This window comes from Poromitra crassiceps, assembly GCF_964638095.1.
Source record: "Poromitra crassiceps genome assembly, chromosome: 1".
Lineage (NCBI taxonomy): Eukaryota > Metazoa > Chordata > Actinopteri > Beryciformes > Melamphaidae > Poromitra > Poromitra crassiceps.
Genome location: NC_139623.1, coordinates 43,021,108 through 43,093,196, shown reverse-complemented (window position 1 = coordinate 43,093,196; position 72,089 = coordinate 43,021,108). Strand labels below are relative to the sequence as shown.

The 72,089-nt window shown below is 44.8% G+C and overlaps 3 protein-coding genes across 6 annotated transcripts in view; all 3 read left to right on the top strand.

The window, feature by feature from the left end:
* Positions 1–11,702, top strand: part of abr (ABR activator of RhoGEF and GTPase) — a 387,908-nt gene extending 376,206 nt beyond the window's left edge. For all 4 annotated transcript variants that reach the window (XM_083650474.1, XM_083650477.1, XM_083650475.1 and 1 more), the window contains 5 exons: positions 562–701; positions 2,731–2,865; positions 2,999–3,104; positions 4,774–4,927; positions 10,002–11,702. In XM_083650474.1, coding sequence (XP_083506600.1) covers positions 562–701; positions 2,731–2,865; positions 2,999–3,104; positions 4,774–4,927; positions 10,002–10,091 — 625 coding nt within the window. In that variant the 3' untranslated portion in view covers positions 10,092–11,702. The remainder of the gene's footprint in view (positions 1–561; positions 702–2,730; positions 2,866–2,998; positions 3,105–4,773; positions 4,928–10,001) is intronic.
* Positions 11,703–33,742: 22,040 nt separating this feature from the next.
* On the top strand, positions 33,743–60,612 carry akap10 (A kinase (PRKA) anchor protein 10). The gene is made up of 15 exons (XM_083641148.1): positions 33,743–33,905; positions 37,246–37,293; positions 38,376–38,567; positions 44,377–44,877; positions 46,985–47,083; positions 48,162–48,249; positions 48,409–48,532; positions 49,547–49,683; positions 49,904–50,048; positions 51,110–51,277; positions 52,451–52,560; positions 57,075–57,157; positions 58,742–58,794; positions 58,954–59,046; positions 59,538–60,612. The coding sequence occupies exons 1-15, from the start codon at positions 33,884–33,886 to the stop codon at positions 59,541–59,543; spliced, it is 1,869 nt and encodes a 622-aa protein (XP_083497274.1). The 5' UTR covers positions 33,743–33,883; the 3' UTR covers positions 59,544–60,612.
* Positions 60,613–62,602: 1,990 nt separating this feature from the next.
* The window catches only part of lhfpl7 (LHFPL tetraspan subfamily member 7), a gene marked incomplete at both ends in the record, with an annotated part of 238,937 nt that continues 229,450 nt past the window's right edge, over positions 62,603–72,089 (top strand). Inside the window, one exon of the mRNA XM_083639573.1 lies at positions 62,603–62,854. Within this exon, the coding sequence (XP_083495699.1) occupies positions 62,603–62,854 (252 nt within the window). The remainder of the gene's footprint in view (positions 62,855–72,089) is intronic.

The window sequence follows — 72,089 nt, the reverse complement described above, 5'->3', positions numbered from 1 at the left end:
GCTGTTTTAAATGGATTCAAAGTACCAATTACCATACTTGGAAATCCGAATGGCACGCTGCTTGGAAAGCATTTATTCAAAGGGGAGATGTGTTTTTTTTACGTTCTCCCGACTGGAGTAACTATTAACTAACGTAAGATTCATGCGGATACGATTTGTTAGGGGAAAATGGAATTCCCCTGTTGGAATGCCCTAATAGAAGTTGGTTAAACAGAGGGCAATCTCAGACTAGAATGTGGGAATGAGTGTAACAAGTTGACAATTCAGTCTGATATAACTTTACAGGAATATACCAGAATGTGTTTTACAACTTTGCACACACATGTGGGGGCAGGCTAGCATGGGATGGGTTACTTACTTTTCACAATAATCATTATTTGCAATCATTATTTGTACAATTTCGTAATAACTTGTATATTGCAGCTGCTCCATGCTTGTGCATGCTTTCATTTCCAAAGTGCGCTGCAAGTGATATGTTGGATTTAAAGGAAAATCAATCAAAATTGCTAATAAAAAAGAAAAGAAAAGAAGCATTGCTCTGACCGGCGATTCCCTCCACAGGCGCGAGCGCTCCAAGGTGCCTTACATAGTCCGCCAGTGCATTGAGGAAGTGGAGAAGAGGGGGATCGACGAAGTGGGAATCTACAGGATCTCAGGGGTGGCCACCGACATCCAGGCCCTCAAAACAGCATTTGACACCAGTAAGACTACGTTCACTCTGTCTCTCTGCTTCTCAGACTACGTTCTCTCTGTCTCTCTGCTTCTCAGACTACGTTCACTCTGTCTCTTTGCTTCTCAGACTACGTTCACTCTGTCTCTCTGCTTCTCAGACTACGTTCACTCTGTCTCTTTGCTTCTCAGACTACGTTCACTCTGTCTCTCTGCTTCTCAGACTACGTTCACTCTGTCTCTCTGCTTCTCAGACTACGTTCACTCTGTCTCTCTGCTTCTCAGACTACGTTCACTCTGTCTCTCTGCTTCTTGGACTACGTTCACTCTGTCTCTTTGCTTCTCAGACTACGTTCACTCTGTCTCTCTGCTTCTTGGACTACGTTCACTCTGTCTCTTTGCTTCTCAGACTACGTTCACTCTGTCTCTCTGCTTCTTGGACTACGTTCACTCTGTCTCTTTGCTTCTCAGACTACGTTCAATCTGTCTCTTTGCTTCTCAGACTACGTTCACTCTGTCTCTCTGCTTCTCAGACTATGTTCACTCTGTCTCTCTGCTTCTCAGACTACGTTCACTCTGTCTCTCTGCTTCTTGGACTACGTTCACTCTGTCTCTTTGTTTCTCAGACTACGTTCACTCTGTCTCTCTGCTTCTCAGACTACGTTCACTCTGTCTCTCTGCTTCTTGGACTACGTTCACTCTGTCTCTCTGCTTCTCAGACTGCGTTCACTCTGTCTCTCTGCTTCTCAGACTACGTTCACTCTGTCTCTCTGCTTCTCAGACTATGTTCACTCTGTCTCTGCCTCTCAGACTACGTTCACTCTGTCTCTCTGCTTCTCAGACTACGTTCACTCTGTCTCTGCCTCTCAGACTATGTTCACTCTGTCTCTCTGCTTCTCGGACTACGTTCATTCTGTCTTTCTGCTTCTTGGACTACGTTCACTCTGTCTCTCTGCTTCTCAGACTACGTTCACTCTGTCTCTCTGCTTCTCGGACTACGTTCACTCTGTCTCTCTGCTTCTTGGACTACGTTCACTCTGTCTCTCTGCTTCTCAGACTACGTTCACTCTGTCTCTCTGCTTCTCAGACTACGTTCACTCTGTCTCTCTGCCTCTCAGACTACGCTCACTCTGTCTCTTTGCTTCTCAGACTACATTCACTCTGTCTCTCTGCCTCTCAGACTGCGTTCACTCTGTCTCTCTGCTTCTCAGACTACGTTCACTCTGTCTCTCTGCTTATCAGACTACGTTCACTCTGTCTCTCTGCTTCTCAGACTACGCTCACTCTGTCTCTCTGCTTCTCGGACTACGCTCACTCTGTCTCTCTGCCTCTCGGACTACGTTCACTCTGTCTCTCTGCTTCTCAGACTACGTTCACTCTGTCTCTCTGCTTCTCAGACTACGTTCACTCTGTCTCTCTGCTTCTCAGACTACGTTCACTCTGTCTCTCTGCTTCTCAGACTACGTTCACTCTGTCTCTCTGCCTCTCGGACTACGTTCACTCTGTCTCTCTGCTTCTCAGACTACGTTCACTCTGTCTCTCTGCTTCTCAGACTACGTTCACTCTGTCTCTTTGCTTCTCAGACTACGTTCACTCTGTCTCTCTGCTTCTCAGACTACGTTCACTCTGTCTCTCTGCCTCTCGGACTACGTTCACTCTGTCTCTCTGCTTCTCGGACTACGTTCACTCTGTCTCTCTGCCTCTCGGACTACGTTCACTCTGTCTCTCTGCTTCTCGGACTACGTTCACTCTGTCTCTCTGCTTCTCACATTTGTAAGAAATGTCCATCAGGGAGGCCAGGAGGGAGATGAAAGCAACAGCTGTCAATGTTATGTTAACGAACAGTCTTTGGGCCATATCATTGAGAAACGCCCACTGTCTGGATGTTGTGTTAAGCGAGTGCATGACATTGTTTCTGGACACAGGATGAGATGAGAGCAGCTGTGTTATTATGAGTCTGTAATAATTGAGTCTCTTCTGTCTTTTTCCCTGTCTTGTCTGCCTGCCTCCTCCCTCCTCTCTCTCTCTCTCTCTCTCTCTCTCTCTCTCTCTCTCCTGTAGATACCAAAGATATCCTGGTGATGCTGAGTGACATGGACATCAACGCCATCGCGGGAACTCTGAAGCTGTACTTCCGGGAGCTGCCGGAGCCCCTGCTCACTGACCGCCTCTACCCCGCCTTCATGGAGGGCATAGGTGTGACCTTTGACCTCTCGGGGGGGTGGGGGGGGGCAAAACCTAGGCCAGGAAGTGTGTGATTGTTGTGGTTTCAGGAGCTGGAAAGACTGAGAAAAGGCTGTCCTGACATCTGTTTGCCTCTCCTCCTCAGCTCTCTCAGACCCAGCAGCCAAGGAGAACTGTATGATGCACCTCCTGCGCTCCCTGCCGGATCCCAACCTCATCACCTTCCTCTCCCTGCTGGAGCACCTGAAGAGGTGCACGCATACACGCACACAAACACTACTCACCCACACCTACAGGCAGTGTTGTAGTGAAGTCACTATATCTCCAGTCCCCAGTGTTCGAGTCCAAGTCACCAAAGAAGAGTCCGAGTCGAGTGCCCATTACCTGAGTCCGAGTCTTTCGTGCATCGGATTGAATAATGTCACAGTATTAAAATAGCTATCAATATCTTATGGCAAATGATTAGGGCCTATTACAAAAACATCACACCCAAGTGTTGAAGTAAGCGGTGCCACCCTGTCTCTGAGTCTGACCCACCCGATCGGATTGTTGTCACCCATAGACTCAGTAGGTGCGTCATCAGCCCCATTCCTATCGCTGATAAACCTGCTAGTAGGTCAGAATGGCTGTTATCAAACAACTTTATATTTAGGCAAAAAACAACTTAGGGTTAGGTTTAGGGTTAGAATTAAGCAACAAAAAGCGTTAAAATACGATTTACACGTGAAACGTAAACCTATGGCTGATAACGAATCGCTGAGAATGACCTTCTGCGAATCTGCGCCTACTAGCAGGTAAGTAGGGCGGCGGACCCTACTGGCCCATTATGAATGGAGTGATAAGACGCTGATAACGGCGATTGAATTGTGTGACAACAGTCAAATCGGTTGGCCTTGGGAGTGGGGAGAGCTGTGGGAGTGGCCTCGGTTAAATCTCGTCCGCACACATGCCGTGCTAACACATCCCGTGCTCACACATCTCGTGCTGGTAACACACATACTGCTTCCTTTTTATTAACAGCATTTACTTGTACTTTTACTTTCAATACTTAACTACATTTAATATCAGAAGACTTTTGAACTTTTGATAACTTAAAGCAGCTACGAGCAACTTTTTTGATTGTTATTAAACAGTATAATTACAATATTGATGCATCACATCTTACCTATAATAGTAGCTGAGACCAAAGCCGTGTCAATCGGAGATTGCTCCCTTAGGTGATTATTAAGTCTGTGTCTGTCTAAACTCGCGTCAACAGGGGGCTCTCTCTCTCTCTCTCCTACCGCCGGACCGGCTACACCCGGAAGTGAAACGCGGAAGTGAAACCCGGAAGTGAAACGCAGCTGCCTGCCTACCCCGTTCGCGCTGCCTAGCAACATAACATAAACAATGTGAACGCCACGCATACTCTCAGGAACATCTCTCGTTATATTCTAACAGGTATTTTGGAAGTTATTTTGTGGTTATGGCCGAAGTGGCTGCTGCAAACCGTTTCATTTCACTTCCTGATCTGCCCTGGCCACAGACAGACTAACACTGGCCGATTCACTCGGGGTTCAAGCGAGACTACTCTGCGTTGGTCTCGTCGACTATTAGAGGTAAGATGTGATGCATTGATATTAAATTTATACTGTTTAATAACAATCGAAAAAGTTGCTCGTAGCTGCTTTAAGTAAACATCAGATAATTTAAGACTTTTACTCGTTATATTGTAATGTGTGACTTTAACTTTACGATATCTGTACTCAAGTGTAGCTTTCAGGTACTCCATCCACGACTGTACCTGGGAGCTTTCCGCTGTCTCCTATTGTTTTTTTTAGACATTTGTTATGGTGGCCTTTGACACAATGGAACCCCTCACAGCCGTTTGTCCCGGGCACTTCCTGACTGGCCTGTTTGCTGTGTGTTTATTGGCTGCAGGGTGGCGGAGAAGGAGCCAATCAACAAGATGAACCTCCATAACCTGGCCACAGTGTTCGGGCCCACACTGCTCAGGCCCTCCGAGGCTGAGATCACCAAGGGACAGCACATCACCACCGCCTCCGACATCTGGTCACATGACGTCATGGCGCAGGTACTGACGTGTGTGTGTTTACCTGAAATGGGCTACTGCAGTACTTTATACTGAATTATATTCTGTATATCTTTCAGAATACCGTATTTAATGATCGATACTTCTGTTTTTGGGATTACTTTGATTAGGGCCTGATTGATACTGGATTTTTGGGGGTGCTACCGATATTAGGGAGTAAAAAGAAATCCGATATCGATATATTGTCCGATATTCTTTATGTGTGTTTAAAAACGCTAATTTTTGGAATGAACCCTCAAATATCAAACACTTGAGACAACAATATGTAATGGAGGCAGGGTATTTTACAGTTTATAACAGTAAACTTTATTGTCCAAATGCACTGAAAATAAAAAAAATAAAATTATTACATAATACGCCGATACCAATATATCTGTGATAGGCCAATATCAGCCGACCAATATATAGGTCGGGCTCTAACTTGTGATATTCTTTATTTTAGTTTAGTTTAGTTTATTTGTTTGACAATTCAAATTAAAAGGACACTTCCATGGTTGCAACACCAGAATACATGCACAATTAAAAGAACATCAAGGATAACACAAAAAAGTTACAGAACTTATTTCCATTGTGGTCCTTGTTGTAGTAAGGTAGGTGTGTGTGTGTGTGTGTGTGTGTGTGTGTGTGTGTGTGTGTGCGCGCGTGTGTGTGTGCGTGTGTGTGTGTGTGTGTGTGCGTGTGCGTGTGTGTGTGCATGGAGACAGCAAAACAAAACATTGGTCGTAATCACATGTAAAAACACAAAAGCAGACAGAAAACATTCACAACAACAATAATCATTCAGACACTATTATGTTAAAACTAGTTCATTAAATGGGTTACAAACAACCCTGCCTACAAGCCTGTCTTTAGAGAGGTACGTTATCTAAAAGCCATTGTTTCAGTTTTGCCTTAAACGTGACTAAGTTGGTGGTCTGTTTAATGCTGTTGGGAACCTTATTCCAATCCTGGGCACCTGAGTATCTAAAATAACTTTTACCCATCTGACTACTGATCCTTGCCAGCGTCAGATTTGCTACACTCGACCTGGTGTTGTGCCTGTGAGCCTCTCTGACCTGTGGGAAAAAGTTTGATAAATAATTTGGGGCTTTACCATTTACAATTTTATGAACCTGACAGAGTTTTGAGCTGTGTCACTCTGGACTCCACAGGGAGCCAGTTTAGCTGCATGAACTGGTTCCTCCCTATGTGTTCACGGGGCCCGAGACCAAGGACCACTCTCATCAGCTTGTTTTGAGAGACCTGGAGCTTTGTCTTCCACAGCTTGGGAAGACTACAGTACCAGGCTGTGCTCGCATAATCAAAGTGGCACTGAATTAGGCTGGATGCCACAAGTTTGCGACTTTCTCTGTCCAGGAACTCTGACTTTCTGGCCAGGAACTTAGTTCTAGCATTCACTTTCCCTACCACTTTCAGGGCCATACCTGCACCCCCTACATTGGCATCAAGTGTACAGCCCAAATAGTTAACAGACGTTTTAACAGTGATGTCTTTATCATTCAAACTTATTTTAAAATCCTTGGCTTTGTTTAATCTTGGTTTGGAGCCAAATAAAATTGATTCTGTTTTCCCAAGGTGTAAGGAGAGTTTATTGTCGGCCAGCCATGCACTGATGTTAGATAGCTGTTCGCTAAGTCTTTCCTGGAGTTGAACCACATTTGTATCAGCAACTACCAGAGCTGAATCATCAGCGTATAAAAACAGGTCACATTTACATGCATCTTTCATGTCATTTATATACACAAGGAACAACAAAGGCCCTAACACACTCCCCTGGGGGACTCCGCAGCTCAGGGGGCGGGCTTCAGAGCGATGGCCACATACTTCCACTATCTGGTCCCTCTGTGACAAGTAGGACCTCACCCATGCCAGTACTGATGTGCTCGACCCAAGAGCCTTCAATTTAGTTATCAACAGATTGTGATTCACAGTATCGAAGGCTTTCTGTAGGTCTAGCTTTATTCGGATCCCCATTAGCTTCCACAAAGTGGTTGCTAGTCTTACTGGGGTCCACACAAGCAATAAAAACAATCACATACACAAGCAATAAAAACAATCACATACAGTTTTGAAGTCACATAATAAAAACAAGAAAATATCCTATGAATTTGAGCACAAATAAAGTGATGGCTCCTGATGACTATTTTGTACACGTTCTAAATGAATAAAACCACACATTTATCTGACATTGCATATTACATCCACACTCCAAACTAGTGTCAGGTGCCCTCTTATTCCATTCATTCTAAATGCTTGGGATTTACTAACCAAAAATCCTTTTTCCCATGGTGTGTGTGTGTGTGTGTGTGTGTGTGTGTGTGTGTGTGTGTGTGTGTGCGTGTGACATGGTGTGTGGAACACGTTATTATTATACAATCTTTGTTTCTGTTGAGGGATGGAAACTGAGCATGGGCATCTCATTGTGAGGGAACACATCAGATGGGAGATGGGTGCACATGTGTGCGTTGTGGGTCGGTACCAGAGATGCTCACGAGTCATTTTTTGCAAGTCCAAGTGAAGACTCAAGTCACTGAGCTAGAGTCCAAGTCAAGTCTCAAGTCTTTGATCACAAGTCCAAGTCCTGTCTCAAGTCTCTTATGGATGAGCGTTCTATCATCTGCTGCATGCCGGCCAGTCTGCTTAGAACACTGCATAGTGCTAAAACTGAGGAATTCAAAGCATGTACTGTATTATCCTCACTCTGTTATCTATTAGCATACAGTATCAGCATTGATTAGTTGACATTGTTATTATTAGACATTTCCTTAAGTTACAGGACCAAAACAAAGAAAGAAAAAAGATTGTTTACGAGTCCCAAATCGAGTCCCAGTCAAGTCTCAAGCCTTTGAGCAAGAGTCTCAAATCAAGTCGACTTAAGTGTGACTCAAGTCTAAGTCACAAGTCCAAGTCCCCATCTCTGGTCGGTACGTGCGTTTGGAGAATTGGTTTTCGCTCCCAAGTGGCTTTGTGACCAGTGTCACATCAGTGTCTGTTCTCCCAGCTGTATTTAGGCTGTTGGCCATCTGTCCATCTCTGCTGAGAGATGAGTTTCCTGTGCACAAACACAGCAGTGTAAACACCATCCAGAATAAATCATTATAAATGGGGGAGCATGGACATGCAGGATGCCCTGTCTCTCCATTGCTGTAAAGCTGAGTGTCTCTATTTTATTTCAATTCTAAATGTTTATTACATTAGTATACAAAGTGTCAACAGCATAGACTGATGCTTCCGCAGGCATCTCCTGAATATCATCTCATACAGGGACTTGAGTGATGTGTTTGCTGTATTTAACAAAATGAAAGACAGGGAATCAGTTGCTCCTAGACAGCTGTGGTCTTTTGGAGAACGTCAAGCCCACTGACTCACGTAATGGACCTTCTTGGAGGCAACAGTCAAATGCATAGGTTAAATCTAGACAGACAGCAAGCCATTTTCCTGGTGAGCAGCTTAGCAGCATTATAACAAACAGTAAAGCAAATCAAATTTTCCAGGCTTATGGCCTTCTGGGTGAAGTTGATTTACAGTAAGGGGAAATTAAAGGAACATTGCAGAACATATGGGAGGGGAAACATTAGAAGGATTGACCAATTCTCATTTTCTTAAACCCCCCCATTGAGGTCAAAAATCTTTCTTTTTTCAAGGTAGATCTGGCCAAGAAAGAAGCACCAAGACAAGAGCAGAGTAAAATTTCATACAAGCGCTGCAACAGGCAGAAGTCCAATATCATAGAAGCAGGCTCAGGGGCCAAACCTAAAAATACCTAATACCTAAAAATATGAACTAAAGGCAAAGACGGCTTCTCACTGAGTCTGCCATGAAATCCCTTATTTTGTCACCCAGAGAGAGCACCTCTTCCAGTTTCAAATCAGTCTGCAGTGAGTTTCAAAGTAAAATCCCTCCATGTACACACATGTACGGTAAGATTCAAGAGGTTCACTCAGTTTTCCATAGGTGAACGATCGTTTAGCCTATTGGAGTGAGGCATACTGAAGCTGCACAGGGTTTGTTTTGACCTGCACAACACTCTGGCCATTAGGCTGTGACCACTGTGGGTTTTTGAGGGCTGATACAGATGTTTGTTTTCTGATGGATATCTTGAACATAGACAGTTCTCATGCCCAACAGCCTCGGGACACTAAAAATCTCACTTGGAATCCAGTATCCTGCTACTGTTACTACAGGGTATCCTGCTACTGTTACTACAGGGTATCCGCAGGGTCTTGAAAAGTATTAAAAGTTGATCAATCAAATTAGGGGAAATTAAGGCCCTTAAAAAGTATTAACAAGTCTTAATCGCCATTTGATGAGGTATTACATTTTGTAGCCATTGTGCTGATTGTGTTAAATGGGCATGTGATATAATCTCAAATCGATCGCAGAGCCCTGAATTGAATCGAAAAACGTATCGTGGCAGACTTTGTGATATCAGTAAATATCGCATCGTCCAAAGAATCTATATAATATCGCATTGTGATGAAACTTGTGATTTACACCCCTATCGCTGATGTGACGAAAGTGGCATTGAGGTCTTAAAAAAAGTATTGAAATTAACTTCAGGATTCCTGCATTATATATATTCTACTACTACTACTACTTACTACTACTACTCACTACTACTACTACTACCACTACTACTACTCACTACTACTACTACTCACTACTACTACTACTTACTACTACTACTACTCACTACTACTCACTACTACTACTACTACTTACTACTACTACTACTACTACTACAACTACTACTACTACTCACTACTACTACTACTCACTACTACTACTACTACTCACTACTACTACTACTTACTACTACTACTACTACTACTACTACTACTACTACTACTACTACTACTACTACTACAACTACTACTACTACTCACTACTACTACTACTCACTACTACTACTACTACTCACTACTACTACTACTTACTACTACTACTACTACTACTACTACTACTACTACTACTTACTACTACTACTACTACTACTACTACTGTTTACACACAGAAACATGCGCACAAGGTTTAATCTCTTTGTCCTCCTTCTCAGGTCCAGGTGCTGGTGTACTACCTGCAGCACTCTCCCATATCCTTCGCTGAGCTCAAGCGCAACACACTCTACTTCTCCACTGACGTTTAAGGTGCTGGGGTGTGGTGCCATCACCCGGACACGAGAGACCAACACACTCTACTTCTCCACTGACGTTTAAGGTGCTCGGGGGGCGGTGCCGTCACCCGGACACGAGAGACCAAAACACTCTACTTCTCCACTGACGTTTAAGGTGCTGGGGGTGGTGCCGTCACCTGGACATGAGAGACCAACAGGGAGAGAGAGAGAGAGAGAGAGAGACTCTATATGGTCACCCCATTCCTCCTTCCCTCCCCCACCTCTCCTCTCAACTGTACAGACCCCCGCCCAACAAAGCCCTCTAGTCCTGAGATTTCCTGGTCCCCTAGTCACGTCTTGTCACATGTGCGAGTGTGAGGAGAGAGCAGTGTTGTCCATCACTCTCTACCCCCCAGGAGTGGAGGGAGAAAGCAAGCAGAGGGATCACCGCTGGCTATGTGTGGCTGTGTGTGCCGTTGTCATTTTCCAGACACCGTCATCTCAGAAACTGGCCGAGTCAACATTCTCGCAACTTGGCGCTTTTTTTAATTTTTGTTTGTTTGTTTCGTTAGTTTGTTTTCCCTGTTCAGAGGCATTCCAGAAAAAAAAGGCATTTACATATTTTATAAATAGAATGTTTTGTTTTGTTTCCTTTTTCTCTCTCTCTGGCTTTGTGCATGTGACGGAGGAGGGCGTGTGTGCGTGACGATGTGGATGCGCCTGACAGTGTGTGTGTGTGTGTGTGTGTGTGTGTGTGTGTGTGTGTGTGTGTGTGTGTGCGTGCGTGCGTGCGTGCGTTTGTTTGTGTTTGTGGTTTTTGTGTGTGTGAATTGAAGGGACTATGAGGACTTTTGAGGTTCAGAAGTGGCCAGGATCATGTCTCTCTGTATTGACAAACTAGAGAGTACTGCCCTCCACCGCGAGTCTTGGCCAAATTTGCCCTATTTATTTTAAATCTATATCTAATATGTGTGCCTGTACAGTTCTGTGCAACTAGAGAAATGCTCTAAGGAGTCTGTTTTTTTACCTTTATTCAGGTAGTGATGTTATTTTTTAGGCACATTTTCTCATTCACCACGTCCATGGTTGGTAAGCTGTACTGAAACGGATCAGCAGAGCAAAGTGTAAAGTCTGCCAATTGATTTCAAATCACGGTCTAGAGGAGGAAGGGCACTCTGTGACATGAGGGTTGTGGGGGAGGGGGGGGGGATAAATGACTCATGGAACATGAGATTTTTTTCTTGTTGTTGCATTGCAAGCCTGTTCCCAGTGTCTTACTGCACCGCTATAACCTATGGGATGATTTGTGTAGTTGCCCTCATTGCATGTTCAGCTTGTCAATCAACACAGGCCGCGTAACACAAAAGTAGGTTGTCTCGGCAAGGTCCTCTCTAGACTGGCAAAGGCCCATCACTGCTCTGTACAAAGCCAACCTTTCTGTTATCAAGCCTGCAACATATCTTAAAATACTGTAAGCACTGCTAGATGAGTACTATTTGATATTTTTAATATAAGATGGAAAAAAAGAAAAAGAAAATGTATTTTACTTCCTTTGAGAAGAATTTCAGTATACAGTAATAACGAGGCTAATGTCAATGTGAACACCCCCCCCCCCCCCTTTTTTTGGGTAAAATAAAAGTTACAAAACACTGTCCCCTTGTGTCTCTTTGTGTTGAGTTTCAAGATCTTCTGTGCAAACAGAAATGCTGTCTTAGGGCTCTGATGTACTGGTGGCAAGGGACTCCGGGTAACTTAACCTCCGGGACCCCCTTGTGGCTGAAAATGGGGGCCAGCTCCATTGTTAACTCTTCCTTGCCAGCCATGCTATTTGCTAAGTTAGGTAGACCTGGGACCTTAGAAAACTTAAATGTTGTCATGAAAAACTCTGTCAGAATTTTAAACCAAGTTAGGAGTGTTCTGAGTTTACCAGATGTTTCTGTCAGTGTCCACACACCAATTTGTTTTAATCACTCTTTTTTGGCTCCATGGTTAAACAGAAACTACCATGCCTGGAGTGACAAGGGACTGGTTTCCATCAAAGACCTATACATAGATGGTCATTTTGCATCCTTTGATCTACTGAAGAGGAAGTTTGAGTTGCCCGGCACTAACTGGCTCAGGTTCCTGCAAATCAGAAATTATGTTCGATCCAAGATTCGCACCTTTGAAGTGCTCCCAAATGAGCATGCTTTTTTCGATGTATTGCTGAGTCCTCCTCACTCCAAGCATCTTGGGCCCTATTCTCCCACAGGCCATCGGCGCTATTACGGGCCTTAACCGCAAAAAAACGTGCCTTGCGCCTGTTTCGGGAAAATAGCAATAGGCTTTAGGCTGCCAAATGCGCTTTAGGCCGAATGGGCGTGGCGGAGTCCCTGAATGCGCCGAAGTGGGCGTGTCAGCGCTAAATACCGGCGTACTACTATCTTCCAGCCATCTTCCGACCTGGCCTACTTTTAGCGCTTTGCGCTTTTGAAAAGCAGGCCTAAAGCAGGATTCTGTGCACCGGGGACAGGAAAGTGAATGGAGAATACAATATATAGAAAAAAAATACTTTAGAATACAATAGAATATAAGATTGCAACCCTTCTCAGGCTTTGGGTGAAGCTGTAATGCAGTTTCATAAATTTAGTTTAGGCTATCATAATAATCCCCATTTATGTGTAATATAGCTCTACGTTTTATTACCCCCCCCCCCCCCGAAATTAGCTAGGCTACTAATATTACTAATATTCCTAATTAATATGTATTATTATTTCATTCAGATAATTGACATTATAGGCATGTATATCGTTTAATGTGAGAGAAAGGGAGAGAGAAAGAAAGAGAGCGAGAAACTGGATAAACTGTTGTGTAGCGCTTCTTCAAACCCCACTCTTCATTACAGCTATTCATTACAGAATTGTCTGTTGTATTTATTTTTTCTGTGTGCAAAGCGTAGAAAGTTATAATTATTTCCAAATGTTTCCCCCGTCTGTGGCAGCGGAGCTGTCCGAGGTGCTGAACAAGCGCAGCGCATAGACGGCCACCTGGGGCGGCTCACTCAGGCGGTCCAGGACTGGGCGCGGGGCGTCGGCGGGGTAATTCTCCTCCCCAAACAGTGCGCGATGGTACATTTGAACCTGAATGGATAGATGAATAAACAACTTAAGTAAAGAGTTGTTTTGTAGCTATTCAAAATGAATGGTGGACAGATATATCACCTGATTCGCCAGCACCATCTTCTCCTCAGCTGTGAATTTAGTGGATCGGTTTTGGTCTGCCATATTGATCACACTGCGCCAGCTGCTGCCAATCTGGCTTTTAAAGCCCCTCTGATTGATTACTGAAGATTTTATTGAGAATGAACATATTTGTCAGAGCCTGTGGGCAGGGGGTGGGGGGGACGCATATATAGGCCAAATAAAATACTATTACTCAATAATAAAATCCTGTAAATTAAATAGAATTAAGTTATCAGATCCAGTAAAAGTGATAGGTGTCATTCAGAGGATGTTGCATCGTGCAGTGGGGGAGGAGAGATAAAACGATATCATTCTGGCCAAACTTTCATCTAATCTCATGACATCCAGCCATAGGCAATATTTTTTTCTATCAGATGCATTTAGAAATTATTTTCACTTTGGTCTTGCTATAGTGTAGCGTATTTACATGCTTGCAGTATTTTAACTGCAGTTAGATTGGTTTGAGAAGCATAATAATATGGAATAATAGCCTATATATGGAGATAGACAGACCGGATGAAGGGAGGGGGGGGCGGCGGAGCCCTTGGCTTTGTCTGGTTTTACCGGATTTGTCCAGGAATTGGAGCTTAAAAGGCAAGCGTGTGTCTCTTCCCTGCAATTCTCCAATGAGCGGACAATGCATAATTTTACGCTTAAAAGGCGTGGTTATAATGGTTGAGGCTGAGTTTAGCGCCGATACCAAGATATCAAGTGCGCCTTTCCACGCCCACTGCTTTGCGCTGCGGCTGGCGCTCGGCCTAGAAACTGCGCCGCTGCAACGATAGAGCACCTTATGTCTAGATTTGTATGTCTGTTTGACAACTGCAACACAGCCTCTACTGAGAGGATTAGAGAAGCATGGCAGGGGGAACTTGGTATTGATTTATCTGACATTATGTGGGACAGGAGGCTGTCAGTGGTACACCTCTGCTCAGTTAATAGCAGACACCAGCTGATCCAATTTAAGGTCACTCACCGTCTTCACTACTCCAAGCATAAATTGCACAGGATCTTCCCTTCTGTCTCTCCACTGTGTGACAGATGCCAGGTGTCAGAGGGCACACTATCTCATGCCTTCTGGTCCTGCCCTTCATTAACAGGATTCTGGGCCAAGATTTTTGACTGGTACTCTAGGGCCTACAAGATAATCCTACAGCCAGAGGCAGAACTCGCCATCTTCGGCTGCTCGGAGTCCTCACTGAACTTCCCTATAGCTGTGCAGGTGGTGCCAGGACAACCACCTCTCTCTGAACGTCTCCAAGACCAAGGAGATCATTGTAGACTACAGGAGGGGGGGGGGCGCACACCCCCCAATCACCATCAACGGCACAGTGGTGGAAAGGGTGGACAGCTTCAAGTACCTGGGAGTCAACATCCACCAGGACCTGACATGGGCCGGTCACACCGCCACTGTTGTCAAAAAGGCCCAACAGCGACTACACGGACTCAGGCGCCTAAAGAAATTTGGGCTAAGGCCAGAAATCCTTAGGGACTTCTACAGAGGCACCATTGAAAGCCTGCTGACTGGCTGCTTCACCACCTGGTACGGGAACTGTACCACCATGGACCGCAGGGCGCTACGAAGAGTGAGGCGTGCGGCCCAGCACGTAACAGGATGTGAGCTGCCAGAACTGCAGGAACTGTATAACCAGCGGTGCCTCAGGAGGTCCCTGAAGATCATCAAAGACACAAACCATCCCCACAACAGCCTGTTCTCCCGGTGCTCAAAAGCACGCACAAATTGCTTGAGGGACAGTTTCTTCCCGCAGGCCACGAGACTCCTTAACATACACAAATAGTGTAGTAGCTGTACTGTACCGCACTGTAGCTGCTACCATTATGTATGTCTAATGTTTAATTGTATGTTTAATTAGGTATATGCTATTTGCACCTGTACGTCAAATATGTCGAATTTAAAATGTTTAAGTACATCTAAAGTATGCACATGACATGTGCACCTATGTGCAGTGAATATGCCACTGTCTCTGACTTGTCTTATCACTCTACTGCCTTATTGTTGCTTGTTGTGTCTCTTGTTGTTTTTGCACTCATAAGCCCTGTTATATTTGTACTATGTTGTAAACGGAGTCCACAGCACAAGAATTTCACACGTGATACTTGTACTACGGAGTGACAATAAAAATCTTGAATCTTGAATCTTGAATCTTGCAACAGTCTCTGACACTGGGGACAACTGTCGCCAAAAACTAATTTTAAAGGAATGGAAGTCCTCCTCTTCACCTTCTTTTTGGGTCTGGCTGATGGACATGATCTCTGTTGTACAGATGGAGAGACTCAGGTCCCTGAGAACCAACTCACTTAAGAGGTTCTCTACTACCTGGGACCCGTTTTTGGCCTACTTTGATGAGGTCAAAAATGATAAGTGACTTAAGCTAGGGGCGACGGATGGCTGATGGTATTTCATTTATTTCATCTATTGTAAACACATGGACACTGTGCGGCTGGTAGCACATGTATGTTTTTGTTTTGTTTTTGTTTTTTGTTTTTTCATTTCCTGTGTCTGAACCTGTTTGTCTTGTATATTGTTCTATATTGTTCTATAAAAATTTGGGGAAAAAACAAACAAACAAACAAAAATGCTGTCTTAAGTTAGGTGAAAAATAAATTGTAGCTGGAGTATCAGTTCACAATACTACACGTTGTTCGCAGGCCCACTGTGACAGAATAGTATAATCTAAGTAGACACACATTCCAAACATGAATAGTCTCAAGTCAAGTATTTTTCACATTGTAAATCGTTTTAACAGTTTCAATGGCAGGTGTGACTGAACCCCCCCCCCCCCCCACACACACAAATGTGTACAATTAGACATAAAATATTACTAATAAATGAAGCATAGAATAATTCTTGTTGCAAAGATAAGGAGAAAGTGGAGATGTGTCTTGGTCCTGGTTGAACACATCAGTTGCATTCCCTCAGCTTCCTCGCAACCCACCCCAACCCTGGGGGCAGTTGCAACACATTTAACTTTTGCTTTTTGTCTAAATGACCATAGTATTCTGAAAATGTGTATTGTTTGACAATAATATTATAGGCTACCTTCCTTACTGAGGTAGAAAATATATAATACTGTCACTTATTCATTGGACGTACTTCTTTTTATTGCATTTTTATCAGGGTATCCGCTAGGGATGTTCATTTTGAAAATTTTCCAAAATCGATAATTGGTGAAAATTAACGATCAATTATCGATTATCGATCATATTAATACTTAGAAATTTTTCAATATTTTTTTTTTTTTTTTTTTAACAAAATGAATGCCTATGGCAGAAAATACGAAAGACAACGTGTTCTCCTCAATGAACTCTTTATTTCAATGTGTCTCCTCTCCAACACTGCTGTCCCCGGCGCATGCCGGTGTGAATTTCCCATGTTTAAAACAGTTTTGTTGGCACAAAGGCCCGTGCCCAGACAGAAAACTAGAGACTATATGAAGCTCCACCTCACGTTAGTCGGCTGTGCAATGGAGTGGGGCGAGGAGGAACGAATTCCACCCAAACCTAGCCCCCCCAAAAAAAAGAAAAAAATTTTTTTTTTTTTTTTTTTTTTTTAATAATTAAAAAATCGATCCAAATGCCACAGGATCGATTCCAATCCTTAACGATCAATTATCGATTTTCGATAATTGATGAACATCCCTAGTATCCTCAGGGTCTTGAAAAGTATTAAAAGTTGCTAAATCAATTTAGGCAAAATTAAGACCCTTAAAAATAATTAATAATAATAATAATAATAATTGATTGGATTTATATAGCACCTTTCAAGACACTCAAAGCGCTTCACATATCAGGGGAGGGACTCAACTCATCCACCTGGGTGATGCATGGCAGCCAGTTTTGCGCCAGAACGCTCACCACACATCAGCTATCACGGAGACATTCAGTCCTCACTGAGTTGAGGACTGAATGTGCCAATTAATACATATATTTGTATTATAAATTGTACATATAAATTAAGATTATTCATCGGACCAGAGGGGAAGAGCACCTCCTACTGGTCCTCCAACATCACTTCCAGCACCGGTCTCCCATCCAAGGAGTATTCTAAGCCAGACCTGCTTAGCTTCCCAAGGAAAGCCAGTAACGTAATGCAGGAGCCACTGGTGCTAATTAAAAAGGCTTAAGTCCATTTCAAATTCAATACATTCTAAATTTGTTGCTTTGTAAATGCTTTATGATTTAAAATAGTGTTATAAAAGTGCCTGTTGCAGAGTTGACTGAACCATACTGCTCAGCGTGTGTCTGCGTGTGCGTGTGTGCAGTGTTTCCCACACCACAAATAGATTTTGACTGATACATATTAATTTCAATTAGTTGACTGCAAACTCCTGCTTTAGGACTTATATACAGTAAGTATTGTCTGGGCTGAACATCATTCCAATCAAAGTTAGGAAATTTCCCTTTTATTTTATTTTACTTTTGTTTATGCCTACAAAGCAAATATTACTTTGTACTTGAGTTCTCCCCTGGGAGTGATGTTGGTTTAAATGGGCCATTGTATTTAAGCAAACGGTATTCTACCAACAGTATTCTACCATATAGTGACCTGTATGCAGAATATACAGTATGTAGAGAGACAATTGTTCATCATTGTAAAGCCACAGCACAGTCAAGAGGATGTGATGTGTGTAGTTCATAGATCTAGCCTCTTCATTTTGCTCTCAAAGTGCACCAGATTGATGCATGTTACTTTAAAATGTACTAAATTTTCTTGTGGGGGGATCCACAGTCCACCCACCATGAGCTCTCCAAATCATCTGGGAAACACTGCTGTGTGCATGAGTGAGTGAGTGAGCGAGCATGTTACTGTTACTTTACTTTATATTTTAAGTTAAATAAACCTTGCCTTTAGGTTAGTCACTCAATTTATTCTATTCCTTCCCGGCCTATATCTCAATGATCTTGTATTGATACAGTGCTCCATATAATGGTGTTAGTTAAAGGTATGTCGCTCGAAGTGGTGCTAAGATCTTAAAATATCTTGGAAGGGTCTTGAAAAAGGTCTTAAAAAGTATTGGATTTAACTTCAGGATTGCTGCATATCTACCGTCCTCTTGGCCCAAACGTAACATTTTTAACTGAATTCACTCACTTTTTATCCTCTGTTCTTAAGCTTTCCATGTTTACTATTGTCAGGGGTTTTAATATTCATGTTGATGTTTCTGACAGTTTTGCCTCTAGTTTTATGAATATCACAGTCTTCTACTATCACTATACATGTACCCGCTCTCCCTCCCCCCTCCCTTCTCCTGCTCTCTCCTCTTTCCCCCTTCCCCACCTCCTATACTCCCCAACTTTTCCCATTCCCTCCCCACCTCATCACTTTTCTGCTCTCTCCTCTCTCACATTCCCCCTGCTCTCCCTCCCCTGCACTCTCCCCACCTCCTCCCTTTCCTGATCTCTCCTCCAACACTATTCTAAAGCATGGCACCCATTCTATCCTATATTTTTATATTTTCTATATTTCTATCAATTGTTCAATGTGTTATCATTACTACTGTAATTTGCTACTGTTGTGTCAGCTAGAATTAGCTAGACATATTTTCTGTGAAGCCCTCTGGGACATGCTTGTGAATTAGGGCTATACAAATAAACTTGACTTGACTTGACTTGAGCAGGCCAGACTCACAACAGAGGCCATACTCTGCACCTTGCTTTTACTCTTGGTTTGAATATTGATTTGTTATTTTCTGAGGATGGGGTTGTGGCTCCTAAAACTTTTGAACTCTCCCTCTGGTTTTAAGATCTGTGGAGTCTGTAGACACTTAAAAAGCAGCTCAAGACCCATCTGTTTAGACTTGCCTTTGTGTAACTTTTTTTATTTTACATTCTGTTTTTATTGTGTTTTATGTTTGTTTTTATTGTATTTCATGTTTTGTATGTATGTTTTATGCTTTTTCCTCTGTAAAGCACTTTGTGACTCTCGAAAGGTGCTATAAATAAAGTTACTCACCCACTTATTGTAGGCTACATACTGTAGCTGCGAGATTATAGTCTCACTGTCATCTACTGAACAAGCTCTACAACGGCACAAGTAGGCTACAGTTTTTCTGTTATTTTTTATCTCCATTTATTTTTACACAATTTGGAATCAACACAATTGTACTATACTATTGTACTGTACAATACTATAATTTATAGGTTTATTATGTTACTGTACAACATTAATTTTAATTTTACGTATGGTTAAGTTAACCCAGTGGCACTCATACTCTGCTTTATTTCAAGAAAAACATTTTGGTTAATGTAAAGTCTACTGCAATGTTGTTAGGAATCTTTGTAGTGGTTGAAATACTTTTACTAGCTCATTCTCATACTGCAACCGTGAATCCAGAATTTCAACATCTAATACTATGTTGTTACCATACTCTTTTATTGATTAAATGCTTCCCCGTATGGTCTTTTAACTGTCGATGTGTGTGTGTGTGTGTGTGTGTGTGTGTGTGTGTGTGTGTGTGTGTGTGTGTGTGTGTGTACGTGTGTGTACGTGTGTGTACGTGTACGTGTACCAGCTAAATATATTGATGAATGACTGTATTGATAGGCTACAAAGGATTGCCCAAGAGATTGCAGAAACAGTGATGGTCATTTGTTGCCACCTAGTGGTTGAATCTGACTCTGCAGACAAACCAGCCCCTTTGCTGGGAGAGTCTGGCAAGCGAGACTTAGTGAAGATGTAGCCTAACTGACCAGTGACAGACTCCTTTACCTTCAGTTGACTTATTTTCTAGAATCTAGATCAGTGGTTCTCAACATGGGGTCCGGGGACCACCAGGGGTTCTTGAGGGGCTCCCCAGCAAACTGTAACTCTCACCTAATATCTTCATGCTTCTCATTCAGACCCTGATAGATTGCTCGAAGGAAGCCATTCTGACAAAGCACCACACTGCCTCCTACTGGCAATACTGAAACACTCCAAGTAAACAATGTAGTTTCACGAGACAATAACGTATAATTATTGCTCATAATAAAACATTCAATAAGATACCATCAATTGTGACCAAACAATTTGTGTGTGTCACATGTGCCTGCAAGGCAACTCTTGTACATTTGTAACTACAACAACAAAGATCCATGGAGCAACAATTAAATGTATCAACCTGTTTATTAAAGAGCTAGTTAATGCACACTTTTGTCTGCTGAAAAAGTAGTGTTGTTGATGAATGCAGGTCAAAATCCTGACATTTAGTGTATATTTGAGGTATCACGCATGCTCGATTCCTAGGCTTGCCCGCTGCACGGCCTCGCCTGTCCTGCAGCTCACCGAGCTGGCCCTGCAGCTCACATTCACAGCTCGGCCGCTGCGCGGCCTTGCCTGCAGCTCGGCTGCTGTGTGACCTTGCCTGCCATATTGGCGAGCGCACAGTGTGTCCCTCTCTCTCTCTCCATCAGTCTCTCTCCCCCTCTCTCTCTCTCCGTCTCTCCCTCAGTCTCTCTCCCCCTCTCCTCTCTCTCCCTCACACTTTGTGTGTGTTTGAGTGAATTGATGACATCACTGATGATGTCATCAGTGGGATTGATGACATCACTGATGATGTCATCAGTTATGACATCACTGACAGACAGACAAACAGACAGAGCCCCAGCTCCCATTGATATACTGATGATGATGATGATGATTCTTTATGTTTTATCATTACCTGCAGTTACTGCAATCCAAAAGTCAAAGCTCTACTTTGCTTAAGCGGTTAGTTAATGTGACGTTGGCGGTTTGTGTCATCACCAAATGATGTGTTCGATCATTTGAAGTACTCATGAATCACAGAGGTGAGGAATCATGGGAAACCAGAGCATTCCTTCCAAAAAGAGGCAAACCCCATATGACAAATAAAGACCCAGAGCAAAGGCATGTATGTTCCCTGATGGGCAACATGTCAATCCTTTGTAAGCCTCTGTCTTATTCATATAATTGGGACCTCTATCTATCCCCTCCTCCCAGAGCATCGGGTAGGCAGACTGCCGATAGACGGCACAGTAGCTCAGTGGTTGGCACTGTTGCCTCACACCAAGACGGTTCTGGGTTCGAACCCCTCGGTCCATCCCAGGTCCTTTCTGTGTGGAGTTTGCATGTTCTCCCCATGTTCGTGTGGGTTTTCTCCGGGTGCTCCGGTTTCCTCCCACCACCCCAAATACATGTACAGTATGTTAGGGTTAATACACCTGTCAATAGCCCTGACCAAGGCAATGGCAAAAGAACTGGAGTTGGTCCCCGGGCGCTGCACTGTGGCTGTCCACTGCTCCTAATTCTAGGAAGGTTCCTAGTAGAGGATGGGTCAAATGCAGAGGGTGAATTTCCCCATAAGGATAACTTAACTTAACTTGATATAGGTGGCCTGATGGCATTTTGTGAATGAGCTGATCCCTGAGATTATTCTGTCCTTTCTACATGCATGGAGGAGGCTATCGGCTAACCCAAAAGAGAATACCTCTTACCTGTAGGTTGATAGACCCTTCTCAAAAAAAAAATGAAGAAGAAAAAGAAACTCTTAGAGTTTAATACAAGTTTAATTTAATCAAAAATACCACAACAGGGGATACACGCATCATAGAACTTTATCAGAAAAACTTTATTGATCCCTGAGGGAAACTGAGTCATGCTACAGTTGCTCACACTCAGGTAGGGAAAAATATAAACATTGGCATAGGAATAGGGTGGATTCTAAAGTCTGGATTCAGGCTAATCAAAACATGCATTTTTTGAAAAGTGAAATGGCAAATTATTTTGGGGTGTTTAGTATCTCTTTAACAATGAACAAATTGATATGATAATATCATCATCATCACTTTATTAACAGACACAAGGTCCAATAAAAAAAGACCATAATATGACAATAATATGATTAATATATAAAATAAATTCCCTGCACATTAATGCCTATTTAACTTAACAACACTGACGAAGGCTTCTTGCTGAAACGCGTACGTTGTTGATTGAAACAGGAATAAAAACCCTCAAAAGGACATTTTCGAGTGCTGGCTCCTTCTCTACTGCTCTATGCCTATTTAACTTAGCCTGTAAATTTAATGTACATTCAATGTAAACTCTTATTTAACTGAGTCTGTAAATCTCATGTAAATCCAACGTAAATTCATATTTATCATCAACAGAACACTTCACCACTCATGTACATATTGTATATATTGACTCGATTTGATTTGATTTGATTGCACTTGCAACTTTGTGATTGTCTTTAGTTATCTTCCTACTTCTTATCTCTCTCTCTCTCATCTATTGATGTGACCGCTACGCTGCATACAGACACTAAGACAAATTCCTCGTATGTAACTTGCATACTGTGGCAATAAAAGTGATTCTGATTCTGATTCTAATATGATAAAACAACCAAATGAAACATAACAGAATCTTCAGAAATAAGTTTGAACAATTTAAAATCTTTGAATCTATATAAATTTGGCAATGTGGACGTTTGTCTGTCTGTTTAAAGAATTTTGTCCGGCCACAGCTATGCCGTTTTAGGTGCAATCGGGCTGAAACCTTCAGGAAGTGTAAAGAGCACCTTTAGGGCAAATTAATTGCCCTAAGGCTGATTGCCCTAAGGCAGTGGTCCCCAACCACCGGGCCGCGGACTGGTACCAGGCCGCAACGCATTTGGTACCGGGCCGCGAGCCGGTCCAAAAAATAAATAAATGATAATAATAATAATAATAAACATAGGCTATAATATTATAGGCTGTGTGGTAGTTGAAACATAGTTTAAAGTTGACGTTTATTTATGTTTGTAGTTCAAACAAAAACATAAATACTGTATAGGCTACATACAGTACAACCCAAAAGGCTGTTATTTACCCTTTGTTGCCACCTGTTGAGTAAATATAATTGTAACTAAAACCATTAAAATTGACAACCGGTCCGCAACTTTTTTTCCCATGTATCTACCAGTCCTTGGCACAAAAAAGGTTGGGAACCCCTGCCCCTAAGGCACTAGTTCAGTGATGACGCCACTGATAACATCACTGATGATGTCATCGAGCCTAGTAATCGAGCGCATGAGATACCTAGTTTCTTAAAATTTGGAACAGTTTGGATCAAGCAACATTTAATTTAACAAATAAATTGGGTGTGAATGTGAATGTGCGTGTGTATGTGTGCGTGCGCACGCACGTGTGTGCACTGGACAGTGGACACGGCCGTTCTGGATTGTTGGCTGAGAGAGACCAAAGTGGCACTTTTATTGGCTCAGGACAACCGTCTGCTGCTGCTTCACCACCTTACAAAGGAGGGCAAAGGAGACAGAGATCATTCACAATAATCAGGTTTTATTACTAAAATAAGGTTAAATAAAAAGGTACAAATTGAACCAAGTGAGGACTGCTTCCTGAAACAGAGGAAGAGTGGTTAATAATACAAAAGCTAAGGTTAAACAAATGTAAGTATCACACTCTGTGGAAGAGAGTCAACGGGCAGCCCACTCTGTCTTCTCCAGGTTTGAAGCTGCAGCCTCTGATTGGCAGAGTGAGTAGGCTACACCTGTGCTCTCCTGCACACTGCACAGGTGCCACAGCACAGGGGGGGAGGGCCTGGAGAGGAACACTCAAGCACAGACACTCCCACGTAACACCCGCTGAATAAGTGTCCAAATGTTCATGTCATTCTCTCTGCAATAGCCTACTCAACTTCTGTTATAACAGTTCAGTCTGGAATATGGAATATCTTTCAATAATCTTTATGACTAAAAGGCTAAAAGTAATCTCATGTGTAAGAAATGACTGTTCTACATTGAAGTACGTAACAGGATGTGAGCTGCCAGAACTGCAGGAACTGTATAACCAGCGGTGCCTCAGGAGGTCCCTGAAGATCATCAAAGACACAAACCATCCCCACAACAGCCCGTTCTCCCTGTTACCCTCAGGGAGGAGATACAGGGTCCCAAAAGCACACACAAATCGCTTGAGGGACAGTTTCCTCCCTCAGGCCACGAGACTCCTTAACATACACAAATAGTGTAGTAGCTGTACTGTACCGCACTGTAGATGCTACCATTATGTATGTCTAATGTTTAATTGTATGTTTAATTAGGTATATGCTATTTGCACCTGTATGTCAAATACGTCGAATTTAAAATGTTTAAGTACGTCCAAAGTATGCACATGACATGTGCACCTATGTGCAGTGAATATGCCACTGTCTCTGACTTGTCTTATCACTCTACTGCCTTATTGCTTGTTGTGTCTCTTGTTGTTTTTGCACTCATATGCCCTGTTATATTTGTACTATGTTGTAAACGGAGTCCACAGCACAAGAATTTCACACGTGATACTTGTACTACGGAGTGACAATAAAAATCTTGAATCTTGAATCTTGAAGTAAACATTTAAATAATTAACTTGTTGGTTTTGGATTTATTTAGCTTCAAGAGTTCATTTTTGTTTGTGTGACCCTCAGGCTTTGAGAATCCCGGGCCACTTACTGATAGGCTACTTATGCTTAAATTAACCCACTCATATTTTCTGGTTTATTTCAAGAAAACATTTTGGCTAGTGGAAATTCTAATTGGCTGGTAACTTCAAAATCTAGCCATATTGGCAGGTGGTCAAAAAAGTTAATTTCAAGCCCTGCAGAGAGAGCAGGTGGTGGAGTGAGAAAAGGATCAAATATTGGTGGTTAAGACTGAATAATGACATCACAACTGTTAATTTAAAATTAGTTATTCCTCTAAACCTGGCTTCAAATGCCCCACATTTTTCGCGACGCCCTCTTGCAGCGAGGACATTTTTTGTAGCCCTCTCTATCATCAAAGTTGCCCATCCCTGGACCCATGCCCTGGACTAGAGACAACTCTTCAGCTTTAGAACTACGGTGTCCTGTGAGGGACAGAAACAGCTAATTGCTGAATTCTCAAGGGCGGCACCTAGTGACTAATTTAGGTTACTGCCTTACATCTATATGTATTGTAATAACCTGCTCCCGGACCGGAATGAAGGAGGAAGGAGACGAGGGTCGACTTGCAATTCCGTGCATTTATTACAGTTCTCAGGTCTCTGTTACAGGCTTAGACCTACAGCCACAACACCAAGAGCAATTCCTAGCTCTCCCTCTCGTTAGCCGGCTTCTCGCATTCTGACCCAAAACACACACTTTCCCGCCGACAAAATGGCCGCCTCCCGCTCAACCAATCCCCAGCGAGCTAGCAACCCCACATGACTCCATGTCCCCTTCAGGTGCGTCACTCCTATTCACAGCGCGTTCAAGTGCTGTGGGACACACTCTACAACACCCCCAGCGAACTGAACCCAACACTCAGACAAACCCATGTTTACTGGCAACCCCACATCGCTACACAGCCCCCCCTTCTAAACAAACACTTGTCCCAAGTGGTACAGTAAACATGCACAACAACATCAACACTACAAGTCTTTTTTTTTTTTTTTTTTTACAACAACACATAGTCCTGGTGACTCACTGGAGCCCTTCTCCGCCTCTGCGGCCTCCTTGACCCTGTGGTCCCCCCTTGGAGGGCAGCAGGGAGGGGACTAAAGGGGCTAACACTCCATGTCCCGGGGGATTCCACCACAACGTCTCTCTGCGAGGGCACTGGGCGGACAGCGTCCGTGGTGGGAAGACAATCCCCCCGGTAAGGGGCCAGCCGGTCCCGGTGCAGTGCCACCACCCTCCCCCCGAGTGGCATTTGGACCCTGTACACCACCTCCCCCAACCTTTCCAACAGCTTACAGGGTCCTACCCAGTGACTGTCCAGCTTGGGGCACTGACCCTTCTTCCTCCTAGGGCTATAGACCCAGACCAGTTCCCCGGCCTGGAAATGCCTCCCCCTGGCCCTCACATCATAGTTCCTCTTTTGCCTCCTACCCGCCTTCTCCTGTTGATCCCGAGCAAAGTTGTGGGCGGACTCCAACCGATCCTGGAGTCTCCTGGCATACTCTCTCCCCGGTGGAACGGCAGGAGTATCCGGCGGCCGACCAAACGCCACCTCCGCTGGGGTCCGGAGCTCCCTCCCCAGCATGAGCAGCGCAGGCGTACAGGAGGTGGACTCCTGAACAGCGGACCTGTAAGCCATGAGGACAAGAGGCAGGTGGGTGTCCCAGTCACGCTGGTGCTCTGCTGTGAGGATGGCTAACTGCTTAGCCAGCGTCCGGTTGAACCTCTCTACGAGGCCATGACTTTGCTGTGGTTCGTGTTTTCCTCGTGCCCAACCGCTCACAGAGAGTTGCAAAGACACGCGACTCAAAATTCCTCCCCTGGTCGCTGTGGAGGGTCTCGGGCGCTCCGAACCTGCTGAACATTCCTTCCACCAGTGCATCCACCACCGTCCCCACCTCTTGATCCGGCAACGCGTACGCCTCGGGCCACTTCGTGAAATAGTCCATGGCTACCAGGACGTAGCGGTTCCCCTTGTCAGAGCACGGAAACGGCCCCATCACGTCCACGGCTACCCTCTCCATGGGCGCCCCCGCGGCGAGTTGCTGGAGCAGGGCGTGCGACTGCCCTGGTGGGCCCTTGTGGGCTGCGCACAGGTCGCAGGTCCCGTGGGAGCTTCTCATCACTGTCTCTCGGAGTGCTTTGGGCACCACCACCCGCCACCGACTTTCCCCGGTGGCCGGCTCCTTCCAGGCCCTCTGTAGCACTCCTTCCTGCGTCCGCAGACACTTAAATTCGTGCCACAGGTTCTTTGTGGCGGTGGCTGCCCCTGCCACCTCCTCCGGGGGTGGTCTCCGACCCTCCTCCACCCACTGCAGGACCGGCTGCAAAGCTGGGTCTTGCGCTTGCTGTGCTCTCCATTCAGCTGCTCCGATCACCCGCAGTTCTCTGCAGATCGGCCCCGCCTCTTCATGCATGGGGCACAACCCTGCCTCTCCCCGGCGCTCCTTCTCCCATGCATCTCTCCGGTCGCAGTATCGACACCCCTTTGAAGCGCAAGGACGTCTGGACAGGGCGTCAGCGTTCGTGTGGCGTGCCCTGGCCCGATGTACAATTGTGAAATTGTATGCTTGTAGCTTCTCCAGCCAGCGTGCTATCTGTCCCTCCGGCTCGCGAAAGGACAACAACCACTGGAGAGCGGAGTGATCAGTCCTGATGGTGAATGGCATGCCGCACAGCTGGTATCTGAAATGCTTGACAGCCGCTACCACGGCGAGAAGCTCCCTGCGCGTGACGCAGTAGTTACGCTCAGCTTTGTTAAATGTCTTACTGAAGTAGGCCACTACCCTCTCTCCATCCGGCCCCTCCTGAGCCAGTACGGCACCCATGCCCGTGTTGCTGGCGTCCGTGTCCAAGATGAACGGCAGGGCGGCATCTGGTGGTTTGAGGATGGGCGCCTCCGTCAACGCCTTCTTAAGGGCCCCGAATGCCTCCTGGCACTCCGCTCTCCAGACGAATGTTGCGCCCTTCTCCTTCAGGCGAAAGAGGGGCTCCGCGATGCTGGAGAACCCCCGCACGAACCTCCTGTAGTAGGAGGCGAGACCCACGAAGCTCTCCAGCTGTTTTTTGGTGGTGGGGGTGGGCCAGTCTCTCACCGCCTGGATCTTCTCCTCTTGAGTGCTGATGCCCTCGCCCCCGATCTTGTGCCCCAGAAACTCCACCTCCCTCCTCATAAAATGGCATTTGTCTGGGTGGAGTTTCAGGCCCGCCTCCCGTATCCTCTCCAGGACCCTCCTCAACGTCCCCAGAGCCGTATGGAAAGAACCCCCGTGTGTCAGGATGTCATCGAGGTAGACAACGCATTCCTGCTGAGGAATGCCAGCCAGCACCTTCTCCATGAGCCTCTCGAAAGTGGCTGGGGCGTTGCATAATCCAAAGCTGAGGACGCAGAACTGCCACAACCCCCTCCCCGTGCGGAAGTCAGTTTTTTGTTTGGCATCGGGGCTGAGGGGCACCTGCCAGTAGCCGCTGCGCAGATCCAGCGAGGAGAACCACTCCGAGCCAGCCACCGTGTCCAGCGACTCGTCGACGTGGGGCATCGGGTAGGAGTCCTTCTTGGTTACTTTGTTTACCTGCCTGTAATCCACGCAGAACCTCCGCTTGTTGCTCTTTTTCTTCTTCACCATCACAACCCCTGAGGCCCAGGGGCTGTCCGATGGTTCAATGATCCCCGCCTTTAGCATCTCTCCAATTGCCCTCTCTGACTCCTCCCGGTATGCCATGGGGACTCTGCGGGCCGGCATCCTGATGGACCGTGCGTCCCCAGTGTCTATCTGGTGTTGCACCAGGTGTGTGCGGCCTAGATCCTCATCCGAAAGGGCGAAACTGTCCTGAAACTCTATCAGCACTCGCCACAGCTCTTCTTGCTCCCCGGGCTCTAACCCGCTACGGTTTCGCTCCCACATCTCTCTTATCGCCGCCACCCTGTCCAACCCCCCGCCCGTCTTTGGCGCTACTAGCGAAGGGGGTCCCTGTGGCGTAAAGGAGGCTGCCGTTGCCGACAGGGGCTGGCTAGTGGCCGGGGAAAGGGGCTGATCGTCGGGGGAGGGGTTGAGAGGAAGTGAGCCTGGTGGCTCCGAGACATAGCCCTGCTGGATGCTAGGACTCGTGGGGGAGGAGCTATCACTGATGGCCGGGAAAGCTGCAGCGTCCCCGCATGTCTCCGTAGTTCTCACTGCAAGTGGGCCTGTGCTCGGGGCTTGTGGGCAGGGCATCAACTTGACTGTGGGGCCGCCAGGCAAACACAGGGTGTTTTCCCCTAGGTTCATTATGCAGCGAGTAAACTTAAGAAAGTCTAAACCCAGTATGCAGTGCTCCTGCACATCTGCTACCCATACCAGGAAACTCACTGACAGTCCCCCCACGTTTATCATGACCCTCGCCCTTCCCTTCATGGGAGCCAACTCACCGGTCACTGTTCGCAGTTGCTTCACTGTAGACTCCCACCGCACTCCCTCCGGAACGAGTTTAGGATTCAGTATCGTTGCAGTGGACCCGGTGTCCACCAGGGCCACACACTGCACCCCTGCCAGCCTGACAGGGACGTAGCATGACCCCAGAAGATTCCCAACCCTTGTCCACCCCACCACCATGTCCGATTCCGCGCCGTTCTCCGCTCCAGGGGAAAACGGAGTTTCACTCCCCCCGCCGTGCCAATGGGCTCCTTCTGCCGATGACAGGGCAGCGTGGGACATGACGCCGGGGGCCCGCTCCGTCCCTTCTACACGAGCCCCGCGCCGTTTCCCCGCCCCCTCGCACGCTTGCGGCACTCTCTCGCCAGATGTCCCGGTCGGTTACACTCCCAGCAGCGCCTCACCTCCAGTTGCGGTGGTGCTGCACCGGGCGGAGATTGCAGCGTCACAGCCCGTATCAGCTCAGTTATCTGTCCTGTCAGCTTGTTCGCCCATGCTGGCTCCTCCTGGGCCGGGTTGTATTCCACTGTAGCCCTCACGGTGGGGGTGTCCCCCCTCGCGCTGTCCTCCGCAGCCGCCGCCCCCACGATCTCTCTCTCTGATGCCAGCTCCAGCGCCTCCTGCAGCGTCCTTGGGCGTGCCAGCTCGGTCTGGGCGCGCAGCCAACCCGGGGTCAAAGCTCGAACAAACTGGTCCCTGGCGAGCTCACTCTGCACCTCTGGCAACATGTGAGTATATGCCCTTCTTGATAGAGTCTCAATGTCATTAGCCAAAACACGCAGCGGCTTGCCAGGCTGTCGGCGCCTGTTACACATTTCGGCGCGTTGTATGCTCGGCAGCTCACAATGCCCGAATCTCCTCTGCAGGGCCCCCACCAGCGCTCCATAGTTCCCTCTTTCCCCTGGGCTTAGCAGTAGCAAGCATGCTTGCGCGTCATCCACTAGGCACATAGCTAGTATTATCCCTTTCTCTTGCCTTGTCCAGCCCTCATCAGCCGATATCAGTTCGAATTGGGCATGAAACGCCTCCCAACTATATTTACCAGCGTACTTCTGCGTCTTGATGGGGACCCGTCCGCCTCGGCTGCTACTCCTCTCCGGCGCCAGCTGTACCGGATCCCCCCCGGCTTCTGCTGCTCCGTGCACGGGTCCCTGTCTGTTAGAGGGGCCCGGTTCGGCTTCGTTCTCCCTCCGCCTGAGGCTCTCCTCCACCCGTCTGTAGCTCCCCATCAAGCCCTCCTCCGCAGCATTCGTCCTCGCGAGCTCCCAGGCTTCAGCCTCGTCCCTCTCCACTCTCTCCAACTTAACCCTTGGGCGGGCTCCGCTCCGCTCCATTTTTTTTCCCCCCCGCTGTTACCGTGCTAGGCGAGCGGCCAAAGTTCTTAGTCACTTCTGGACACCAATGTAATAACCTGCTCCCGGACCGGAATGAAGGAGGAAGGAGACGAAGGTCGACTTGCAATTCCGTGCATTTATTACAGTTCTCAGGTCTCTGTTACAGGCTTAGACCTACAGCCACAACACCAAGAGCAATTCCTAGCTCTCCCTCTCGTTAGCCGGCTTCTCGCATTCTGACCCAAAACACACACTTTCCCGCCGACAAAATGGCCGCCTCCCACTCAACCAATCCCCAGCGAGCTAGCAACCCCACATGACTCCATGTCCCCTTCAGGTGCGTCACTCCTATTCACAGCGCGTTCAAGTGCTGTGGGACACACTCTACAACACCCCCAGCGAACTGAACCCAACACTCAGACAAACCCATGTTTACTGGCAACCCCACATCGCTACAGTATGTATTGTAACGGATCGGGTATTCGTTACAAGGAACCGGAGACTTGAAGTTGGTACAGGCTTTTATTCTTGGCTTCACAATATAGCTCCTAGCAGCTAGCTTCGCTGCTAGCTCTTCATGCAACCACTCCAACCCCCTCTCATGGTTAGACTGCCTTCCGCCCCGGCCGCTGGTCACATATATCCCCTTCCCCCTAGGAACACACCCACACATATCAGTTCCTAGCTACACACGGAAACCCCACAATACACGTCAAACCCCGAATCGCTACATTTCCCCCACTCAACTTTAATGTCGCTTCCACGCGACATGCGCAACCCACACACATATCCCCCTGTACCAAAACACACCCCACACAACATTTTTCCCATCACCACATCAAATTCTAATTCCCCAACAAACAGTCTTTTCTTTTCTTCCAACACCCCCGTCATAATGTCCAGTTTGCATCAGGTACTCCGTAATGTCTAGTTTTCCATTAGGTACCCCCATAATGTCTAGTTTCCCATTAGGCACTCCATAATGTCTAGTTTTTCATTATTTCCTTTCTTTTTCACACATTTAAATTCAACCCACATTTCCCATTCAACAATAACCCCCACATCTCAATTAAACACAAGCCCCCACATTTTCCTTAACTTTTCTTTTCCCAGCAACTTCTTAATTTTTCATTTAAACCCCATTTCCATCCCCCCTTTTACAGCTTCTGTCCCACCTGAAGCACGCTAGTCCCGCTCAACCCCCAGTGGGGTTAGTCCTCTGCAGTGTAACTCAGCACGGTCCCCCCTCTTACTCCACAGCCCTCACACTCCCTGCAGTATCGCCGCACGTCCTCCTTTTGTTTTCCCCAGTAGTAAACTCTACAGATGCGGCTTATTGTCTCTTCAGGCCCAAAGTGACTGGATCCAGGGTCCACGTGCACCGCCCTCAGTGCCAATTTCCGCAGGCAACTAGGTACAAGCCACTGGAACCCCGCGCTTCCGTGCCCCTTTCTCTTCAAAATCCCCTCCTCTAGACGCAGGTCCGAAAACATGTTCCACAGTCCCTTCGTGGCACCGGAACACTTGTGGATCTCCTCCACAGGGGGCCGGCGTCCGTTCGCCACCCACGCGAGCACCGGACCGATGTCAGCGTCCTCCGCCTGCTTGCGTTTCCACTCATACACGTCGACATCCCAGATGACCCTGTCGTCGTCGTCCAGCTCTTGCACTCGCTCGTCCTCCCGTCCCGCTCCCCCAGGGGGCGGCGTGTTGAGGACAGCAGGGCGAACACCATCGGCGTCGATCTCCACCTCAGCTTTCTGCAGTGCAGCCATGGGGGGTGTGTAGCGGCTTGGTTGGGCCGTCTCCTCCGGCGTTGACCCCTCTCGCTCATCCGGGGACACGAGCGCCGCTCCCCCGACTGTAACAGCATTGCAGGTGATGTCTCTCCCTTCCTTCTGGCTGTTCAACACAATCCCCATTATCCTGATTGTCTCGTCACTGATGGTGATCTCCGCCACTACTGGCTGGTATGCAGAGCAGCTAGCCTGGGCCGGCTCAACCGTCACTCTCCTGCCCAGAACAATCGGCTCTGTACTGCCCCGTTGCTCCGCTGCTTGTAGCTCAGGCTGCTCCACTGCTCCGCTACTCCGCTGCTCCTCTGCCGGTTGCTCCGGCTGCTCCCCCGGCTGTGTGTCTCTTCCAGCGCCCACACCCTTAGTGCAGTCTCTGGCTAAATGTTCAGGCGACTGGCAAGTCCAACAAAGCCTCACCTGTCCGCCGCCTGCACGTCTCTCCTCTCTCGCTGTCTTCCAGTCCCCGACAGCTTCTCGACACTCTCTAGCTAGATGTCCGATCGCTCCGCATGCCCAGCAGGCTCCCTGCTGTCCATGTCGTTGTCCCGCATACCCGGTCCGTCTCCCGGGACCGCCTCGGCACCACCTCGCCACGTGGCCCGGTTCTCCACAGGTCCAACACAGTCTATTTTGTGGCTCCTCCGGCCGTTCTCCACACTGCGTTCCTTCTGTGCTCAACTTGTCCACACGCTGCCCGACTTCCCGCAGCGCCATCCACAGCTTCACTGCCCAGGCAGGAATCGCCTCTGCCAGCCATCTGACCTCTCTCAACAAACGGGATTCCATGGCCGCCAGCGCCGAGCTGATCCCCGTCGTCAGCTCCTCTTTTCTCCCGTTCACCGATGGCCATTCTTCCTCGCGCACCATCACACGTGGTCTTAGCAACTAGCAGTTAGCAGTTAGCACCCCTGGTAGCTAACTTACTAGCGCTAGGTCTTGAGCCCAAAAGCTGCACCGCACACAGTCTCTTTTGCCGTTCCTCCTCTCACCCTCTCCCTTCTCGGCCGTCGCAGAGGGTTATCGATCCCACTCCTAGACACCAATGTAACGGATCGGGTATTCGTTACAAGGAACCGGAGACTTGAAGTTGGTACAGGCTTTTATTCTTGGCTTCACAATATAGCTCCTAGCAGCTAGCTTCGCTGCTAGCTCTTCATGCAACCACTCCAACCCCCTCTCATGGTTAGACTGCCTTCCGCCCCGGCCGCTGGTCACATATATCCCCTTCCCCCTAGGAACACACCCACACATATCAGTTCCTAGCTACACACGGAAACCCCACAATACACGTCAAACCCCGAATCGCTACAGTATACATGATACATTTACAGATAGATACACAGTAGAAGAAAATGTTAAAAACAAACCCCAGTGAAGCTACGCCCTCTTCTGACTGGAACAGGTAACGCATTTCCCACAATGCTACTGCCGCATCGGTCCGGAAGTGAGACGTTTATTGACAATATGGCCGCTGAACTGCTTCTGGATTTGGGCAAAATTGTAATTTGACAGCCCGCACTCGGCTGCAAATGAACATTTTTTTTGTCTTAAAAGTGTATCTTACTGATGGTTTTGAATGAAGGGACTCGCGAATCCACGGAATGGTGTCACTGAGCTGAGGAACCATTCAGAGTGTGAAACTCGTCATGTCGTTTTTCAAGAGGAAAGGTGAGGAAGCTCCCTCGTAAGGGTGGAACTTCAACGTCAACGTTTGCTAGCACTAAAGAGAGTCAGGTCGAAAGACTATGAAAGAAAAGATTTACTTTAGTTGAGGATGCCGACACTAGCAAGTCCGCAATGCCAAGGGCGCATTAACGTTAATACAGAGCAAACGGGTTTTCCTGCTAACGTCAGTGAGGGACAGGTTAGCTTAGCGGTGGCCTCTCCATCCTCCCTGCCTTAGCTAATAACGTTAGCTATTACTAGCTACTGTACTATACGATCCACTAAAGCGAAACTCATAATATCCCCATTGACCACATTGCATTTGTGTATACCAATAATTGTGTCAAACTGCTCATTAACGCTAGCTACTGCAGTGAAGTGTTGCGCTGAATGGCAGCTAACGTTAACGTCCTTCGGTTGGTGTGTGTGTGTTTTTACACAGCCGTAATGCACATAATATACATTTAGCGGGAGTGTTTTGCATTTTCAGTTTGGTCCTCAACTGTCATAAAGGCAATGGACCTAGCGCTCACCAAGGGTTTCTATCGAAATTAATAATCACGATCATACAAGTATGAGCTAATTGACAGCTAGGTTGCTTATCAATAATAACTACAGCATAAACAACAGCCAACGGTTTGGCCTACCCCCTCAGATTTTAGGCAATTGCTACTGTTTGTGATCAAATTAGAATACATTCAAACCGTAGGTAAGGAATTTATGATGACGAAATTATTCGCCATCAAATCAAGCTCCCAGTAGGTCTGTAACAGTGTGTTCCTTTAACTGCTAAGTTCAGGGAGGGATAGCCCCATAACGTGACGCTGCTAGTGTACTCCGATATTCTTGTACAGCAGTCAGCGTCACACAGCGTTCAAATCGTCAATGGGTGGGAAACACTGTTAAAAAAGCTCTCCTACCTGTATCCGACCTCCGATTGCAGATCCGAAGATATGATAGTCCGCCTATGAAGCCAGTAATTTGACCGGCGCTGTTAAAATGACTACTGCTGCGTGAAACAACCGTTTAAAAGCAGTCTTTCCACAGCCTGTGCCGTATTGAGGACAGGAGAAGCTTCCTAGTGCCGACAGGAACCTTGGGAGTTTGAGTATTTCATGACATGTTTTGCTTCTCAGGTGCGCTGGATTTGCGTTGATCACTGACAGCCACCGTCTCCCTGTGACTGCATGTGTTGTTTGCTCGCCGCGTGCAAGCGGTGCACCATGATGGTGAGATCAAACACCCTGCTGTAAATTCAGCGCAGGCTGTGGAAAGACTGCTTCTAAACGGTTGTTTCACGCAGCAGTATCATTTTAACAATGCTGGTCAAATTACTGGCCTCACTAGGGTTACTATCATATCTTCGGATCTGCAATCGGAGGTCGGATACGTGTAGGAGAGCTTTTTTAACAGCGTTTCCCACCCATTGACGATTCGAACGCTGTGTGACACTGACTGCTGTACGAGAATATCGGAGTACACTAGCAGCGTCACATTATGGGGCTACGGGGGGATTGTGTTTCAGAATACATTATCACTAAGCAGTCTTGTCATAGATGCTGGGTTAGCTGGCTCAGCCTGGCTGGGGGCGTGGTCAGGGTGGGGGTAAATCCCCCGTTCTATCCATTCAGCAAAGTTAGAATTTAGCTGATAGCCCAGCCCAGGCAGACACGATCGGGGATTTAACCACCGCAGTAAACACACATCTGAACAGATGTCTTGTGTTCTGCTCTAGAACCCCCAAACCTGTAGTTTAGAGCCGCAGCACCGGCCTTTGGTGAGTCAGCCCATTGAGATATGGGCGGCTTTATCCCACTCGTGCGCCGGCTGTGTAACATTTTGTGGGCGTTCCCACACATGCCGACTGTCTCTATGCTAGGGTGTTCCGGTTGTTGCTCCACCCACTCTGCCGATCTGGGTAGAGTTGTAGACTAGCACATGCTTCCTCCTATACATGTGCAGTTCCCAGCCGCTTCTTTTCACCTGACAGCGACGAGTTTCACCGGCAGTACATAGTGTGTGGTCGTGGGAGGATCACACTATTCTCCCCAGTTCCCCTCCCTCTCCGAACAAGCGGCCCGACCGACCAGAGGAGGTACTAGTGCAGCGACCAAGACACATACCCTTAATCCGGCTTCCCACCCGCAGACACGGCCAATTGTGCATTTATTGATGCCCGACCAAGCCGGAGATAACACTTATGACCCTTATGTTGGTAGGCTAGGCATAGAATCTAGCACTGCACTATCCAGTGGCCCCCAAAGCTATAAGTTAGTCACTATATCTACGCCCACGTAAGGTTAGCTCACAAACTTTATTTTAGTCGGCCACACAGCTGCTTCAAGTTGATGCTGATATGTAGTTATTGTATTGACAATCTGCAAACTCTCTTTAGATTCTGAGCTGTAACCCCGTGCTCTGTGAATGGAGCTAAGTTGTCAACGAGTCACCTCGAGAACATCTCTTTAAATTCCAAGTCACAGGTCTTACCATGGACTCAAAAATGCTCTAGTCCAGTGTTGTGAAGACCCTCCCCCAGTGCTGTTTGCTATCCCAACTAGGGATGTCAATTTTCGGTTAATTTCACTTTCGATTAACCGACGCTAATAATCGATTAACCTATCGGTTAATTCATAATTTTTTAATATTAAAAAAAAAAAAAAAAAAAAAAAAAATTGTCTATTTACTCAATGAGCTCATGCCCAAACAAGGCGTGTCTATTTAGATGCTGAAATGTTAATGCTTTTTGTGTTAGAATTTCTAACACAAAAAGCATTAACAAGCATTAACAAAAAGCATCAACATTTCAACACAAATTCTTTTTGTGTTAGAATTTCTAACACAAAAAGCATTAACATTTCAGCATCTAAATAGACACGCCTTGTTTGGGCATGAGCTCATTGAGTAAATAGACCAAAAAAAAAAAAAAAAAATTTTTTTTTTTTTTTTAATATTAACTGATAGACCGACAGCAATAACCGAACAACGACGTTAGCGACGGTTAATCGATTAACGGTTAACCGTTGACATCCCTAATCCCAACACAACAAAATGATCATCTCCTCATCTGTCAGCAGCAGGGCGGAAGTAGGCCTGCGCTACGTTATTTGTTTGCATAGCGCTTTGTAGATATCCACGATCACTCGTATATTTGACTTCCTGACTATGTCCTGATGTAACTGGATATTTTTCTCCAACCTTTACAGAGACACCACATCATTCCCATGCCTCACCCCACAATGAATCCCAGGCATGATATTCTGCTCATTGGACTCCCCCCATTGTGAATCAAAATGCTCTAACATTCTCCAATTACAACATTGCTCTCCTTTCCCCCCCACAGCTAAAAGCAAAGAACCTGAGAGAACAGCAGATGCTAAAGTCAATAGAGGTGGGTACAGCATTAGCTCTGTAGGCTTATGAATGTAGTGTTGTTGAATAGAGAAAGCCTTTGTGTGAAGGTTGTTTCCACTGATTTGAAAACACCACACTGAAACAGTGTATTTAACGGTATCTGTGTGACCTCAATTTGAATTGGGTTTGCTTGAGTCAGTGATTCATAGAAACAACCCAGATTTGCTTAAGAAGACTACAGTAGACTGTTTGCTAAGTTTAAACATAGGTTAGATTGTCACGAGGAGCTAAGTTTCCAATGTGACTTGTAGCTACTAAGTGAAACACATAACAGTACACACACAAACACTGAGCAGCCTGTCTTCTCGCACCCCGAGGGCCTCTGTACACTAACTGGGAGCTCTTTCAAACGATCTCCACTTCAAGTCAAAAGACCTTTTCATACAAGTCTCACTGACGCCACACACCCAGGCTACTCAGGACTTGCTTTTAGAGGTCATTGAATCCCTCATTATTTTTCTTCTTTATGGAGTACTGGCAGGGATGATGTCTTTTTGTAGGCCGACCCAGAAGTCCCTGCAGTTCCGGTTCCCTCGTCTCAAAGTCAAATGGGATTTTTGTATGGGAATTTCGATTAATGCTTGAAATAAGGTCTGTGGTTAACATTCAAAAATGTATGAAATGGCGGACTTTGTGTTCAGCAAGATAATCCTCACAAATGAGAACCACTTTTATGACTTTTGAAGTGTAAATGTGATTTTTTTTAATTGTGAATTTCAGAAAGTGCTTCAAAAGTCAAAAGTGGTCCTCATTTGTGAATATCCCCATACACAAACCATGGGCCTTTTTCACCAGCAGCCATTTTGGTTCTAAAAGGCAGGAAGTAACACAGGTGCAAGTCTTGCTTAATGAGGGTTTCCAATCCATTTAGGTGTTCCAGTGCCGGTGCCCTCATTAATATTTTGTTTGCACCTGTGTTACTTCCTGCCTTTTAGACAGAAAATGGCTGCGGTGAAAAAGGCAGATTGACTTTTAGACGAGGGAACCGGAACATCCAGGTCTCTTCCAGACTCATTCTTGCGGTACTCTATTGCCTAATGGATGCTCTCTCTCCCGCAGCTCAAGCTCCAGTCAGCCCACACTCTCCGTCACTAGGACTGAAGAACCACCATGCCATCCAGGACGCCGCTGGGCCCAGCCATGTGGCCATCAATGCCATCTCCGCCAACATGGACTCCTTCGCCCGCGGTCGCACCGCCATCCTCAAGAAGCAGCCCAGCCACATGGAGGCTGCTCACTTTGGCGATCTCGGTACAGAGCCTGCATTCCTCTGCTACTGTATATATTGTTTTTATTGATAACAGAAACTTTAGAGTAAACGACACATTTTATTTTTGGCCTAGATTAGATGCAGCTTTAATGAAGCTTGGTTGCTGCAGCAGTAAATCAAGAAAAGAGAAAATGAGGTGGTACCAAACATAATGCAGCTGACAATGACAACACTAGAAGGTTTTAAGGCGAATTATATGAATGAAAAGTGTGAAAATATCTGAGTTACAGCTAGGGCTGCAACAACTAATCAATCAAATGCAGGCGGTGCGAAATAACCATAGCGCAGCATGGCAAAGAAAAGAAGAAAAGAGAAAATCTGAGTACAGGGTTCCCACACGTCCTGGAAAAGAGTTGACCTTTTACAGTCATGGAAAACACATGGAAAATGAGCGAAATAGTAAAAGGTCCTGGAAAATCTTGTTGTCCTGGAAAATTATTTCAACATTCTCATATTTTCCTTTAGCCGAGAATGACCTACTAGGCTGGCAGAGCTTCCCAAAACAGATAACATTGCCATCTGAAAGGGCTAAGTTATGTTCAGGATCATATTAACGTTCAAATGGTACTTTATGGACCAGAGTATTTTGAATGGGCTTATGTTGTGGCAATGCTGTGAACACACCCCACAGTCGCCGAACATGGTAGCGCGCCGCATGCAGGTTGGACCACATTACAACTCACCTGTAAGTGGCCGAAACGGACTAATGTAAGTTATTACATTATCCTTCAAATGTACATATTAGTCACTGCTGGCTGGTAACTGTGGCAGTTTTTATTATTATTTATTATCAATGTATTAAATCAGACTTCCACAGAGAAGCACATATTGTATATAGTGCCATCCCTGTTCTTAGAAGTCTCTATTCACGTGCCGTGGCCTTGCTTGAGTGTGGCAGGACCAGTGTTGTGCAAGTTACTTTCAAAATGTAATATACTACATATTACTAGTTACTTTCATTTGAAAGTAATACGTTACTTTACAATATTCCTGTCTGTGTAGAGTAACTCATTACTTATAACACTACTTTTGCATTACTTTCACCAAAATAACTGCAGTAGCAGAATGACATCACCACCCCAGAACATCCCGAAAAAATCATTTATACCATCTTCAAGTCAGTGTAAACCATCCAAAATTCTGAAATGCTATCATTTTCCTGTTATTGTCATCTATAGTGGTTATTTGCATAAAAACACAATTTGATTAGGAAATGATTGTATCTTTATGTGCATTGAAAAAAAAAAAAAAGTAACTCAATTTGTAACTTGTGTTACTTGACAGAGTAACTGGTATAATATTACTGAAATATTGTAATGAGTTATATTTTTGAGTTACTGCTAAAAGTAATATATTACATGTAATATGTTACTTTTGTAATGAGTTACCCCCAACACTGGGCAGGACTACATGTCGTGAACACGGGTTCCTCAGCAGCTGAGTTGGCTTAAACTGCCAACTGGCTTGTGCAAGCGGCAGGCACCCCTTGGCTAATCTGATTCTGTGCATTTTAGCCAGACAGATGAATTTCATGAATGGCATTCCAATGCTGTGAGGCGGAGACTGCGGAGTTGACTACTGGGTTGTTGAATGACAGCAGTGACGTGGGCGGGGCCTGTCGGAGCAGGGCTGAGTCAGACTGGGGTGGAGGAACCTGTGCTGCAGCTTTTGAGGCCGGGATGGGAATCCTTGAATGACGCGCTCCACCGCTATACAGGAAGTGGCATTTACAGCAGGGAGGGAGGAGGATGACTTAATTTCAGTATCAGCCAATAGGCAGCCAATACCAGCCATGGCAGCTTCCCCTAGAGCAGAGGTTTTCAAAGTAGGAGGCGGGGCTCCAAACAGATTCAGGGGAGGCTCAGTGAATGGAAGTGGAAAAATACTGCATAAGTTATTACATTAGTTATCAAAAGGAGCTCACATTTTATCAAAAGGAGGCTCACAATAATGCCTTCAGACAGACCTTTCTTATGTATTTGGTGTCAACTATAGTATGCCAAACAGCAATATCAGTTTGCCTCAATTGTTTGATGTCTCTGGCTTCAAATAAGATAATCATAGGCATCCAGGAATAGAGCAAAACTAAGCAACAAGTAAACTAAGGGAGGGGGGGGGGGGTCCCTAGTTTTGTCTGAAGGGAGGCCCACAGTCTCAGACTTTGAAAAACCCTGCCCTTGATACCACAGCCACACAGCACCCCTAGCTAGTACGAGTCAGCAATTCATTTTGAGAACCAAATGTCAAAGTAAACATGATCATGTGATTGACTGGGTCGCAGTCAGTGAGTAGAGCGTATAGGGTAGATGGATCACACATGGGAGAAGCATAACGATGAAGCCCTCACCCAGGCTCCAGGCTCCATGTCATGTTTTGTAGATGTTAATGAATGTGCTCTTAGATTGTTTTCTCCCCCTCTCTGTCACTCTTAAGTGCACTATACACTGCCATAAACAAGCTAAATCCCTATAGGAATACTACTGGAATATTAAGTGATTTTTTTGCCCTTTGTTTTTAGGCTGTATTTTTTTTACCTAGCTTTCTTTTCTCAGGCTTAGATTGCTCTGCAGCTTAGTTTGTCATATGTCTTGTCAGCCCCGTGCCTGAGTTAACCTCGCCTGATAGATGTGCAGGTGTGCTGTGACTCGTGACTGCCACACCTTCTCAAAGCGCCAAGCTGGACACACCTCTTATTGGACGTTGTGTGAAGTTGTACAATAGCACACGCAGCACTGCAGGAATCTGATTGCAGAACATCTCTTCAATACGCTCTGACATTGTTAGACTTCCAGTCAGGTGTGATTTGACTGTCAAAGGTTGCTACGAATTAGGGATGTTCATTTTGAAAAATTTCCATAATCGAAAATCGGGAAAATTAACGATCAATTATCGATTATCGATCATAATAGTAATATTTATTTTTTTAATTTTTAATTTTTTTAATTTTAATTTTTTTACAAAATGAATGCCTATGGCAGAAAATACAAAAGACAACGTGTTCTCCTCAATGAACTCTTTATTTCAATGTGTCTCCTCTCCAACACTCTGCTGTCCCCGGCGCATGCCGGTGTGAATTCCCCATGTTTAAAACAGTTTTGTTGGCACAAAGGCCCGTGCCAAGCCAGAAAACTAGAGACTATATGAAGCTCCACCTCACATTAGTCGGCTGTGCAATGGAGTGGGGCGAGGAGGAACGAATTCCACCCAAACCTAGTCCGCAATTTTTTTTTATTTTTTTTAAATATTTTCTTAAATAATAACAATAATCGATAAAAATTCCACATGATCGATTCAATTCCTTAACGATCAATTATCGATTTTCGATAATTGATGAACATCCCTACTACGAATGCCAGTTTCTGACCATTTCACATGATACTGTATATTATGCATGCCAAGACACACACTGTCAGATGCTGTCTAGGCATGATTCTGAAAATGTCAGTCGTTATCTGGGCCAAATCGTCTGTGAAATCGCATAGTGTAAGGCAGGAGTTCCCAAACTTTTCCGACCAAGTACCACTACGTACCAAACCAAATTTCCCAGGGACCACTTCCACTCCGTATACCCCCCCCCCCCCCCCCCCCCACCATGCAATAGCAGCAGAAAGGCTAAATAACAATATAAGGAAGGCTACTAGCTGGTTCAACATGGACACACACATGTGCATGCACGCAAACACACACACACACACACACACACACACACACACACACACCTGCCAACATTAGGCTGTGAAAAAGAGGATACCTTTGAAAATGTTTTTTTCCCTCACCAAAATGTAGCCTAACTTTGGAGTGTTATTTAACTACCTTCCTGACAAACTAGCATGACATGGTTGGTACAAATCGATTCTTAAGTCTTCTAGTTTCATATGATACCAGAAACTTCACTCTGGCTTTAACTGAGCCTGCTGCAGCCTCTGAAAGTAAATGTTCAAAATTGTGATGTTTCCCAAATATCGCGATATTTCCGAAAATCGGAATCCCAATCCGGCAACTGCTCAGGGTTAATGTGTATGTAAAAACGGTTGTCTGTAAAAAAAAAAAAAAATCTCTGCCGGACCACAGTTTGGGAACCAATGGCGTAAGGCAGAGTTTTTCAAAGTGGGAGGTGGGTCTCCCCAGGGAAGGCTCAATGAATGGAACTGAAAAAATATTACATTAGTTATTACGGTACATTAGTTATCAAAAGGAAATCTCATATAATATCCTAAATGTGTGTTATTTGGTTAAAGACATAGTTCAGAGGTACAATAGTTCTGGGGAATTTGACTGTTTTTCCCAGTTTCCCAAAGTCAGCAAGTAATACATGCCTTCAGACAGACCTTTTTTCATGTATTTGGTATAGTCTGAAGTATGTCAAACAGCAATATCATACTATCTTGGGCTTGGCTCAAATGTTGAGTACCGTAAATTTCGGACTATAAGCCGCGGCTTTTTCCCCGTTTTTTGGCCCTGCGGCTTATATAACGGTGCGGCTTATCTATGGATTTTTTCGGGGGGGGGAAAAAAAAAAAAAAAAAATCTCTCTTCTTTAGCACTCTTTCTAACTATAAATCCACTTCTGTTTTAATTTCCTCTCTTGCCCTCTTTTCACCACACCGCGGACACTGTGTGCACTGTAAAAAAAAACACAGGTGGTGTTGTGTTATGTTGTTTTGTTGAAATGTTAATAAATGGGAGCTTCCTCAAACAGCAATCTCTTTCCCGACAATCCCCTCTGTGCATGAACCCTTACATATGGTAATTAAACATTAAAACACAATTAAAAAAAAAAAAAAAAAAAAAAAACATTAAAACACCTGCGGCTTATAGTCCGGTGCGGCTTATATATGTAACAAACAGGCAATTTTGCTGCTGCGGCTTATACTCCGGTGCGGCTTATAGTGCGGAAATTACGGTATCTATGCTGGATCAAATAACATAATCATGAACCCATAGGCATCCAGAAATTGAGGGGGGGAGGGCACCTTTTTCCAAGATTTGTCTGAGGGGAGGCCCACAGTCTCAGACTTTGAAAACTCCTGGTGTAAGGACACCTTTCGACAAATTAAATTCCAAAAACAGACTTTAAAACAAACATAGAGCACAAATTAAAAAAATAAGAAAACACATTTTCTGTCCTAAGGGGACAGGGAAATGGAACACAGAACATTTCATGTAATGTCCCTGCTCCCATTTAGACATTTTACATTCCTCCTAGTCAGCATCTGGTCTCATTCAGTGGAGATGAAAGATGGCGTGAGTGCATTCTGCTAATTTAAATTCACAAAATTGAGACGAGAGTAATCTCAGACTTGTAGCAGCATGAAAACCATTGTCATCTAAACGCAATTTCTGCTAAACCATATCCATGTACCCATGAAAAGTCTGAAAGGATATTGAATTATTTCAATTTTACGTCTTAAAAAGTATTAAAAATACAGATATTAAAGGTTATTTTCCCCACTGTGTAATGACAGGCGTAATGTTTCATTGAGTGTTACAGTATTCAAAACATAGCTTGTTTTCATTTCATCAGCTTCAACATATAGAATTGGACATCATGTCTGTTAACAAGTTATTTCCTTCTGTCCATCATTTTAAGGTTCACAACCTCTGTTCAACTCTGTTGGCAGCTTTATGTGTCATTATTCTGGCTGTGAAGTTCTTCTTAAATGCAATTCCAGGCAGCAATAAAATGGTCTTAAAATGTCTTAAATTTCGCTTTCTGAAACATGTAGATTCTCTGCTAAGTTGACCTCTACTTAATTTTTTTTTAAATAATTGTGTGGGTTTGTGTCTCAGGGCGGTCCAGTGTGAACTACATGTCCCAAGATACCCGTTCTCGGCTGTCCAAGACGGTTGACCAGATCCTTCGGGACAACGTGGCTACACCCTACTACATCCAGTTCACGGAGCTGCAGGGCTGCGACCACCTGGTTCGCTTCTGGCTGGAGGCTGAGAGCTTTCGCTCCAGCAGCTGGTCACGGGTGCGAGCGCACAGCCTCAACTCGGTCAAACACAGTTCCCTGGCCGAGCCTGTCCCCATCTTCCCCGATGGCACCGAGCCCCCGGAGGTCCTCCACCACACCTCCGGGGCCCTCACCGTGACCCCCCAGGACGGCAGCACTGAGGGCCCCACTGCGCAGCTGCAGCACAGGGACTCCTTCAGCACGGAGGCTGGCCAGAGGCCCGGCACGCCCCGAGCAGAAACCCCCAGCAGGCAGCCGCACTCCAGGACAGGGACGCCCTTCAAGCTGCAGTCGAACAACGCCCTGAAAGACCTCTCTGACAAACTCATGAAGAGTGAGTCGACTGGACAGGGCCAGTTTTTTTTTTTATTATTATTATTATTATAATTATATATATATATATATATATATATATATATATATATATATATATATATATATATAGTGGGTTCGGAAAGTATTCAGGCCCCCTTAAATTTTTCACTCTTTGTCATATTGCAGCCATTTGATAAAAGCAATTAATTTCATTTTTTTCCTCGTTCATGCACACACAGCACCCAATATTGTCAGAAAAACACAGACTTGTAGACATTTTTGCAGATTTATTACAAAAAAACACTGAAATATCACATGGGCATAAGTATTCAGGCCCTTTGCTCAGTATTGAGTAGAAGCACCTTTTTGAGCCAATACAGACATGAGTCTTCTTGGGAATGATCCAACAAGTCTTTCACACCTGGATTTGGGGATCTTTTGCCAATCCTCCTTGCAGATCCTCTCCAGTTCTGTCAGGTTGGATGGTGAACGTTGGTGGACAGCCATCTTCAGGTCTCTCCAGAGATGCTCAATTGGATTTAAGTCAGGACTCTGGCTCGGCCATTCAAGAACATTCACAGAGTTGTTCTGAAACCACTCCTTCGTTATTTTAGCTGTGTGCTTGGGATCATTGTCTTGTTGGAAGGTGAACCTTCGGCCCATTCTGAGGTCGTGAACACTCTGGAAAAGGTTTTTGTCCAGGATATCAATGTACTTGGCTGCATTCATCTTTCCTTCAATTGCAACCAGTCGTCCTGTCCCTGCAGCTGAAAAACACCCCCACAGCATGATGCTGCCACCACCATGCTTCACTGTAGGGATGGTATTGGGCAGGTGATGAGCAGTGCCAGGTGTTCTCCACACATACCGCTTAGAATTAAGACCAAAAAGTTCGATTTTGGTCTCATCAGACCAGAGAATTTTATTTCTCAGAGTCTGGGAGTCCTTCAGGTGTTTTTTGGCAAACCCGATGCGGGCTTTCATGTGTTTTGCACTGAGGAGAGGCTTCCGTCGGGCCACTCTGCCATAAAGCCCCGACTGGTGGAGGGCTGCAGTGATGGTTGTCTTTCTAGAACTTTGTCCCATCTCCCCGCTGCATCTCTGGAGCTCAGCCAGAGTGATCTTTGGGTTCTTCTTTACCTCTCTCACCAAGGCTCTTCTCCCCCGGATGCTCAGTTTGGCCGGACGGCCAGTTCGAGGAAGAGTCCTGGTCGTCCCAAACTTCCATTTAAGGATTATGGAGGCCACTGTGCTCTTAGGAACCTTAAGTGCAACAGAATTTTTTTTGTAGCCTTGGCCAGATCTGTGCCTTGCCACAATTCTGTCTCTCAGCTCTTCAGTCAGTTCCTTCGACCTCATGATTCTCATTTGCTCAGACTTTACACTGTGAGCTGTAAGGTCTTATATTGACAGGTGTGTGCTTTTCCCAATCAAGTCCAATCTATATAATTAAGCACAATGAAGGTGTAGGCCCATCTCAAGGATGATCAGAAGAATTGGACAGCACCTGAGTTAAATATACAAGTGTCACAGCAAAGGGTCTGAATACTTATGGCCATGTGATATTTCAGTGTTTTTTTGTAATAAATCTGCAAAAATGTCTACAAGTCTGTGTTTTTCTGACAATATTGGGTGCTGTGTGTGCATGAACGAGGAAAAAAATGAAATTAATTGCTTTTATCAAATGGCTGCAATATGACAAAGAGTGAAAAATTTAAGGGGGTCTGAATACTTTCCGAACCCACTATATATATATATATATATATATATATATATATATATATATATATATATATATATATATATATATATATATATATATGTATATATATTCCCCAGTGTTGAATTCAGGAGGTGGTTTTCATTACACTGAAAAAGTTGGGAATGCTCTTTACACCTGGCATTAGCACGTGTCTTTGATCTGAATTTGGGTGATCAGATTACAATCCATTTGTATGTGGTGTGGATTACATTCCAGTCACCCAGTCGCATGTTAATGCCAGCGGTAAGAGCGGTCTTTGAATTGACAGTTAAAGCTGCTCTAAGGGTCACTTGTCACTGTGGCAGACTGTATGAATGACAGCATGTCTGGATCATCACGTTGTCTCTGTCACTGTGTGCTTCAGGTATAGAGAGAGATGCAGTGAACATCTTCACCAAGTACATCTCCCCAGATGCTGCCAGGCCCATCCCCATCACCGAACAGATCAGAAACGACATCGTTGGTAAAATATGGATCTCCCATTAGCATTCCAATAATTCATTTAGTGGACTCTCTGTTGTAAGAAACAAAAGACATATTGCTGCATGTTCACCCAAAAGCCCAACTGGCTCAAGCTTTTTCTTGGGGCTTACTACACCCCACCGAAAATTCGCCTTGTGATTCAGACCGTGCGTCTGGAAGCTTGCCGACGTAAGACGTTGGGTCTGATCACGTGAGACTACATGTATGTAACTAACTTTGCAGTCTGAGCCATCTTACTTCATTTCTCTATACGAGGAATCAGACAACAATCACAACAACAAATCACCGCAAACCCCCGGAAGCGCAGCAGTTACCTAGTATGAGTTGTGCCAAGCAAACGTTAATATCTCAAAAACTATACATGACATCGTCTATATTTTTTACATTTTGAGGGAGAGCAGAAGTAGCTCAAGAGTTTGATGTTTTATATATGCATGTCATGTTAAAGTTGTGTGAACTGTCAGTTTTTAAACTGTACACCGCACAGCCGGGGCTAGAGTGAGCACTCAAGGCTGGCCCCATAGGGAACGCGGTATGTTTATCAAAATGCTGCTCGGGGGATCCCTCATCACAGTGGTTCCCAAACTGGTATGCGTACCCCTAGGGGTACGTGGCAGCACTACAGGGGGTACTTGAGAGAAAGGGGATAAATCATGAAAATAAATGAAACTTTCACTCCCATTTCTTATTTTAGAAAGTTATATTCCTCAAAAGATGGGTTATCATTCATTCATTGCATCATATGCTATAGTTTTCTCTTGCCATTTTCTAAGAAACATGTTGGAGTCAGGTAAATGGGGTACTGTGCTTGGATTGAGAAATCAGGGAAAGGGGGTACTGAAGCCAAACAAGTTTGAAAACCACTGCTCTATTAGGATATTTATTTTGTTGAGGAAAAATGAGTGACAAAAGGATTTTAATAAGCATTGGTTTTGGCCTTGGTGTCCTACATTTTAGCTGTGCTGCACCAATACATTTCTATCAAAGACCAATGGCCCTGCTCTCAAAATGACTTAATTCCAGCCCTGTGTGAATCTTTCTGTCTCTCCACTGTGCAGCTAAGATCTGTGGAGAGGATGGACTGGTGGACCCAAACTGCTTTGTCATTGCACAGTCCGTAGTCTTCAGCATCTTGGAGCAGCAACAGTGAGTTTCTATCTCTTTCTTTTCTCCAGGAGTTGATGCTCCAACAGCGAGCTTCCCCCATCCCCATGTTTTCCATACCGAGATTAAAGTGCAACTGCTGTCCTTTGTCATCTTGCCACCTTGACGTCTACAGGAGCTGTGTTTTCTCTTCATTCCCAGGCACTTTAGTGAATTCCTGCGGAGCCATCATTTCTGTAAATACCAGATTGAAGTGTTGACCAGCGGCTCTGTGTTCCTGGCGGACATCTTGTTCTGCGAGTCGGCTCTTTTCTACTTCTCTGAGGTCAGTGGGTCCAGCAGCTTGCAGAACATACATTTATTCATGGCAGCCCATCATGAACACCTTTCCCAAACTGATGGTGATAGGAGTTAGTTAGTTAGTTATTTATTTTTCAAAGTGTCATACACCTTAAGGTGCCCAGCCCACATGGGCTTACAAGACACTAGTTTCAAAGCATACAGGAGCAAGAAAAAGAAAATGAAAGAACAGAATATGATACATCTCCAAACATGTCAGACAATGAAAGAAAAGATTATATCTCAAACATAAAGTACCATCCTACGCTGTTGGTAGGCATTTAACACAAACTGAGCAACCTGGAACACTTTTTCAGTAAACAAGTACTGAAGTCTACAATCATCAGACATAGAAAACAGATCAGGACCTTCATCAAAATAAATTTTACAGAAAAGCCTATGTCTAAGATTGTGATATAACGGACAGTAGAACAGAAAGTGCATTTCATTTTCAACCTCTCCCAGATAGGATAACACACTGAAATCTCTTCTTCCACTGTTTGACTTGAACCCGTGTCTCGCCCCACACACACGCACACGCACACGCACACGCACACGCACACGCACACGCACACGCACACACACACACACACACACACACACACACACACACACACACACACACACACACACACACACACACACACAAGTGGGAAATGCTGACTGTAAGTTGATTTATTTATCACAGAGGAAAATGTAATTGTCAAAGCAGCAACAAATTGGGGACACAATAAAACAACAGCACAACAAAACTTTATAATAAACTATAATAAGAAATACATCTGATTACCTTCCAGCAAATCACCCAAACTATTGATATATCGACATACATATGACACAGAAGTCATAATTAACGCTGTGTCCATCTCCCCGTGTAAGTCAACATTTGGTACAGTAAACGATGTAATCAAGATGATTACTGTTTGAGGAGCTGGTGAATAATGTACAGTGGATCTCATTTTAAATGTCCTCTGTGGGATCTATATCTGCTTTGGTCCAGTACATGGAGAAGGAGGAGGCGGTGAACGTGCTCCAGTTCTGGCTGGCAGCAGACAACTTCCAGGACCAACTAGCAGCTAAGAAGGGCCAGTATGACGGCCAGGAGGCCCAGAATGATGCCATGATCCTCTACGACAAGTAGGACATGTTTCTGTCCTCCACTACACTCAGTGGGTTTTGTTCACTGAGATTCACTGCGATAAAAATAAATAAATCTAAAAGTCATAGTCTAGTATTGAGTCTTAAAATATTGCTGTAGTTTTCTTAAAGCAAGTGACAAAATCTAAATAGCAGTATAGCCATCCGAACCCCACTTGTGTGGACACACTGCATGTTCATTGCTCTGTGTCTTGTCCAGGTATTTCTCACTCCAGGCCACCAACCCTCTGGGCTTTGGCGACTCTGTGAGAATGGAGATAGAGTCAAACATCTGCCGAGAGGGAGGGCCGCTCCCCGACTGTTTCACCACTCCCCTCAGACAGGCCTGGACAACCATGGAGAAGGTCAGATACACTGATAGCTAGCTACACACCATCCACTCCACTTCACGTTATTAACCTTCATTCATCGCAAAAGACAAAATACTAGCATGGAAATTGGACATAAAGGGCAGACCCACTCAAAACAATATTTGTGAACATGAAATTCTCTCGTAGAGCTAAAGAGAAGAGCAACAAGAATATTTTCTCCATGTAAACAAGATATTGGCGCTGGAATGCCTCTTTTCTTAATTGGAGACTGAATTTGTGGCCCCATAGTGTTTGTTGGAGGTTTTAATATGTTTCTGCTATCACAGTGCCATTGATTTAGAGTCATAAATAATATGTAATATAATATAATATGTTTTAATATGTTTCTGCTATCACAGTGCCATTGATTTAGAGTCATAAATCTGGCCCTGATCCCCAGAAAATCCCTCTGGTTTCTGCTTTTCTTTTCTGTCACTTCTGTTTGATACTCTGTGGAAATCTATGGAGCAGCCGTGTCTTATTACTGATGATGGGAAACATTGGGATAGGGATAGGGGATGTTCAGCTTTACAGTGCCTGCATAGCAATATGAATCCAGTTGTTTTCCCCTTTAAACATTGTTTATGGAAAAGCGGTTGATATTTTAGGTTGATGGTTCAATGGTATTTAAGGTACATACAGTTGTCTGTTCATTGGTATTTTCTGCTTGAACTGTTCCTTTGAACTTGATATGATCCTGTTGAGGCTTTTGTATTGTAAATCACTAGCAAGCTGTCATTACACTGCTGATAAAATGCTCCTGCTCAAAGTAAAGAACGATGGTGAACAATAATGTCAGCACACAAAGCGCAATAACAGACCTTTGTAACTTCGGTTCAGATCAGACGCATATGTGGGGTCTTGTTATTCTGCTGTGGTGTCCCTCCACTGACTTTTTAAAATGCTCTCTGCCTTTGATGCATTTGATATGATTCTGTTTTTTGTTTTTTTACTCTGTAGCACATTGAGATTGATCTTAAATGAAAAGTCCATGACAAATAAAATTTATTATTCTGTATTGTTATTATTCATTCACCCATTTTGTGTTTGTCCAGGTCTACATGCCCGGCTTCCTGTCCAGTAACCTTTATTACAAATACCTGAGTGACCTCATCAACTCGGTGCGGGCGGACGAGTTTGTGAACGCCAGCGCTCCGGGTCAGGGCGGGCCGGCCGACAACGAGCATTCAAGTTCAAATCCCAGCGAGGGCTCGCAAACTCAGGTGACCCTGCCCTCCACCCACGCCTAGAGCCCCTCCAGCAATACACCTCTGTCTGCTGACTGTCTGATTTTGGTGGTCAAAGGCCAAGGTCACTGTGACCTCTCGAACGCCATTTTCAAGCTTTAACGCAATATCTCAGGAATGCCTTGACGGAATTTTATCAAATTTGCCTCAAACATCGACTTGGACTCAAGGATGAACTGATTAGATTTTCGTGGTCAAAGGTCAAGGTCACTGTGACCTCACGAATGCCATTCCCAAGTTCGTTAAAGCGATATCTCAAGAACGGCTTGATGGAATTTCTGTTAATTTGGCTCAAATGTCGACTTGGGCGCAAGGATGAACGGATGACATTTTGGAGGTCAAAGGTCAAGGTCACTGTGACCTCGCCATTTTCAAGCTTGTTTTGATAATCGATCAAAATCTCAGTAATGCCTTGATGGAATTTCTTCACATTTGCCTCAAACGTCAATGTCTGGACAGACATGGATGTCGACTTCTCACTTGTTGGCAGAGGAATATATCCGTGGTGCGGTCGTTCTAGTTGAAAATAGTCTGAGACATTATTATACAAGTTAGACCACGGACCCCATTTGATAAGATTTTGTCCCATGGTCCCCCATCTGATAAGATTTTAGCTTTGGTGACGACCCTCCCAGTCTCCCGGTCCTGTCTTGCAGGAGCCTGGTGTTGGGGTCGTTAGGTTGATTGGGTGCACTTGGGCTTAAGAAGACCTTCAGAGCATTCAGTCTCTCTTCCTCCTCTCACCGATGCACCTTTTGTTCTGTTCGTTTGTTTAATGTAGTTTGTGTTGTCTAGTTATTTTCCCTTAGTTTTAGTTAATCAATTGTTTTAACTTTTACTCTTGGCATATGACTCCCCTGATTTGTTACTTCCTTGAGCTGGCTTGTAACATATGGGGGGGTGTTATACATCAAAAGTAAAAGTTTAAACAATTTATTAACTAAAACTAAAGGAAAATACGGTAACTAGACAACACAAACTACATTAAACAAACGAACAGAACAAAAGGTGCATCACTAGCTGCGTTTATATGCACAATTTTCTCGATCGCTTTGAGATTTTGGGTCAACTGTTTACATGGGATGTGATTTAATACGATCTGGTGTATTATATGACCTCTAATGCTACTAAGCCTTATCTTCACTACAGCAAGGTACCAAAAAGGCAGTGGTGAAGATCCTGAAGAACTTTGATGAGGCGATAACGGTAGATGTTGCCAGCCTGGACCCAGAGTCTTTGTACCAGCGGCCATATGCTGGGTGAGTCTCACCTCTGTAAAATGGGTAAAACAGACTGAGTGCGTTTACATGCACACTAATAAACTGTTTATTAGCGGATCTGTAGAGTTACCTGATTATTCTCAGTTATCCGTTTATTGTTTGCATGTAAACGCACTCACTGAAAATCAGCATTTGCCTTCAGCTCCTGCACTTTGGAACAATCTTCAGGAAGAGCATAGGCTGGCTGACCAAAAAGACACTTTCAGACATGAACTCTGCGCTATGTCCGTTGAATCAGGTCCGGACATTCCCCGGAGTGACCCTTTCAGACAAGAGGCATTGCTTTCTGCAACCTGTTTTCACGTATGGGGGAAATCCTCTGAGATGTTGGGTGGGGGTGTTAGTCCATGGGCCAGACCAGATATCGGTACCATATGGGTGGGCAAAACTTTACCTATACTAAATTGTTTATAGGGTCAATATAAGTAAATTAATATATGATAGCCTTTCCACAGGAGTAGCTTTTCATATTTATTGGACATTTTCTTATTTTCCCCTATTTAGTCCATGGGCCAAACACAAAAATTGCACATATCGGTACCACTCAAGTGGACAAATTCTAATCATGATTTTTGAACAGGTATATATCCATAGATGATATTTTAGTATGATAGCCTTTGCAGAATGGCAGCTTTGTCACAGTTATCGGCTCATGAAGTTAGCAAACCCCTACAATAAATTTGATTCTAGGTGCTGATCCATAACCTATTTTAGGCTCAGGACCTTTAACCATGTTCTATGAGAACATGTTTGACAACATTTGAAAGGGTAGCTTCTTAGCTTTCATTTGAGCTCAGTTGTGAGTCTGTCTGACAAATAAAGAGCTCACATGGGCTCTTCAAAGTGTCAGTGACATTCATTTTTCCACAGTTTTCACCTAAATTATAGTCTTTATTTCAGCACTGTGGCATCTAGGAACATCAGAGACACAAACAACAAACACTGGAATACTCATATAGGACTATAAGGATTCAGAAAAGGTATAATGAACCCATACTATCCCATCGTGAGGGGTGAATTTTGCCCTTTGAATTTGGTAGAAGAATGCCTTCTCGAGGGAAATGGGCCAGAACCCAAAATGTAAGATATCGGTACCATCCGGGTGGAGAAATTCTACTTGTGATTTTTTTTAATTCCTATGACCATGGTAGCTTATTAGTGCTTAACCACACCTCTTAAATTATGGACTTATGGGAATTAAGGGAAATCATCTTTCTTTCATTATATCCTCTCCCTGGGGTGTCTGGACTACTAACTGTTAATATTACATGTCTAGATATAGGCATGCTATCCTATGATACTATACATACCATACCATACTATACTATACTAAAACTAAATTGGCACATTTCCCAGTCAAAAAGAGGGTAAATTGGCACGGTTTTCAGTCAGAAATTGCTTTATTTGTGTTACGGTATATGTACAGCTACATTCAAAATGTTTCCAGTCTTTCAACACAATATTAGGACAATCTACCCTTCCTGAGACCATGTCATCCACGAGGGCAACACCATCATCGTCATTCACATCTGAGTCTGTCAGCTGTGCAGCAAGCTCTTCTTCACTGTGTTGGTTGCCACATGTTTGTAGTTTGCACAGGTTTGTGCATTTCAGACCGTTATTGAGACATGTGCACGACATGTGCACGACCTCACACACTTGCAGGAGAGCAACTGCAAGACGGCACCTGGTGCTGGGGAACCGTGCATCCACTGGATTTCAAGCTGCCCGTCATCATCTGTGGTCCACCTATGGTCCTTAAAGTACAGTCCATTGTTGATATCATGGGAAACTCCTTTGTGAATCCACTCAGTCCAGATCAATATGAGTTTGTCAGCTTGTCAACTGCAACTGTTGCCCCGCCAGATGTAGCCAACCTGCATGATTCCAGCCACAACATCCAGCAGTGGAGGAAACTGCTCTACAGCGCTGCCAGCAAAGTCAGTCTGATCAAATTCTTGTTTGAGGAATGGAAAGGACCCAAACACAGATAGAAACTACAAGACAAGGCCTTATATGTTACCTGTGAAGTAGTCTGCTTCAAAATCAACAAGAACCAATGGGAGGAGGTAACACAGCTCAAATCCTCTCAGGAAGAAGCTGACACCTGCATGCTAATGCATGCTCTCCATGTAGCAGAGTCTGGCTTCAAGGCAATGATCATCATGGCATACACAGATGTCCTGCTACTGACTCTGGGTTGGAGCAAGGACATCCCATGTCCAATGTACCAAAAATGTGGAACACTGACAGAACAAGACAATGTTCCAGGACATCACCAAACTATGCAAATCACGCGGCGATAGTATTGCTGGCGCCTTGATTGGCATGCACACGTTCACTGGCTGCAACACTGTCGGCGTATTTGCAGGACACAGAAAAGTGGGCACCCTGAACAGACAGGACATATCAAGAAGCCTTCCTTGAGCTCGGCCGTGCTTGGGATGTCTCTAATGAGCTCTTCAAGAAGCTGCTGGAAATCATGTGCCACATGTATTATGTAGGCTATATGTACCCTCTACACACATTACAGATGTCAACCTCCTCCGATACCAACTTTTCTGCACCAGACGTGGGGAGGTCGAGTCCAGCCAGCTTCCACCATTTGAGGATTGGCTATTAATGCATTCCATTCATGCAAAAGATCAGACTGCAATCTCTAGACGGTCTCTTCAAACCCAGCCATCTGTACCAAGCCCCAAGGACCATGGGTGGACCACAGACGATGAGGGGCAGCTTGAAATCCAGTGGATGTGCGGTTCCCCAGCACCAGACCGTTTTGCAGTTGCTCTCCTGCAAGTGTGTGAGGTCGTGCAAACCACCAGAGTGCACAGGTCTCAATAATGGTCTGAAGTGCACAAACCTGTGCAAACTACAAAAATGTGCCAACCAGCACACTCAGATGTGAATGACGATGATTGTGTTGCCCTCGTGGGTGGCATGGTGTCTCAGGAAGGGTAGATTGTCCTAATATTGTCCTGAAAGACTGGAAACATTTTGAATGTGGCTGTTCATATAATGTAACACAAATAAAACTATTTTTGACTGAGAAACGTGTCAATTTACTCTGTTTTTGACTGAGAAATGTGCCACTTTAGTAGACAAGCATAGTATATCTAGTATAGTATAGTATAGTATGTACAATATCATAGGATAGTTTGCCTATATCTATGTAATATTAACAGTAGTCCAGACACACCCTAGGCAACGGATAATGAAAGAAAGATGATTTCCAGGGAGGGCACTTTCCTAGTTTTGAACGACAGCAGTCCATAATTTAAGAGGGGATAAGCACTAATAAGCTACCAGTCATCAAGGTCTATCATATAAAAACATAATCTAGGGATGTACGGTATATGAATTTAAAAAAATCACAAGTAAAATTTGCCCACCTGGCTGGTACCGATTTGTTAAATTTAGGGCTCTGGCTCATTTCCCTTGAGAAGTCATCTACTACCTTAAGGGCCATATTCACCCCTCACGATGGGATAGTATGGGCACATGATACCTTTTCTGAATCCTTATAGTCCTGTGAGTATTCTAGTGTTTGTTGTTTGTATCTCTGATGTTCCTAGATGCCACAGTGCTGAAATAAACTATAGTTTAGACGAAAATTGTGGAAAAACGAATGTCACTGACAGTTTGAGGAGCTCCTGTGACCTCTGTCTTTGTCAGAGAGACACACAACTGAGCTTAAATGAAAGCTAGGAAGCTACCCTTTAAAATTCTATCAAATATATTCTCATCAAACATGAGTAAAGGTCCTAAAAAGAGCCTAGAATCCAAATTATTGTAGGGGCTGGCTAACTTCATGAGCTGATAACCGTGAGAAAGCTACCATTCTGGAAAGGCTATCATACTAAAATATCATCTATGGATATATACATATTCAAAAATCATGATTAGAATTTGCCCACTTGAGTGGTACCGATATGTGAAATTTTGGTGTTTGGCCCATGGACTATGTAGGATGTAGTAGAAATTCTCTTGCGGGAATCGCAGAATCGCAGGGTTTATGCGAGACAGACTTTTAATTACGTTTTTCAATGTAGGCTACATCAGATATTTCTCAGAAAGCAATTAGAAAACGTGGAGTGGCGATGTACCATAAAGTTGTCTGCCAAATAGTGGTTGTGCTAACGTTGAATGCTGGAAATGGCAATTTTACAGCCAGGACAGGTGGCATTCAAGACATATCTGACCCGTTTTGAATGTATTTCTCCCCACAAAAGTTCTCTCTCGAATATATAATGCACCGACACGGACATTGTACTCGGGGCTTGGCTGGTTAAGATCCTTCTGCGCAGCCGCACGCTCACAACGGACAATTGTGTTCATACATAAACCCCATCCGGGTAACGTCTGGATATCTTCAGGAGTTCACTGCATGTCTGAAAAGGGCTTACAAGTGTATCATCATTTAAATTGCTTCTTAAAAGTCACTTTGATACACAGACATAGTGTCATTACTGACTCTCCTCTCCTCTGCTCAGAAGGATGACGTTTGGGAAGGTCAATGAGCTGGGTCAGTTTATCAGGGAGGCCGAGCCAGAGCCGGATGTGAAGAAATCCAAAGGTACGATGCACACACCTGTCTCTCCCTATTTCTGCCTGTAGGTCTCACTAGTCTCCCTTAGGGGGTGCTCACACCAAGAAGCGTCGTAAGAATTGCGTCACCACGAAAACCATTGTTTTCCTATGGTGCCTGGCATGTGCTTCTGTCTTGCGACGCGGTGTCACACTGCTCATCACTGTCACACTTGGGCTAGGCAGCCAATCAAATCAAGCAGAAGGTGGGCTTTCCTTCCTGTTTTGATGCTGCTTGATGTGGTAGGAACGGTGGGACAGAGGAAAACACAGATGAAAAGCTGATATTACTGGTCTTTAACCCGGTCGCACACGCAGCCCTGCTCCACAGGCACTACTGATGCGCGGGTCACCCAGAACCTGCTGGGTCCCGCGGGCTGGCCCGCCCCGCAGGTGGTCTGGGTTGGCAAATTATGAAAATGTCGTGGGCGTGGGCGGGGCAGGCTCAGAACGTGACAAAGCAACATTATTAAATAATTTAGAGCAGTGAAACACGCAGAGTAACCCTTTATTAAAACGTGAACTCTCTCTCACACACGTAGGCCTACACACAATCAGACAGACAAGGCGACTCTGAAGTCATCTGCACCTGCTGCACTTTATAGCCTACAGTACATGGAGTAAAGAAACGCTTCAATGAGGTAGCCGTGCTCTCAAAACAAACATTTTGGAAGGATTATTTGTTGTAATTATTATTTGAAGTGTCCATAAAACTAATGCCACCGCAGATTTTCTGTTGTGGACTCGACTGTGATCTATTTGTCAACTTTACTGCAACGTGAGTAGGCTACGTGACCAATTGAGAGCGCATGAGGTAATTAAAAGAAATCAGACAGCGAGTCTGAAGCCGTATCTGCAAGCCGTCTGCACCTGCCGATCTCTACTACTACTACTACTACTGTAATGTGACCAATTGAGAGTGCATGAGGTAATTAGGTAATTAAAAGAAATGGGGAAGAATAAGAACTGTTTCTGTAGCCTCCCTCTACCTGCTACCTCCATTTGAAGACCTTGGATTAATTGAAGAAAGATCGATAATAGCTTAGTTTGTAGCCGTGCAACGCATCCAGAGCAGTACAACCAGCGAGGGCCCCCGCCGTTGCGGTCGGGGTACATTTCAAAATCCCTCCAGGCCTGAAAATGTTTCTAGGGGAAACACTGTATTATATAATACATTATTTATTATGTCCTAGAGCGCTTTCTCTAGGACTAGAATAGAATACCTGGAATATCAGAGATATTTCCAACTAATATTAGACTCCACAGCCCAAATAGCTAGTGAGACTATTGTCTCTAATATCTAATTCTAATTTATATTGCATGCCAACAGAAGAAATATTACGCATATCTCACCGGAGAGTCTAAAAAAGCAGTGAGTACTTAAATACGTGACGATTAAGTTGACTTGACTCCATCTCGAGAGGGCTTTTATAGAGCGAGTGGGATTAGCCTGTAGTTGGAGCAATGCATACATCGTCGTTGCAGGTACCATCTATAGAATGCACTTTATGAGTTGTGCTTACTAATGTAGTTCCTTCTGCTCACTCAGCCGTCTCTCTCTGCTCTCCCTCAGGTTCCATGTTCTCTCTAGCCATGAAGAAATGGGTTCAAGGCAACTCAGATGAGGTGAGAGACAAGATGATCAAATGCTCATAAATGCTCATTCAAATTCAACTCTCTCTCTCCCTCCTAGGATTTAATAAAGCAGAAAGGCCTCAAAAATGTTCTTTTAAACAATATGATGATTGGAGTGAATTAAGGTTATCGCTCCTTGTTGCTTTTAAGGCCCAGGAGGAGATGGCGTGGAAAATTGCCAAGATGATCGTCAACGATGTCGTCCACCAGTCAAACCACGACAGCCCCAGCAAGGCCACCAAGGTAGAGACAAACGTCCTGAACCCACAGTAGTAGTCTGTTCCCTGAGCAGTGACAGGCAGTGACGGAACTATAACCGATATTAGTATTATATATCGCTGTAAAAAAACAACCGTTATTAACACCACCCCTCCTTTTTTACCGTGACCACCTTGATAAACCGCACCTTGTTGGGCAGCTGAATAGCAAACACAACGCAACAAGTCACTATTTTTCATAAATATTTTACATTATGTTCTCTACAGTCTTACATTAAAACGTGTTCGAAAAAAGAGAAATGTCCTGCTGTTGAGATGGTAAACTAGTTTTTAGCAATCGAAGCATATTACAGGACTGATTTCAAGGTTTTCATCGTATTCATAATTATCGGGATAATATCGTATAGAGATGCTTTTGGCCAAGATACTCCTATACTATGAAATGTTCATATATGCGGCGGCGCAGGCCTGGTGGTGACGTATCTTAATGGCTGAGTTGGCTCTGTCTGCTTGCAGTTATGACCCTGCTGAGGAGCCAAAGCACCGGCACTCCCTCCAGACGCTGGCCACGCCGCTGATGGACTGTACTGTAGAGGAAAGAACAAGGCTTTTTATCACCTCCCTCATCTGTGTGTGTGTGTGTGTGTGTGTGTGTGTGTGTGTGTGTGTGTGTGTGTGGGGTGCATGGGCGAGCGATCGCGCACGCGTGGACTAAGGGAAGACTTGAAGTACATCATGGCTCCAATCTCCCAGCTCCATAACACTATGAAGGTACATGTGTGAACGCACAGGAGCAAAGCCGAGCATTTTTGTTAGTGGCGGCAGACCTCCACCACTCACTCCTCCGGAAGAAAAGACTCAGAGAGCGACAGGAGGCTCCCCAAAGACCTGAGTTATCCCCGCCCCCTCATCGCACATCCTCTCCTTCACTCCTCATCCTCTCCTTTTATAGCCATTCCTTGTTTTTAGATGAGATTCTCCTCCAAAGGGCCAGCCGAGTTGGGTTTAAGCGGAAGAGAATCACCAGTTTGGGGCGTTTGTACAGTTTTGATGCATATGCACCTGCTTTCCTCAGCCTCCCTGGAGTATTTTTATTTTGTTTTTGTCAGCTGGTCTTACCTTGGCCAATGATGTACTGTAGAACGTCTGGAATTGTGAAACTGGAAAGGACCTGATTTACTTCCTGGTCTGGCCAGCCGCCTGTAGCAATTTCCTGGCACCTTGTCTAGACTGTACAGAGCGTAGAAGAAATACTCCCTAATGAATTGAAGTGCTACAGCTGTAATGGAATCTCCAGACTCCATGTCCTAAATGTTCTGTATATATATACACTGTATATATATATATATATAAATATATATGTAGATTACCTGTTGACCCCATATATTAACGTTAGTCATTTTTTATGGTGATCGTTGTCTTTTTTTGTATGCATCATTGAAGACTATTTCAGTGACGACTGTTCAACTGGAAAGTGTAATGTTACTCGGTGAATATCACAGTTTTATTTCATTTGAGCCTTACTGAGATGTGGAAAAGAAACAGAAAGACTTTGGTACTATGTACCACTAATGTTTTCTGACATGTATGTGTAGGCTACTTAATCTATAATATATTTGAATTGTGTTTGATTTAAATACATATATTATAAAATGCTTGTTTGTGTCTGTCCTTTGTTTTTTGTTTGACACAGCTGGAGCCTTTATTGGTATAGTGCTGCTATAGTGGCTGGCTACTATATTTTTTATGCACTATACCGTAAACTTGGTGTGTTTAGAGCCAATTACTTTATTTTGTGGTATTCAGATAATGAAAAGATATATTATTTTGTCAACATGTGATAGATGGATCCGCTTTCAGATTCCTTCCTGCTGTACTATCATAATTTTTGACCAGGAGGGGGCAATGTCGACTATATATATATATATATATATATATATATATATATATATATATATATATATATATATATATATATATATATATATATATACGGGGACACCAGAGAGGGAAGAGCACAGTAATGATACATTAACAACATCACAATAAAACTGAAACTGGCTCTATTGTAACAGTACAACACCTCTGGCATATACATAGGCGTCGACTGGTCCTGGTCAACTGGTCCTGATAAACCCATAAAAGTATCTAAACTCAAAGGCTTTCAACTTTAAAGCATTTAAAAGTCTTCAATTCATTGTAGAGGGTTTAGGAATATTGCAATTGCGTTGTTGTGCTGTGGCTGTCTGTAGCCTATTACAGGTAAAAAAAAAAAAAACTGCATGCGTATGTCTACAGCTGTCATTTTCATGTTTGTGCAAGATAGCTACAGATAACCTGGATTATACCGGAAAAAGGGCGATTTTGCCTTCAAAGTAAAAGCATCACTATTAGGCTACAACAAGTTTCCTTGCCACACAGACTCCCAAAGAAAATGCAGAATGGCTTACCTGCACCCTGTAAAAAGTTAAACTAGTTTCAGCTTTACTGACAGACTGGATTGTGATATTTTGATCCACTGACTTTCACTCAATTCATATCAACGAATGGCTGTCAGTCAGCCATGAGACAGCCGCTGTCTGATTTTTATAATATGTGGGTTAATGTCAGTTTTAGAGGTCCCAGGACTCAGGAGGTGTTTGAAATTCATTTGTATTAATTTTTGTGGAGTAACTTGCCAGTAGGCTACTTGAAGCGCCAAGATGATTATGCGACTAGGCCGGATTTCCCAATGCCCACCCACAGCCAATTTATGGGACAGTCCAATCGTTTTAATAGTCGATGTTAAAATCGTGCCTTAGCCCGACATTGGAAATATTTTGTCACAGACAGGAGGGGACATTTTTGCCGGTGTTAATTTAGTCACTATAGACTCTAATGTAAGCATTACATTGGCTGGATATTTCAGTCTTATAATTTATCTAAGTATAATTCACAGTGAATGACATTGTAGTGAAATCAATTGATTTATTTGTTTTGCTGACTATAAAACGTGCAGCCCCTTCGTCAAGCAGGCATTTTATTTTTGAAATACGTATCCGGAAGGTCTGGTTTTAATTGTGTGTGGCTTGACGTTTGAGCAGCCGCTCTCTTCGCAAAGTGCATTCCCCTCTGTGCTGAGGCAAACCAAGTACCTGCAGCAGCCGTACAGCGGAGGGCAGCCATCGGGACCGGCCTGTGCAGGACAGTATGCAACACTGCTGCTATCTGAATAAACTGCGTTGGAATGACAACTGCGCATCTCAGTTTTGGGTGTGACAAGTAGCCTATCTTGCGCGTATTTGTCACATTTGGGCTCCCCCCCCCCCAGCCTGAGTGGACGCGCGGATTACTTGAATAGATATAGGCGACTTTATTTTTTATTAGGATGTTAGAATTTTGATTAGAATTTACCCCACCCAATGAGCTGGACACACACACGCACCCTGCGGACATCACATTGTTGACTGTTGTTCTATTTTTGCGGATGTAGTGCGGTAGGGGAGCTGAAGTTGCAGTCTTCCTCTCCAATGCATTCTCTGCTCCTGGAGCGGGAGAAGTTCGCTGTGGAAGCCGTGGGTGTGCCCCTGCACGCCGGCAGGATGTTCAGCTGTGTGGGCTGCTTCTGGGTGCTGCTGTCCTCCGCTCTGGTGGCAGTGTGCAGCTTCAGCTTCATCTCCCCCGCCTGGATCGTCAAGGAGCAGCTGAGGAGCGGCCACAGCCTCGGCCCCAGCAAGGACTCTGTGAGCTTCGGCCTGCTGTGGCACTGCTCCGAGTCTCTGGATCACATGTACCGGTGCTACACCTTCGGGGGACTGGGCAAATTCGCAGAGATCCCCTCCAGCTCCTGGCAGGTAGGCTAACGTGCCAAGCAGCTGCCCAGTAGTCGTCACCTCTGAGTGGAAGCATGGGGCATGTGGGGTAGTAGGGCAGTGATTCTCAATCTTTTTCATAATCAATCAACGACCCATAATTTTATCCACATTAGGGCCCCGGCCCCCATTTGATGAGATTTTGTCTTTTGGACCCAATTCTGTGAATATTTCTATTGTCAGATAGCCTTTTTGTGCAGAATTCCATGATTGTCTATTGTGGGTAGTATAGACAGATAAACGTTAAACTATGATCAAACCAGTCATTCTCCTACATTCTCTAGCCTAATTGTGTTAACTTCTTGTCAATCAAATAATGTGTAAGTTTAACAATTAAACAATTTACTGGAGACCCCCTGGAACCTCAAGGACCCCTGCTGGTCCCTGGAGCCCACGTTGAGAACCACTGGGGTAGTTAGGCCACTGTGAGTCCAGAATAGACTGTAGTTTTTGTAGCTAATTAAGGAAAAATCAAGCCAAATTGAAAGAAGTCTATTCGGAGGCCATAGCTATAAGGAACCTACCCAAATAGGTGAGGTAGTTAGTTGCAGTTGTTTGCAATGCCATTTCAGAAAATGTTCACAAAACAAGTGAGTGTCACTGCAAATCACTGCACTCTATCAAAAAACATGGCACCTGATTCAAAAATAATAATCTTGACACAAGTTGACTTCCATTGGTAACAAGTGCCATTATGTCATGCTTTTGCGAGATTTTGGTATTTGCCCTATAAAAAACTAGATTTTAAGACTCAATACTAGAATGAAATGCTTTGTTATGAAGTTCACGGTGGTGTCCTCCTACGTCTAATCACCTTGACCAAATGATATGAATAGCTCATTAGTCATAGTCAGCTATTACTCCCATTTGGTTTAGTTGTGAACTTCAGTTTTGATCGGCTTTGGAAAAGTCGAGGTCATTGATATTAGACTCAGTGACTTTAGCTTTACTGACACCCATCCATGAAACACTGCAGTCAGTCATACTGTATAAGTGTCACGGTAAGTTGAACAACAGTGCTATTACTGTGGCACTGACGGGCCCATACACACCACAGCAAAAAAAAATCTGTTCATTTTGTATTCGATACGTCGCTCATCGCCTTCCAAAGCATGCTGGGATACCCGGCAGTGGACGGCAGCGACGAGAGGAGGGGCCAATTTGAAATCGACCAATTCGAGACGGAAAGAGTGCAAGACAGCCGATCAAGCTGCAGCACCAAGCGACCAGCTACGCAAAACACATATGAATACAGTGTTGCTGGTGTGTGCACAGCCTGTGAGTGTAAAGGAACAGACATTTGTGAAAAGGCTGTGCATGTCTGTGGGGAAGCGCTCCCTCAGTGGGCTGGAGGTGTTCTCATACCGCGCAGCATCTGACTGCAGCACAGCACAGCGTGCCAGGCAGGCACACATCAGGCTGGCAGGCTGCTGACTGAACAGGGCTCTCTATACTCGCACTGATCTCGCTTTTATTATTTCACTGCTTTGAGGTTCACCCAATGAGGGAATGTACGGTATGCGAATATCCACACTGTTAACAGTACCTCTCCACCTGCAGTGTACAGACAGTGATACCTACCTGTATAGTCATATTCAACAACAAAGTGTCTTCAGGAAAAATCCTTATCAAATAGGGGTTGATGCCATGGTCTGATATGGATCTATTTTTAGGGTCCAAAACAGATCACTAATTTCACCAAATCAGGAACTGTCGTTGCTATGTGAAAGACTCCATTATAACTGGTTAAGGCCCAGTCACCTCACCAGTGGGATGGTAGCTTCAGATAAACTCTTTAGTATCACAGCAAAGCATTTGGCCCCTTCAGAAGACTTGGCTGCTTATTACTTCTGCAAGTTGTGAGATCTTTTCATTGTTTCTTGCAGCTAGCAGGCTTTTTGGACCCGTCCACCCTCCACCAACCGTCTCTAAAAAAAAACCTGCTACAGTATACCAGCTACCTCTGGAGTCATTGGAGTTATGATTTATGTATGAAGGTGAATTAGCATTTGAAAGGGAGATATGAATAAGTGGCTGCCTTGTAGCACTAGGGATCTGGGCTGAGGGAAGAATGCAACGCTTGGCTTTCTTTCTACAGGCACGCACAGCAGGTGATGAAACTGCAGATACAGATGTGCAGCGAACGAGAGGAAACCGTTTGATTGGAATCTCTGTGTTACAGATGTAGTCTAATTTTTATCCAAACACTGTTAACAGCAATGTCCTCTACTGGACTGAAGCTTTGTAGATGTTATTAAGCCTTCTGTTTTAGGCTCATTTGACTAGAGCAGAGCCGTGTATATAGAAGAGTCGTGACATCTCCGTTCACTCCAATGGACCAGTTTTTTCCTCTCAAGAGTTCCCGGAAGTAAGGTTCTGGATTCAGCAGCACTGTCGAGTTGCAGCAAAATGGACAGTTTGTGATGTACTTTGAAAGGGTCCGATGTTTAAAGAATCAAATTGTCTATCAGCTTTAGCATTCTAACGTAGCGCGAGCCTCCTTCCTGGCTATTCATTGGCTACTGAGTCACGCATTTTGGACGTCCGCTGACGCCACTCTCTTACTAGATTGCTCTGGACTAAAGCCATATCACTACGATCCTCCCACGTGCTATGTCCTACCAGTGAAGCTTCCCCTGTCAGGTGAAAAGAAGCGGCTGGCTAACTGCCCATGTCTCGGAGGAAGCATGGAGCCAGTTTCGGCTCTCCCCAGATCGGCAGAGGGTGGACTAGCAACCAGGATAAATAAAAGTAAATTAGCACTAAGGGGGATAAAAAAAAAATTGATAAAAAATCGGGTAAAAAAAATAAAAAAATAAAAAATAAATAAATAAATAAATAAAGCCATGTCACTACTTAGCCAGGAACCTTTAAAGAAGGAAGATACATTACATCATACTGTACCAACGTTCTGTGGGGCCAGACTTTGGGCCCAGTTCTATTGTAGCCTATGGGAGACTGCTGCGAATAGCCTACTGACTGACAGATTTTTCCTAATCATTCGTTTGACATTCGTATTGCTGGTGGTCTCCAAATAGTTCAGTTGACTCTCCATGAGGCCTGTAAAGTATGTCTATAATCAGGTTTAGATACTAATTTGGAGAGCAACAGCAACTAAACGAAGGCGCACATAGGAAAAATCATTCAGTATCCTATTCTCCGAAGTGTGTTCTTTCATCTGCTAGAGAGGCATTTCTTCATCAAAGCTCATACGACGTAGATTAGCGTGCTTCTCCACGCGTCTCCCATCGGCTTCAAATGGACTGACCCCAAAGTCTGGCCCCATTATACCGCTGCCGTTGGTATGATGATGTAAAATGTCTCTTCCTTCTGTATAGGTTCCTTGTCAGTTATCGGGAAGTCACTTAGTCAGTCTTACAGTTATGAACCAGCTCCACATGCAGTCAGCCGACCACTTAGCCAGTCTGTTAGTGGGCGAGAGGCTGATGGAGGAGCTTCCCTGCACAGAGCTAATAAGCTTAATAAAGCTTAATAAAGGTGAAGGGGCCATTAAGATTTCATCAAAGCCACTTTATTATGCAGCACTGAGCACTGATGTGCACATCGTTTTGCTGATGCCTTCCATTTTCACACGACTCAACTTGTCAACAAGCCGCACACACACACAAACACAGACCTGGATATGCTTACATAGGCAACATATACGCATATTTGACAGGTCGGTGTCTATGCGTGTACCGGCACACGCGCGCGGGCGCACGCACGCACGCACGCATGCACACACACACACACACACACACACACACACACACACACACACACACACACACACACACACACACACACACACCAGCAGTCATCAGTATGTGTTCTGCTCAAGGGGCAGCCTCCGCTTCTGAAAAATGAAGCCAATGCGGAAGCAACTTAAGCCTGCATTATTTCTAACGGCCTGCAGGGGGCAACTCCACTGGCTCCAAAAGGAAGTCAGATTGTATGGAAGTCAATGGGAAAATTACCCTACTTCTCACGTGATTTATGACTTCAGTAAACACTTTCCTAATGAGTTTCATGGTCGCAATCGCTCGTTTCAAGGCTTCTTCAATAGCTTGTTTTCGACCACGTGATTCGGATGACGTCTGACGGGCAGCTCTCCCAGAGATACTATGGAGAATGGAGAAAAGCGAGTATGCAAGAGGTCGGATGCTGCTCCATGCTGCAGGTTATCGCCAGAAGATGGCAAAACATATAGGATATGATCCATATGCATAGAAGAGAAGCGGGTTTTCCAGCAACTTGTCCGATTTTGTTATACAGCATAATGTTAATTTTGTAAATTATGATCAGGTGACCAAAACTGTCCAGTGATTGCGCAGGTTGCCGATCATGCACCAATAGCAGGCGGCGCTGCAGCTCTGTGGGAAACCCGAGGTCTCGCGCTAGCTGCCTCTGGCTCCAAATAACCAAGATGGCGATGCTCAAAATGCCAAACTCAAGGCTTCAAAATGGGACTCCACAAACCAATGGGTGACATCACGGTGCCTACGGCCATATTTTTCTACAATCTATGGTTCGCCCTTACAGAAAACACAACAAAAAAACACATGAGGTTCACATGTATCCACATGTTAAATTTCACATGTGAAAACATGTGGAACACATGTGAAAACATGTGAAACCCATGGGAAGCGTGTGGTTTTGGAACATTTTCACATGTGGAATACATGTTATATAACGACAACGTGATACCATGTTTTGCCACATGTATAGCAACATGTTTTCCACATGTGGAAAAACAACATTTACATGGGTTTCACATGTAATCACATGGGAATCTACATGGGTTTCACACATTTCACATGTGAAAATGTTCACACGCTTCCCATGGGCAAAGCACATGTTTCACATGTGTTCCACATGTTTCACATGTGTTCCACATGTTTTCACATGTGAAATTTAACATGTTTTCACATGTGATCACATGTGAAGTTGCACATGTGCAAAATCACATGTGATCACATGCGATAACATGTAATTTTTGCACATGTGATCACGATCACGTGATTTTGCACATGTGAAGTTCATGTGGTTTTTCTGTAAGGTTGTGTGTTTGTCTGTCAGAGTAGGAAAACCGGTGTTCCATCACAGAGGAAGTGTGTGTTGTACAGCTGAAAACTCCTGCTGAGCCCTGCGGAGGATGTGAGAGTGAAGCAGGGACGGACAGAGGAGGAAGCTGGCCTGCTTGTGCAGTTCAAGTCAAGTCAAGTTTATTTGTATAGCACATTTCATACACAGAGCCAATTCAAAGTGCTTCACATAAAATGGTTGACAGGAAAATAAAAGAATAAAAGAAGAGAATAAAATGGACAATTAAAAGCATCACAACAAAACTTAAAAAAAAGAGTATAAAAAGTGCATTAAGCAACAGGCGCAGCAGTTGCAAAAAGAGCTAAAAACTTAAAGAGGGCTCATTGGGTTTGCATAATAGAATAAATCAATTTATCTATATTTAGTCCCCCGACATACTATATAAGAAGCATGACTACACACACATAAAACTCAGGTCTGGGTACGGTGTCCTCTTTTAAACTCCCCTTACGCGTGCGTCCCTCCTGACGCATCACCTCACCCTCTTGTGAGTATATCCGTATTACGGAACCATCCCCCAGACCTGCAGCTTTTAGCAGTAATTGCAATCATCTATGTTTTAAAACCAATTGTATAATAGTGATTGAGAAACAGCTGTCAGCAGTTAAAAGCGACGGTAAACATAAAAGTCTTTAGTCTACTTTTAAAAGTAAGTAAAGTTGGGTCAGATCTGAGGTCTTCAGGCAATTTGTTCCAGCTAGCAGAAGCATAGTGGGTAAATGCGGCCTTCCCATGATTTGATTTGATCCTAGGGACAGTTAATAAGCTGGACCCTGCTGACCTAGGAGGTCTAGACGGTTCGTAGCGTGGGAGCAATTCAGCTATGTATTTTGGGCCTAGGCCATTAAGTGATTTATAGACTAATAATAGTATTTTTAAATCTATTCTATGACACACTGGCAACCAGTGTAAGGACTTAAGAACTGGAGTGATATGATCAGCTTTCTTAGTCTTCGTTAGAACTCTAGCAGCAGCATTCTGAATGAGCTGAAGTTGCCTAAGTTCTTTTTTGGAGAGACCAGAGAAAAGGCTATTGCAGTAGTCTAACCTACTATAGATGAAGGCGTGAATTAGTTTTTCTAGATCCTGTCTGGACATGTAGCCCCTAATTCTTGCTATATTTTCAAGATGATAAAAAACAGATTTTCTGATTGACTTAATATATTGTGGGAGTTAAAGTTGAGATAGTCAATAATAATGCCAAGATTTTTGACTTGATCCTTATCGTGCGTTCCTTTATCGCAAAAGAACTGGGATGTGGAGGCTAAATGACGTCACATCCATTTTGTTAGCGTTCCATTTGCAGAAAAGTTGAGCTGGGAAGTTCACTGTTCACTGGTCAGATCCACTCGCTAGCCAGGCTAGCCATTGTTAGCAATAACAGTTGATAACAAGGTATTTCATGGCATTTTGCGCATACAAACACTGCAGCCTCATGTCCACACAGATAGAAGTAGGCCGTGCTGTGTGTACAGCTGATTTAATGAGACAAACAAGACAGAAGTGCTAAATAGCATTTATACGATTATAACTACCGTACTGTTGTTGCGCGGCTCAGCCATCTTGGATTTTTTACGTCGGGGTTGCTGAGGCTCCTACGAGTTTGGAATGGGAAATACCAGCTCTAGTGACGTCACGTCCCAGCTCATGAACTTTGAACCGGTAAGATTACCAGTTCCCAGTTATAAAGGAATGCACGATTAGGCTTCAGGGATCGAGACTCAAGGCGTGCAGTGATCTTAAGCCTTTGTTCTTTGGGACTAAAGACGATCACCTCTGTTTTGTCTTTGTTTAGCTGTAGGAAATTCTGGCACATCCAGTTATTTATTTGATCAATGCACTGGCACAATGATTCTATGGGAGCATAGTCAGCTGAGGAAAGAGTTATATACAACTGAGTGTCGTCTGCGTAGTTATGATAGGCTACTTTGTTTTTTTGCATAATTAGGCCTAGAGGGAGCATATAAAGGTTGAAGAGAACGGGCCCCATAATGGATCCTTGAGGCACCCCACAAGTCATCCTAGTTAGGTCAGATGTGTAATTGCCAATGGAGACGAAGTACTTCACAGTTGAGTCTGTGTGTGTGTGTGGCTAACTGTTCTCTCCGGGTTGTCAGAAGCTTTCGCTCCATCCATGCTGCCATCCAGCACTGCTGGGGGGCGCAGTGCTGTGGGCCACCGCCAGGCTGCTGCCGTGGCTGGCAAGCCACTGCCACACACACACACACACACACACACACACACACACACTACCCTCCACACATACTGTGCCCTACATACACACGCACACACACACACACACACACACACACACACACACACACACACACACACACACACACACACACACACACCTCACACACACCTCCAGCAATAGGTAGAGGAGGATAGCTAACAAATATGGGCTAATGAGAAGGAAGAGGAAAACAACCATTGCAGTCGACCAGTGCAGGGAAGGAGCGCCCAGCACCCATTAAGCTAATAGCAAAATGGTTTCTACAAGTGAAGCTACTGAAAACACTTTCTGCCATTGACATCGAGTGGTTTGGACATCAATTATTCCTTGTATTACTTCTGTATATTTCTTCATATCGTGCTGCCGGGTTGTGTAATTTTCCATCAGAGCACACTTACAATAGCGCAGTACGTGAGCATGTTTGTGTGTGTGTGCAAGCGTGTGTGTGTGTGTTAGTGCTGAGGGCGGTGGGTTGCCAGGTTGGACGTATTAGTGGAGGAGGTGTACTGTGACCTGCTGCCAGGTAAAGTGTGAAGGAGGAGGCTCGCTTGGCAGAAAACATTTTCACTTGAACTTGTTAACAGCTTATGTGCTCCACAGCACTAAACACTGGAGCTGGATTAGCTTAGCTTAGCCTCTTGCAGCAGAACCCTCGGGAAATAGTTTGTGTTTTTGACTGTCTGCTATTTCCCTGGTGCGTGTGTGTGTGTGTGTGTGTGTGTGTGCCCCTCTCGTACAAGGTCGTGTTAGCCTAAAGGAGTGGTGGCCGGGCTCCAACAACACTGATTGGAAAATGTCTGAGTCCATCGTCATCTTTTGTCTGTTTCGAGCATCATGGCGACATGACGAGGCTGAGATTCAGGGCTTTGGAAAAAAACATGTGATCGTCTTGCATTGGAATCCCACGACACAATCAGCAAAACAATCGCTCCATACCGTCTCTTCATGTCTGCTCGCCAACGAGATGAGTCATACAAGCTTTTTTCTTCTCCCGTTTTTGTTCATTTTCCCCTGCCGTCCCCAGTCGTTGCTCCACCCCCTCTGCCGATCTGGGGAGAGCCGTAGACTAGCACGTGCTCCCTCCGACACGTGCAGCCGCAAGCCGCTTCTTTTCACCCGACGACAGCGAGGAGTTTCACTGGCAGGACGTAGTGCGTGGGACCCGTGGGAGGATCACGCTACCCCCCCCCCCCCCCCCCCCGCCAGTTCCCCTCCCCCCCAACAGGCGCCCCCGACCGACCGACCAGAGGAGTCGCTAGTGCAGCCCCCCGGGACACATACCCCAGCAGCTTCCCACCCACAGACACGGCCAATTGTGTCTGCAGGAACGTCTGACTAAGCCGGAAGTACCGCTGCCGGGAATCGAGCCCGGGTCTCATGGGGGTAGGCGAGTGCTTTTACCTCGACACCACCCAGACGTCCCGATGAGTCATAAAAGTGATCCAAGATGTCCGTCTTTACAGCGCCTAATTGCCAGCTACCTATGAACAACACTCACTTCTACATAAACCCTGGAAGACTCTCAAAAAGTCATTTCACCAGCCAGTGAGCCAGAACTAGTTTTGAGCAGACAGATAACTCCTTTAATGGGATTCACTAATGATGCTTTTGTGGCTGGTGCAGACAGCTTTTGTCTTTGCATGGTTTCATTCATTTCAGTATGTAGAGAGCGCTACACTGTGACAAAATCACATTCTCGCTCAATTACAGGATATTGTGTTTATGTCTGTCGATGTGAAACTGTTATTTTACATGAAAATCCACTTCAAACACTCAGCAATTACAACACTTAAAGGGACAGTGCTCATATTTATTTGACATTGAACTGCTTTTTAGCAACATTCCACGTTATATTTTAAACCGTGAAAGGACACA

Coding starts and splice junctions, on each gene's coding strand:
- akap10 (XM_083641148.1), top strand. CDS start 33,884: ATGTCGTTTTTCAAGAGGAAAG. Junction 51,278..52,450: donor GCGAGGGCTCGCAAACTCAG/GTGACCCTGCCC, acceptor TCTTCACTACAG/CAAGGTACCAAAAAGGCAGT. Junction 58,795..58,953: donor TTCAAGGCAACTCAGATGAG/GTGAGAGACAAG, acceptor GTTGCTTTTAAG/GCCCAGGAGGAGATGGCGTG.